Below are 72,089 nucleotides of genomic sequence, written 5' to 3'. Positions count from 1 at the left end.
TTAATGAACAATATCAGCAGCTTCTCTATGCTAATAATGATTAATTGCACTTCTATTTTGGAAAACAGCCGACCTCCAGCAATGGATGAGAATAACATTTGGTGCTGGCGTCTCTCCTGCAAAGCTTACAAATAATTTGGTACAGCAGCTAATTATCTGACAAAGCCAATCACTCATTAATCACTTAGGAGATTCCACGAGACCATCCTTTTAGAGAAGTCAATCATTATTAATTTTTTTTTTGCTGTTTTTCACTGGACAGACTCTCTGAAGCCACCACTCAAAATCTGGGCATGCTAAATCAGGAGCTCTCCTCAGTCTGCCTGATTAACTCTGTTGGAGCTGCACCACTTTTATTAAATTCAAACATTCCTAAAGTTCTGAAATTCTTAAAGGGAAGTGTGTGCAGAAATTCATTGCAAAGATAATATATGTTTTATGGAAGTGCTTTTCACAGGACTTTGATGCTTAGTACATAACCAAGTGGGTTTCAGCCCAAATACCAGAAATTCAGTTTGGATTCTGAGATACACAAAGAGAGTAAAAATGAGAATTATTAAACACTCATCATAGAACTGGTCCATAAAGCAGTGGAGAAAACTTCACAAAAACTGTTCCTATTCTCAGAAGAGCACTTCCATACTAATTTTCCTTCCAAAATAGGTCACTCTTTGTTATTAAATAACTATTGCTTGCTTGATTTCTTTTTTTAGAGGAAAACTACAAGGTTGACATGAAACTTGGGAGGTATTTTTGACTGGAATGTACTTTTAAATGAGACCTACTTCTACTCCTTCTGGTTCTTTTCTATTTCTTGCACCAGTTCCTCTTGTTGAACTTTCAAATTCGGGAGGAGATTATGTCCTCATTTATTTCCTCTTGCTCTGGGTTGGTTGCAGAGCCTTCTTTTCCCCACTCATCATTCTCATCACTTTTTCAAAAGGAAGTGGGATGAAAGGGGTGTATTTATGGAATCCTTTGTGATTTATTATATATTTTTTAAAATGTGTGGAATACTGGATCAGAACCATAGGTGCACACCTGCAGGCAAACTGAGGAGCAGGAGAACAAAAACAAGGCTGGCAAATGGACAACTGCAAGATTTTACAGCATCTCGAGGCCAAGGGTTACTTTTTACCCAATAAAGATGCAAGAAATGATGAAAACACCGAGTTGAATGCAATGAAACATAAAAATTCACCGATTTTATATGTGAATACATCAAAAGAGGCTTGGATGGAGATTGTCCAGGCTGGGGGTGCTCTCCAAGGGACCTGCAGGAGATGCTCAACCTCCAGGCCATATGTAGATCCCAAATTTCAGCTCCTCCAAAGACCATGGGTCCCGTGACCCACTGGGAACCCTGCTTGGTCCCTTTCCCTCCCACCTGGCAACATCCCTTAGTCCCTTTCCCAACAGATGCACTCCACAGATGATGTCCCTGCCCCACCACAGGTGTTTGGAGATGGGGAATTAATTGCCAGGGGCAGCCTGTCCCTCTCCTGCATCCCAGAGCCCAAGAACATCCCTGCAAAGATGGTACCCATGGAAACCATGGAGCTGCAGAGTTTTATAGCTCATATTTCTGACAAAGTGGTGGCAAAGTGTTTGCCATATCTCTTTTAAAAGTAGCAATTATGGTATCTCCTGCACTTTAGCTTGCAATAAAACACCTGATTGTAGAAGTTTTTGGGAAATGTCTACAAACAGCCGTTGCCACTCGGTGTTTTTGGCCTCATAAACCCTGTTCCTGTTCACTTTGCTTTGCATAACTGCAGGCCAATTAATTTTCCTTTAAATGAACTTACCTGAGCAGGAACACACGATCCCCAGGGGAGTAATCCATTGCTTTCCCTCCTCATCTGCTTCCCCAAATGAGCTGCAGGCATTTAAGGTACCCAGTACAGCTGTAAATCTCCCAAGCTGTTTAGGAGAGGTGGGCTGCAGGTAGGATGCAAACCAGAATTTCTCCTAAATGCACTGGGATTGAGCCATGAGGGAGAATCCTTGCAAATTTGAAAGGGAAACTCAACCACATTCCCTGCCCATGTCAGGATATTGGAACAAGATGATTTTTAAGGTTCCTTCCAACCCAAAACACTCCATGATTTTTTGATATGCTCTTCACTAGAATCCTCCAAGATCTGTATTAATTCCAAGTGTTGTCAGGTCACCTTTATTAATAGGGGACATATCAAGGTATGAACAAGGCTCTATTTTCTTGTACCTCAGCCATGCAGAGGTGATTGCAGAGCATCCATATGGTTCCTCTTCTGTGCTTGGTACAACTACACCTGGCCCAAAATATTTATTGGATGTAGTATCCCAGGAATTATATGGCCCCTGAGACACCAGAGCTGGTGTTTCTGCCAGGGTAAGTTATGTTAGAGCTAAATAATGTTACAACCCAAAGTTCATTGTGCTACAGGAAGTGCAGGAAAAGGTTTAAAGGGATCTTTGCTTTCCCAAAGGATCTATGTTTCTTCACCTTCCATCCTCGCAGTCTAAAAATGTTATCTCTATTACCTCAACAATCTTTTTTTAAGGCTTTGCTGGTTATTGCTGTGCTTGTAGGTTTTGTTGGCTTTTTTTCCTCTTTGCTGTCTTTTATGTGTGCATGAAAAATGAATAAAAGCTGGGCAATAAAAGATATTTCATTAATAAAAGCTTTTCAGATCTTTATTAACCACTAGTGCCATTAGTCAGGGAGAGGAGAAAATTCCTCACAGTCGGAATTCCCAAGCTGATTCTCAGAGACAGCAAAAAAGGGTAAAAAATACAGAAAATTCCAAGCTGCTGCCTTCACTGCCTCATGACTGTGTTACTTACATTTATCTGCTGAAAACAAACACTGGCTGTAAATGTAAAACAACAGGATCTGAAGCAGCAGTGCTGGTGCCTGGCCCACAGTGGAACCATTTCCATCACACGGATCCCAGTTATTGCCAACAAACCCCTCATATTTTGTATTTTTGTGACTAACCATGCACTAAAGAACTTCCCACAATACTTCATTACGGAACTTTTGATTAGTCATGAATGCTCCACAGCCACCAAGAGATTTGCTGAATATTAAAAACTCTTGCTGATCCACCTTGAAAAAGATTGACATATTTAATAGGAACAAACAATCACGTCCTTCCTACAGTCATCGTTTTGGAATCTTATATCCAATATCACACTAAGAAATATTTGTCTAAATTTCCTACTCTTGGATAACATTTTTTCATCCTCATTATTTCCATAAACATGATATTTGCTTCTTAAACACAGGAGGACACAAAGCCATCTCTTCACTTGTAATCACCAAACTCTGTTTTTGGGCAATTCCTGAAGCCCTGTTGAGGCTGTGCAGCAAAACATTCCCATAAACACTTTGCAACTGCCCTGCAAAATAATTTGTCTCTTCACAGCTCTACAAGAGCTCTTTAAGTGTGCAGGGGGAATTCCTAACAATATCGTGTTTTTTTAAAGGAAGAGAGATCCCAAAGGTTGGATGGTCCATGAGCTAAAAGATGTGCTTTGTATGAGCTGGTTAAGATAGCAAAGTTAATTCTAGTTAATCAAACACAGGCATGAATGGCCCTGGTATCTTGGGGATAATATTTCTGAAGAATATTGAGCCCCAAGTTGTCAAGGATTCGGACTTGGACTTCAACCTCTGGCACAGGATTTGGTTTTAGATGGCCTGAGAGTCTTATGATGATTCTTCTTGTGATAGTTGAAGTCTGAAGGGAAGAACCATAGGAAAAACACTGTGAGGAAAATATTCTGATGCTCCAAAAGTGAGGCTTATATTGAGCTTCACCAGGATGAAGTGGTTTTGATAAATTATTCTAAACACTTCTAACAACCCTGCTTTGTAAACAACTATTAAATTACAGTAAGGAAATAAACCAAATATTCTATTTCTCTTGGTAGTTTTTCTTAACAGAGGACTTTAGACAACTCTGGTGGTGCTCTCTGACCCTTTGCACCCAACAGGAAGGACAAAACCGATGCTGTGTTGTGCTTCAATGAAGCTGCTGGAGTTGAAGACACACATTGGAGACACATCATTCCTGCAAAAACAGGAGCTGGTTTCCCACTAACCGGGATAATTTCCTTGGGTTCAGTGGAGACACTCCTTATTCACATATTTGAGACAAAGGAAGGCCCACAGTGCTTGCAGTAAACTTTGCTTTTTGCCTGAAGATAAAGCAGCCAGTATTACATTTGCAGTAGGAGCAGCCATGGCCTCTATCCTATTGATTTTCCATGCTGCTGCAGATCGGGAATGTTGTCTGCTCCCACCCAGCTGGAGGTGTTCAGTGAATTTCCGAGATTTAAATATTTATTGCTCTTTCAGTAATTTCTCAAAGTTTCCCTGAGTTTTTCAACTTGTCTGATCTCCACCTATGGGGAGGAAAACTTTTAAAGCTGCCAAAAGCCAAAGTATTTTTAGAGAGGGCATCATGTATTGATTATTGCCAAATCTCCATGGACTAAGACACTATGTTATTGTCAGCATTTTTATTGCTGCCACTGCTTTTTCTTTTTTTCCCTTTAATGGTTACAAGTGACTCTAATATATTTTAGACCAAACTCTTCTACCAGCTAGAAGTCACTGAGAACTTTTCATAAGAACCATATCCAGCTTCAAGAGGCAGAAAAATGAATATATTTGCTGTGTTTCTGTTTCTATCACCCATTGCAGAGAAGAAGAAATGCTATTTCTGTTTGTTTTGACAAGCAAAGAGAATAATCTCATTCTTCTCTTGATCTCGCTATCCCTTCACAGATTACAGTTATCTCATATGTAATGTAAACATTTTATAGAAATTGAAATGTGTGAAGGGGAGACAGGAACAGATCTCAGGATGCCTGGAAACAGGAATTTGTATGGGGAATTGGGCCCAGAAAACACAGGGATAATTTGTGAACCACGAAGATTCTGCCCATCTGGAAAATGTTACCGAAAGTTCAATTCGATGCACATCTGAAAGGCAAAGCCCTTCTTGTTCTGCTCCCCACTCTCTGCAGCTTGTTCAACATTTACCCTCTCAAAACCAACCCTGCACAGAGCACGAGTCCAAAAGAGTCATCAGGTCTTGGGCCCAGACCATCCACGGTCCTACAGGGAGCACCAGGAGAGGCTGAGGGAGCTGGGGAAGGCTCTGGAGCCCCAGGAGAGGCTGAGGGAGCTGGGAAAGGGGCTCAGCCTGGAGCAAAGGAGGCTCCGGGGGGACCTTGTGGCTCTGCACAAGTCCCTGACAGGAGGGGGCAGCCGGGGGGGTCGGGCTCTGCTGGCAGGGAACAGGGACAGGAGGAGAGGGAACGGCCTCAGGCTGGGCCAGGGGAGGCTCAGGGTGGGCATCAGCAGGAATTTCCCCGTGGGAAGGGTGCTCAGGCCTTGGCAGGGGCTGCCCAGGGAGGTTTGGAGTGCCCATCCCTGGAGGTGTCCAAGGAAGGGCTGGAGGTGGCACTCAGTGCTCAGAGCTGGGGACAAGGTGGGGACCAGGCACAACTTGAACTCCATGACCTTGGAGGGCTTTTCCACCCTTAATGACTCTTTTATTCTGTGATCTTCATGGCCAGCAAACTTTCATTTCTGCATTTATCTTCATGAAACAGCTTTTTATCTCTCCTGCTTTAGTTTATTCAAAAAAAGAAAATCATATCAGAAACGTTCTCCTTTTCTCATGCCATAATTTGGAATAGAACCTGACATTAAGCAGATCCTGATAGCATATTTCTGTTCCCAAACAGACCCAGATAACCATGGCCACTGCTGATGAGAGGCTTATCTGTGGTGCTTCTGTCAGAGAAAGTACAGTATAACACAGGTCGAGTAAGCCAGGGTTTGTGTGAGAAAAAGGGAAAATTAATTGCAAAGCCCAGCTTACAACATTTCCAATAATGAACTCATTCAGCTCACTGCTCTCTGTGATGTTGAAATTCAGGAGGCTGGGGCTGAACCTGCTGTGTTCCAGCTGTGTGCACAGCATTCCTCCCTGGCAGGATAAATGGGATTTTTATTCCTCCCGCTGCTCCCTCTGGGTCAGAGCAGGGTGCTGTTGGTGGGGATGGTGGGACGGATCAAACAGGAGCCTCAGCACGCCCAGATTTCCTGCTGCAGTTCCAGACGTGCCATTCCTGTGTCTCAGTGTCCCTTGTGAAACGCCCTGGGATGGAGGGAGGGCACTGAGGGAATCCCCAGGAGAGGAGCAGGAATGCTGCAGCTGCTTTCCAGTGGCACGTGGAGGGAGCAGGAACCTCTCCAGAAATGAGCTGTGAGGAGATCCGAGCTCCACTTGAAAGGACTTTAAGAAAACTTGCAACTGCTCAAGTTACTGGATCAGTGGTGACGGAGAGGAGAGAGGCTCCTCAGCTCCATGCCAAGGCAAATCCTTGGAAAATGGGATGGGAATTACCCAGGTACACACATTACCAGCACTGGAAAATATTTCTTCTCCTCTTCTCTGGTGTTTCCTATTGCTTAAGTAAGGGAAGCATGGGATGAGGGCTGCAGCTGTACAAACTCCAAGGATTTTAAAGCCCATTTGCTGATCTGCTCGGGGGAGCACTTTTCCAACACCTCTGCAAAACCTGACACTGTCATCGTTTTCAGCCCTGAAAATAACCCAGATTATTTCAACCAACTTCTGAGCAAAATCTAAACTCTTCCATAAGTTTCACACCCCCAGAGAGCACTTACAGATCCAATTCCATGGATCACAGTGTGAGTGTCCTCACTAAACTCTGCCTAATGCACAGCACAGGCCAGCAGGACAATTCTGAACTTACTCAGCAGAGTTCTCCTTTCTGCATCTTTTACGTGCAAACTTGGTATAAATAACATTATTTTCCTTTTATTTTTTTTTGCCTTTGCTTGTTATTCCCAGTGGCTTTTTTTAGTGCTATTTTGCCGTTTCTAACAAGTTTCTCTGTGCTGTAATTATGCCAGTCTGCTTTCCAAATATACATTATTTTTTTGGTACTGAAATAGAAAGGTTGGGACTGCACGAAGAGGGGGGGAATAATTTTCACAGAATTATTTTGGCGACTTCAGGGACTGCACGCGATGTTTTTACGGCTTCCCATAGATTTTCCTTCTCCCTCCACTTGCACATGTTTGGAAATCACTCAGGCAACACGACATCCTGGATATCCCAGCCTAGGAAAAGGAACTGCTGTGCCTATAGGAGTGGATATTTTACATGAGACAAGTGGTTATTGTCAACGAGACTGGGAATAACTTGCTTGAATATTTCCAAGCTGGCTCCAGCACTGTATATGCAACATGAGCAGTGATGGAGTAGTTACAATATTTCTCCAGCAGCACAGCTCCCTGCAGACGTCAGCAGGTTTTATCAGGCTCACAGGGAATGTTCCCACTGTTTATTGCACTGGGGAAGTTCTGTCTCAAACAGCTCAGGCCAGATTAGGCTTTTCAAAAGCCCTGATTCTTTAATTTTACATTTTAATGCATTTTGACTGGTGGGGCTGAAGGGTTTTTTGGCAAATTTTTATCAGAAGCAAACAAAGACGTGAAATATTTCCCAGAGGCTGCTTGAAAGTCCATAATTTCATATAATTTTGGGGCTGAAATGTGCAAACAGCATGATTAGGCAACATGAGAAATGCCATATAAGATAAAACCCCCAAGAACTAAGTTTCTAATATTCTGAGCAGACTTTGGGGCTGGTGATATTTAAAGCTATGAACTCCAGCTCTCTTGAGATAACCAAGAGAAATCCACTGCAGCTGTCTGCACCGAGGTGGAGATTCAGAGATATCTCCTTTAAAATCTCTGTTCATCAGTATGGGAGGCCAGCTCTCCTGCCTCAGCTCAGAACTCTCCCTCCAGCAAGGTTAAGAGAGTGGCATTGTAATTTCATAACAAGACGTAGTGAGGCATAGGATGAGCACAGCATTCCTGATATGTGCAGGACTGTTTGCAACTGAAGGCACGAGGAGGGGCCTCAGATTAAACGATGGCAAATTGCACAGCCCGGTTAAAACACTGGCTCAGAACTGCAAGCAGCAAAGGCCTTCAGCTCAAGTCCAGTCTTTCTGTGGGTAGCTCTCAGCACCACCATAAGTCAGTTGAGTTTAAGAGGGCTTTGCTGCTCAGATGTTTGTTGAAACTAAAACCAGGAAAACAGTTTAGCAAAGGCCACCCAGTTCTCCTGGCAGAGGCATCAGCTCTCACATTCGCTCCCCTCTCTGCACACCCTGGAGCAGAGTTGATGTTCTGCTCCCTGCCAGCACAGCAACTTTGCCTCTCTCTGAGCCCTCAGCTCATTTGCTGGCCAAGGGACAGGCCTGTCACTCTGCCAGCCTGGGGAGGAGGTGTTTCTGCCAGAGCAGCTCCCTGTGGTACGTGACCTAGGCATGGCATTTCTGCCATTCCCTCCCATTTCCCGCTCGCCCCCACCCCAGGATAACTCTCTCATCACTCCTCGGAGCACACTGGGGACAGAAATCTGATATCTGACTCCATTTCCTCCCAGGCACCTGCTTGAAGCAGGATTAGAGGGATAACAAGCTAAACCTTCCCCTGCCAGGTCTGCAAGAGGAACTTGCAGGCCAAATATTCTGTCCCACACACGATCCAGGACTGCAGTAACCCTGCCGATGGCAGTTTACTCATGCTCACAAGATAAAAAATGAACAAATGAATAAATAAAAAATCCATATTTTGAAGTCACAGCCCAGCAGGTGATCCCATGGCACACTGGGCTTGGCAGTGTCACACGTCCCTGTTTGTGAGATGGGGAGAACTTCGGATTGTCCCACCACGGGGTTTGTTACCATCCAGCACTCCTGACATGGATCCTCAGGAGGAGGGTGGAACTGCTGAGGCTTCTCTGGTTTGTGAGACCCTTCTGCAGCATCTTATAGTGTATTATTGATATCACAGAACGGTTTGGGTTGGAAGGATTGGGTTGGGTTTAAAGCTCATCTCGTTCCACCCCTATCCAGGTTGTTCCAAGTCCCTTCCAGCCTGGCCATGGACACTTCCAGGGATGGGGCACACAGAACTTGATATGTCTTTAAAAGCAGAGGATTCACCCTTTCTAAAAATAAGAAACCGCTCAAAAGTAAATGAAACCAATTAGTAATAAAAGGCAGATCTCAAGGATGCTAAATCCAGATTATCCACACCAGATGAGGACTGGAGGCAGCTGATGGCAAAAGATTTTGGTCTCTAACTTCTCAGCTGGAATAGCCTGGCTGAGTTGGTGGCTGTATTATAACACCATTTACAGACACTGTATGGAAGCACAGGCATAACAAATCCAGGGAAAGAGCTCCCGAGATCGAGAGGGAAATTTGCACTTCATTGAATTCGGTGTCAGCTTCAATTAAATTCAGAGGGACAGGAGAGTCTTCGCAGGGTTACCGAGCATCTGTAAACACTTCCAAGCATGCCCCAAGTTACAGGTTTATTTTTCAGTTCAAAAAAATTGGCCAGGCAGAGAAACGTTTATTTCCTATTACAGAAATCAGAGAGCAAAGAACGAGCCAAGAGGTTCCGTAAGTGAGCAAAGACATCCAAAATATTGACCTAAATATTATGATATTTGGGGTGCTACGCAGTTCAAGAACTTTATTGGATGTGGGGAACCCAATCTAATATGGCTTCTGCCTCTTTTTTACTGTTCTTGGCAGCACATTTGCATTCCAGGGTAGCCTCAGAGGCACTTGACATCCTCAGATTTCAGGTTTGATGTGCTTCACATTCTGGGCTAATGGACATGTTCACAGAATCTCAAGATGGTTCAGGTTGGAAGGAAACTCCAGAGATCACTTGGTCCAACCTTTCTGCTCAAGCAGGACCACCCAGAGCCTGTTGCCAAGGTCAGCTTGGATGGGACTTTAGGAAACTGAGTTGAGTGAGTGACACACCTGCCCGTGGCAGTGGGGTTGGCGAGATGATCTTTAAGGTCCCTTCCAACCCAAAATATTCCATAATTCTATGACTACGTCCAAACAGCTTTTGAATAACTTCAAGAACGACGACTCCACAACCTCCCTGGGCAGCTGGTTCCAGGGTTTGGTCACCCTCACAGTAAATGTGTGTTCCCACTCTCACAGTAAATGTGTTTCCTGATGTTCCTGTGTTTCAGGTTTCGCTCTCCTCCTGTCCTGGAGCACCGCTGGAACGAGCCTGGCTCTGTCACCTTTGCACCCTCCCCTCAGTGATTTACAAACATTAATAACATCACACCTCAGCCTTCCCTTCTCCAGGCTGAGCAGCCCCAGCTCTGTTTGGAGACTGCTTCCTCCTCATCAAAAGGCAAACTGTCAGCTCCTCTGCAGGCAGGGGCAGCAGGATCACTGGGGTTTGTATTAACTAACCACAACTTTGAAATGAGGGAAAAAACCCTCACTATGATGAGGTTAAAGAGCTCTTGTTCAAATAAAGCTTCTAGCTTATATAGCACAGGGAGAAAAGAAGAGAGGAAAGGTAGGTAAATACTTCAGTGATAAACCAGGCTTAAAGGCTGTGCCTCTCCCAGCAGAAATAGGAGAGGCGACTGCTGCAAATGCGAAGTTGGCACCTCGCTCCTTTCTAAATCTTCCTGGGGAAGGTTATGGTCAACGAAGCATTGCAATCCCTGAGCGTGGGTGACTTACTTATACATTCAGCTTCAGTTATAAATAAATGTTTAATTGTTCTGGAGTCTGTGTATGCCTCAGTCCAAGAACAACCCGTGGATCCACTGTTGAAAGGTTTGGGGCTGGCTCAGCTGGTAAATTAGGGTTCACTTTAAAGCCCACAAACCCCAGCTGAAAGGCTTTCGGACTTCAATCACCTTTAAATGAGGTTTTTAGTGCAAAATATTGAAGCAACTGGCACCAAAAAACGTCTTAGTGAATGAAATCAGAAGATGACTGAAAATAAAACCATAAAGTTTTCTTAAATCTTGGGGTTTAATTGCTATTGAGAGCTTAAAGGGAAAATGCAAGAGCTGGGGAGAGGGAAAGCTCTTCTAGGCTGAAGCTTTAATAGTTTTAAACTACTTGGAGTGGTAGGAAAGGCAGAATGAAGAAAGAATTAAGAAATTAATTGCAGCTGAATCCTGTGTATGGGAACACCCTGGCTGGCAACCTCTACGGACAATCGCCTTGTCTTTTTTTCATCATAAAGCAAAACAAAGAATTGATTTTTCAAAATTATGTAACACTGAATGAGAGTCCAGGCAACGTGGAGAGGAAAAGCAAGAAACAGAAAGGAAAGGGTAAAAAAACACCTGAGTAGCTGAAGCCTACCTGATGTAATTTGCTGTAGAGATTCAAAAGGAAAATAGAGAGATTACTTAGTTGTTAGTGAGAGATATTAATTAATGGCAAAGGAATATTACGTGGTTTTCTTATGTGAATTTGGATTGAAACTGGAGATTAAAAGGCATTACAATCAGCTGAACTCTGGATTCTAATGCTGAAAAAATTGTATGTGTTCATATTGTGTGGCTTGCTAGATAATCTAAATATTGATCAGGATAACTGTTATACACACACACACACACACAAAAGAAAGGCTGCTTGATTTGAGGGAATGGTTCTGCTCTCTGAAGATTTTCTATATAAATGAGTCTTTTCTTTTCCTATTGCACATTTCAGGTTAGTCACAAATGCAGGTCTGGAGCTCAGGAGGTGTTCAGTGTGGTTGTGGGAGATGGTGCAGCTCAGGTTGGAATATTTGATGGGACCACTGAAGGAAGTAGCAAAAAGTTTTCCTCCATAAAGGAGGTGCAAGAGAAGGAAAACTGCGGTGTCAGCAGCTCTGCACCTCTGTGGTTGTGTCTGGCAGGTCTGAGCTCTGCCATCAATCAGGTCTGAGCTTCTCCTGTGGCTTTGAATCACTCCAGGTCCCAGAAGCAGCTGAGATACCTGGCTGGGGGGCTATAAAGTGTAGCCAAGCAGACCAGTCCTGATTCCCAAACAGCACCTGAGAAGTTCCATAACTCAGAGAGAAACACCCTTGGAGCAGTGCACGTATTTACTGCCAACCACAATTCATTTCTTTGTGTTTTATTTTACAAATTCTCCATTACTTGCTTCAGTTACACTGAAATGGCCTCCTGTATTTCAAAGTATTTCAGGCTGATCCTGTACTTCGCTTTTCTGTGTCGAGAAATCTTCAGACAATTGAACAATCAGATTACTGAGAAGCTGTTAAGTGCCTCGTGATGCAAGGAAGTGTGAGCTATTTAAGAACTAATGTGAAAAATGGCAAATTATATGCTACCAGCTAGGTCTGAAAGGGAAAAAAGGAGGAATAAGTCAATATGATTAGACAGGACTATATTCAATAAGCACAATTTTGGTTTGAAATTGAGCAAGAAGAATTTTATTCCTTAGCAGATTTTCCTTTGGATTATAGAAGATACCTCTGCTCTGCAAGACACATTTTGCTTTTGCAATCCTCATATTTATAAGAATAATCTGATTGAAAAGAATTGGATGCACAGAAATGAGAATTTCTTCGTTTTTACAATGTAGATATTAAAATGGATTCTCTATATTAAAAACTGCAAAGATTATTTATGCAAGAAGTGCCCAATCAATCATTTTCCAAGCAGAAAAGCTGTCAAAAAGAAAAATGTTGCATTAATGATCCTTCTTTGGCAGCCTTGCACAGGTTTCTTTGGAATGAGAAGTTGTTGAGTTCATTTGAGTGGACACAGCACTAAGCCATTACTTTAAGCATCTGGTAACTTTGGCCAAGGACTAAGGGAGCATTTGCACAGAAAAACTGAAAAAAATTAACTGCAATGCCTGTGTTTTGCTGGGTTTTATTGATGGGGAATTACCAGGCCCTCAGTTCTGAACTAAATCTGAGGTTAAAAAGGTAAATATTAACAGAAGAATTCCCACAGCACCAGCTGAGGCACAGGAGGTTTAAATGAGAGTGTCCTTCTTTTGCACGAACTCTGCAGAAACCTGACAGTGTCAGAGACTTCCTGGTGGAACAAGAGACTGTTTGGAATTCATATGGGATATCCTGGCCACAGTAAATTCATCAAATCCAGCTTTCAAACACCGAGGTTCTGTTCCAGCTGCCAAACTTTCGCTCCCCAGACCCAAAAGTGCCCCTCTTCCACAGCACCATCATTTCTGGATTGTACAACTAAAGAGCTTATCTTCCTAAAATTCTTCCTCTCTAGAACATATTTAGTTCTGAAAGTCTGAGTCTGGCTCAGAAGGGAGTGGAAAACTGGCAATGCAGAGTATTCAGTAATTCATGGGTCACGTGCTCATAAAGTGAGAAAAGCTTTATATAAGAAAATATTTTTATAATACTTACAGAAATTATAGCAGAAACTGTGTTTTTCATAGAGTGTCCAGGATGGAAGTACAATCAATGTTTATTAATACTGGGAAAAAATCTAAGTGTTTATGGTGTTAAAGATGGAGTCAAAAGAATTTACCAGACTGCCCATTTCCATCGAAGTTTAAGTCAATGACAAACTATTAAGACATTTTTCATGAAGCCCAAAGGATCGCAAGGAAAATGTAAAAATACTTTTAATTACAGCATTTTGTACCATTATCTATATATTTACAGAAGTAGCTATACTCTAGAGAAAGATGGCAAGTGTTTGTATGAAGGAAGGTGAAGAAGGTCACAAAAATTGCACATTTTGTGGAAAATGGGGAATATGGGCACTGTAATTAACAGATCAAATTGCCAGGGAGTTGTAGAGAGGATCAGAGGGTAAAAAGATAATTAGCAGATCAAAGGGTAAGAAGGCAAGTGTTGAAATAAAGTGGTGGTAATAGAGACAGCTAAAGAGGAATTATTGACCAATAATTGTATTGCTTTGGGCAATGTCTGCTTTGATGGAGCCCTTATTGAAGAGGCTTTTAATGCACTAATCTGTTTTTATAAAAGTGGAGTTATGAGTGTCAAATGCCATGAATTCACTGGAGAGCTCTGACTGCCACCTGGCTTTTAGGGGTTTGTAACCAGTGCCAATGGGAAAGAAAAGGAATTCAGGCTGCAGGAGTTGGACCCGTGGTAAAAGAGATCTTCTCTTAAGTGGAAAAATAACACTGAGTGGGATTTTCGGGGATTTGGGCATTTTGTTCTTGAATCAACAGAAATTGCAGAGGTTATTCTGCAGTGGGGGAAATCCTGGGCTAAAGCCTCCACTGCTCTGAATTTTATTCCCTTTCCTGCAGGCTGAGTTTTGTCTGAGATCCCTCTTTGCACTCTGGACTAACAAGTCCCAGGCTTGGGAGCTCCTGGAGAGGTTTGTTGTCAAGACCCCTCTTTAGAAAGGAATTTTTGGATATGCTGGTCGATAATATTTGAAATAATACCTACTCTGAGTGTGGATAAGGATGGGAAATGCCACAGTGGATCAGATTTATGGGACAGTGACACAAATCTGCTGAGAGCCTTGGTGAGGGAGCAGCTGCTCCTCAGGTGGGCTGAAGACACTGCCAGTTTTACCAGGGATTTGCAGAGGATAATTTTAGTTTCTGCTTCTATTTTTTCAGAGTCCATTTACTCACAAATAACAGAAATGTGGAATATGTAAAGGAAATGGCATTTGTAGCTAGCACCTAATGGATTTTCTTCTGCAAAGAGGAGCAGATAAATACGATTTGTTCACATCTTTGTTCTCCCATTTAGCTCATCATTAAGAGAAATCTGTGGAAAAAAAGTAGGTTCTGAGGTGTGGAATTTTTATTCTTAAATAGTAAATACCTCCCTGATTCTTAAGTGATAGGGAAGATTGAAAATGTCACTCAGAGGAGCTCTTGTGCTTCTGCTGAAGGCAATGACAAAATTTTAATTAACTGAAAGTCACCCAATGATCCAAAAGTGGGAGTGCTGTGTCATTCCCAGAGATAGACAGACATAGAAGTTTTATGGAATGGAGGCAATGGTGAGTGTTTGTATATAAAACTGTGATTTTGGTTTGTAGTAATCGTTTTTGCAACCAGAATTCTACCTGCAGTGAGAGCTCCGGCGTCAAACTTTTTCTGAGAGCAGAGAGGGGAAAATTCTAACTGTGCTCATCTCTGTAGCACTGAAAATGAGACATGAAATGGGATGAAAGTCGAGATAAAAAATATGCTGAAAGATAAAAAAGAAGCATTTTTTCCCCGCAGTTATTATTCTTAATTTAAAAAAATAAAATAATTTAAATATATTTGCTTTAGGTCATGAAAAATGAGGCATGGTTAAGGTTATTTAATGACTGATGTAACTTCTGCTAGCAGTACCTATAAAATTTATATCTCTGCAATTAGTGAGTGAGAAAAGTTTAATATTTCAGAAGTGTCACTTTGGATGTGTAATTTGAGCTGGTTCTCACAGTCCTGAATAAGAACCTTTGAATTACTTTCTAAACAATTCTTGATAAATGATCAGTCACATCTTTTGTTGCATTTTCTGAGTTAAAACCTTAATTTTCTCACATGTGAGATGATAAAATCAGATCAGTGTTAAAATGCAGTTGAAATGTAACTATTTTGTAAGAAACGGTGCTGCACAGGCTGTGCTGGAGAGAGGTTGATGAGGTGATTAAACATCCTGCAAGGAGGAATTTCATTTGGGAGATTGAGAGGTGCGTTGAGAACTCCTCTCTGCCTACACACTTTTGCCACTTCTCACTCTAACTGAGGACTTATAAATACTTTATAAATTAAAGAAATTAACCCCAGCACTCCCAGACTGTGGACCACTTACACCTTTAATACATGGTTCTATTAATAGGGGATAAAACATTAACTCCTGCAACCAGGACAGATGTTAAAATGGAACCGAGTTGGAAAGATCAGGAGCTGGTGCTCTTTTCTAGGCAAACATATGGATTTGGAAGGAATAGATGGATAATTTGCAATACAACAATGACTTAGGACAATAATAATTTTCTGGCTAGCTCCAGATGCCTGAAAGGAATGCCAGGGTTTTTTAAAAAGTGATACATGTGGTGACAAAATTCAGTAAATCCCAAAAGCGAGCCCACAGCCTTTGGAAGTGTCCTCAAGCTGTCAAAGAGGGAATATTTTCATTGTTCAGTTTTGTGTAGCAGACCCTGTACAGGAATTAAACTTCATTTTTGCTCCTGCTTCTCCCCGAACCCCCCAAACCCATCACGTGGCTAAACCCTCCCTAGCCCAGCACTGTTTAGAGCGTGCCTGGAAGCCTCAGTTAATCTCACCTGCAATCCAATTAAAAGCCTCTCAAAACTTTGCACCTGCACTAATTGTAGATTCACATCAGTGCTTTGCAGTCATTAAGTCCATGAGTTAAAGTTTTGATGAGTGCAGCTAATCTGGTTTATCAACAAAGTGCTGCAAGGTTCCCGTGCTGAACCAGGATCATCAGTGCTCACGCTTCAGCGTTTCAGCAGGGGTCAGGCAGGAATTATCTTGTCTCACCAAGCATTTCAAAAGGGCTAATTATGTTTGTTCATAAAACTTGGGCCTAAACCAACCGAAATCTGGGGGAAAAGCTTTGGAACTTTTAATGGTGAATAACTCATTTGGCTGAAGTGTTGATTTATATCAGAAAGTTCTGTGAGCGTTTATTCTTCAGCTAAAAGCAAGGTACTGGGGCTGTGTTCTCAAAGTGCAGCAGATAAAATTCTGTCTCCATGCTGCTGACAAAGGCTGGGAGGCAGCTGCTGCTGGACCTATATCTCTCTGGATATCTGTGTGCATGGGTGCATATTCCCTAAGAGACACACGATGTGGTCTCCCACCTCACAAAGTTGTGAAATATCAACCCTGTGCACACAGTTGCCAAATTCCTGTTGTAGATCCCAAAGCTGCAGTATCCAGCCTAAAATTGTATATTTTACTAGAAATTTTGTCTTTAAGTTTCTTTATGCTCATCCAGCAGCAGTGGAAAACTCACCTAGAGCTGCAGATGAGGATAAATAAAAACAGAGCATGGAGAAAGAGAGAAATACTTTTAATTCAGCCAGGAACTTTTATTTTCCTAATGGATTCTTGCTCCCAATCCACCTGGAGTAAATCAGCACACCTGTGGCATGTAGAACAGATGGAGCAGACATGGCAAACACCTCCAGCTGCACAGATCTGTTACACAGGTGTTGGGTTTAGGCTCTGCCTGGCCAAGGGCACTGGGGCTTTGGCAAATGCCCAGAATTCCAGGGGCTGGAAGAGAAAAGACAGGGAGAAAGGAGTCAGCTGGCAGCAGCACCTTCCAGAGCAGCCCCCAAGCCTGAGCCAAACCTGCCCATCTCATTCCTCACCCTGTGCTCTGAATCACTGTCAAATTCCTAAACTTATTTGGCAGTTCAGGGGGAGGAATTTTTGGCTGGAGTTATTGGAACTGAGACCTTGGGATGTTTAGTGCCTCTGTGGATGGTGTCAAACCCTTCCACTGTTGATCATTCTGGGGCAGATGTGCTTGTGTGGGGTCTTTTTAAAATTCCTTGCACCCTTGTTTGTTTGGGGTTTTTTACACTTTATTTTTTACCTTTTTTTTCCTTTCTTCTTTTTTTTTTTTCCCTCTCTTTATTTATTTTCCTCTCCTTGTTTTTTGGGGGGTGCTTATTTCCTCACTTGTGAAATTTTCCCCCCTTTAGCTGAGGAGGACAGTGACAGTGTCAGGGGGCAGTGACAGCCCAGGCTGCTCCCCACTCTCTGGACACACTGCAGGTGTAACCCAAGCATGGTGACATTTGTTATGTCCCTCTAAATAGCTCTGCTGATGATGCAGAACTGGTGCTGAGCCAGGAGAAATGATAAAACATAATCAACCCCAGAAGACGACGTTATGATGTTGATAGAGACAAATTTCAATCCCTCCTCCCTCCGTGTTACGTTCAGATAAATCTAAGTGGAATCTGTGTGTGATAGAAGCCAAACCACTTGGTGATGATCTGGGACAGGAACATCAGAAGGGCCTATTCTATTTTATAAACTAATTTCCTCTTCAAAACTCTAATTCAAATAATAATTTTTCTGTTTTAAAAGCCACTTAGATTCCCTCTGTTGAAAAAACACCTTTCCAGCTCCGAGCTGGTGGGGATGAGCTGCCTCTTCATGAAGATTTAACTGGGTATGTATATCCATGTTTATAGAGCAGAAATATCTGCTGTATAAATAGCCTGAGCTTCCAGTGACCAAAGAAGGCCAAAACCCAGGCTTCCACTTCTGAAATTTGCCTTTTTTAGTGTGATAACATTGGAGTAATGGCCAAGGTTTGGGACAGCAAGGCCTGAGCACCCACTCCAAAAATCCAAGCTAAGAGCAGTAAAAAGCTACAAGGGGGGTACAAGTTATGAGGGTAAAATCTGCAGTTGGGAGCAAGCCTGGAAATTCTGGGAGGGTCTAAGTCATAACAGAGACAATTTTGGCTGCCACTGAAAGCCAGAAATCTTCAGCATTGGTTGGGCCATCTTTGCAGACCAGCCCTGGATCAGGTACCATGAACATCCCAACTCCTTCTGAGTTTGATACTGCAGCAGGAGAACAGACTGGACTTCACACAAATAGTGCTTAACTTTACTGAAAGCTTACCTAACAGAAATTTCTTCAGGCAAAACATTTAAAATGCAAAAAAAATGGCGAGTTTAATTGCTGGGAAATATCTGACTTCAGCCCTCCTCTGCCAATATCTAAAATAAGTGTGAAATAGCTGTCATTAAACCTGGGAGATTATAAAACCAGTGACAACTGGTTTAATGCCAACATTTTTGTTGGCACTGCAGATCATTTTGTTCTAATCTTTCATGAACTCTGTGACTAAATTCAGAATTCTTGCTTTGGGTGTCAAGAATGGTAAGAAAGAATCAACACATTTTCTCAGGTTTCACAGAGAAACCTGTGTTTCTTGGCTCTCAGGAGTGAAAATAAAACATCAATTAACAACATTCCATCTTCAGGAAGGTCTGGGTGAGATATCCCTCTAATATATAATCATCATTTTCAGCAATCACAGTCTTTTTTTCACTCTCCATTACTGTAACCATTTACACCCAAGTACTTCAGGCTTTCCTTTTCTTTTTGCAGACATGAGCCATGAATGACTACATGATTTATTGATTTCATTTGAATGATAAATGGAGATATTATTTCCCAGCAGGTGACTAAATGCAAAGCTAGCAAGTCACACCAAGAAAATCAGTAAAACCACACTTCAAAAGATGGTTTAACCTTTGTTTTATTCAAACAAAAACCACCTTTGCAGCCAAATATTTTATAAACTCCTTCACCACCTCTCCTTTCCAAAGGTTCTTTTACATTCTAATTGGCTCAGATATTTTTCCCCCATTGATTGGGCTGATCAGACAGATGGAAAGGGAAATATTGCTGGGAAGAGGATGGCTAAAGAAACAAATGCTGCTTTGATGGTGCTGTCAAGGCTCACTGTGGCAGAGCAGCACTCAACACACCCATGAAGAACAGCACAGAAATAAAATGGGGAGAGAACTGCTCAGGGATGGGCAGAAAGTTCATCCTTCTGTGTTTATTTTCAGTATCCCATCGTCAGCATGGAGAATATTTGATAAATACTATGCTAATGTATGTAGTGAATTAATTAGCTGTGGTATAAACAAGTAGTGCTACATAAAGAGGGATTTTGTATCCCAGATACTTTCAAGTTTTGATCAGCATGTTCAAAAATGATCAGATTTTTTCTCTGTGTGCAGATTTGACTGCAGCCTTTAAAAATCCTGTGCTAAAAGGTGATTTTCCATAATGTAGTCAGGGAAATAACTATGTTCTCTTAGAAATAACTGAAGAGATGATAAGCCATCCTCTCTTGCAGAATTTGGCCTTCCTGTATAAATAAATCCTTTCAGAGCAGGGATCCTGTGTGGTCAAACTGATTGCCAGGAAGAGAACACTCTCAGTTCATTATCTGGAGTTCTTCAGCTCAATCCAAGGAGGCATTTTGCAATCACTAGCACAGAAAATAGATGCACTGAAATGCTCTTGCATTTACAGAAAGCTACAGGATAATTTATTTATGAGATGGCTTGTTGCTCTTACATACTACTTACATTCATCAAATTCTTGGCGTTTATTCTTCCCAGTTGGGCCAGTGAAAAGCAACCAATTAAGGTGGTGTTCAGGCAGAAAAATTCCAGCTCCATCCAGAAGCAGGGAAGTAGGAAGAATTATCCATGGGTTTCTTTAGAAGCTTTTAATAGCTTCAGCTCAAGCAGGTGGAAAGGAGTGTGGGAGATGCCAGCTCACAGGGCAGGGGGCTCACCTGGCCACGGCAGAGTCCTTTGGGTCCTTCCCACCAAGGTCACAACGTCCCTCTGCAGGGATCCCCTTCCCAGCCTTGCTCCCAGGAGATTTCTGGCCAGGCCCCATTCTCCTGGCAGTTTCTGGGGGCTGAGAAGCTGCTGACACAGAGATTGAGGCTCTTCTGCAGGTGTAAAAACCTGCCCCTCGTGTTCCAGTAAATGTGGGGGGTCCCTCAACCAGGGGGCAACTCAGTGGGCAAAAAAAAATCATAATTGGAGCTTGTCTCCATAGGAGGGACATTTCCCAGGGTGCCTGAGCTGGAAAGGTGTGAATTCATTAATTGTGAATCTATAATTCTTTACTCCCTGAAAAATGAGGATTGTGGAAAAGGCATCAGGTTTTCCAGCTTGTTTCACTGTAGCACTTGATTTAGGCATTCAAGGCAAAGCTCAAATCCTCTCCTACCATGGCTTTGTCTTACAGATTTGGCCAGAAAGAAGCAGTGATTCACACTTTTATGGCAGTTCTTAAAACTTTTTGGTCTAACAAGCAAATATTGCCTGGTATGCCCAGCAAAGTTATTGTATCTTTGTGTTTATCTCGATGAAATTATGTCTGAAACAAGGTTTGAGTGCGGTGGCGTTGCAGTTAAAGATTAAATCTGATTGAGCTCTGCATGGCAGTGCTGTAAAACTGCCATTTCTGTTTTAAAAGGTTCCATTTTCCTCCAACAGTTTGCATTGTTCCTTTGAAGGGTGAATTTCAGCATCAGTATTTATAACAATATGTACATCATTAATCTCCAGCCTTTAATCTCTGTGGTCCTACCTAACCCAGTGAAGCTTCAAAGGCTGTGGGTGCCTTATGTTTTTTTATTGGGAGAGGAGGTGAAATAGAAATGAAAGATCTGGAATCAAAATTGTATCTGTAACAGTTCCTTTTAATCTGCATAACATATTTAATGCTCGACATGTTGGGAAGCTACCTGGATATTTGCCTGATGAACAGTTCTAGGGACAAACTGGAAAGAGTAAACATATTAATTAGAGACTGCACAGCTCCTTCTTGCTGATATAATCATTAAATTGATTTTTCCAGTCTGACATGTAATTGTTCCAGCGATGGAATCCTGCTTTCCACTCTCGTTCTGCTTCATCAATATTTCCTGTAAAACATGAAATGGGTTACATTAATCTAAATTTGAATCTCTTTGTATGCTAATTGAAAAATAATTTTGATTATCAGTGTCATCTGCTCCAAATATGTTATGGAGTGGTTTTTGCTTCTTTTCTTAAACCTGGGATGACTGAAAATTCAGTGATTAGCATTTTGTCTTTCCATCAGAAAGGAAGGAGTGCAAAGATAGCATTCTGGCAGGGTAATAAATTTACTTTGGATTTTTTAAAATATATATGTATATACTTAATATGTATACATTTAATAATTTTGGATAATTCTTCTGTCCATCAAATCCATCATTTTAAAGCCACTTTTTTTTTTATCCTCAAAATATTCCTTTGGTTCAATATACCCTGCAGTGAAACCTACATACCCTGAAGACTAAATAATGCAAAATGGGAGAGATGCTTGCAAAGATAAGGTGAAATCACAGCTTTGTTCAAGGCAACAACAGGATTGCCATTGCTTTAATAGATTTCAATGGATGCCCAGGATTTCACCCTCCCGTGGAATAAATCCCCAAGTTTAAAGCATAAAGGGCGCAGATTTGGAGCAGGATGCTGCCAAATGTGCACTATGTCAACACGAAGCTGTTTTCTCTTTTCTTTTTCATCCCCACCTTTAAAGCATTTTCCAAGTAATCCTGCGTCCCAAGGAAATACTTATTGCCAAACTTCTTATAAGCATGGGAGCAGAGGGTGAGGATGAGAAGAGTCTTAAAAATACAGCATTTCACAGGGCTCCCAGAGGATTTTATGGACAGGGATCCCCTCCTGCAGCCCCAAAAGGTGGTTAACCCTGTGGGGAAAGGCAGGGGCCTTGCCAGAACATCCCATACACCACCAGAAAGGGGGATAACGCCTGCAGGCTCTATCAGTCACCGAGGCTCACAATTTTGTATCAGCTGTAGACTTTAGGATAAAGTTCAGAAGCCACTGATGGTCTATGATCTTTATTCATTCTGGTCCTAACTCTCACGGTGTCCCACCCTGGCATAGCTCACTTCCAGAAAAAGTTGGTAATTGTGTTCCTGAGGTAACAGTTCTGTGGTTTCTTTATGCTCCTTTGGCTTTATGTTCTCCTGCTGCAGCAGAGCCTCGGCCCTTTCCCTCCATAAATACACCCCTTCCCCCTTTTTTATGATCTGCCAGCACTGCAAGTATAACTGGTGATGTGAAAATGAAATACTTCTGTGTTTTACACATCACTAGAGAAAATATTCGGGAGAGAGAGTTCACTGATTCTGAGATTTAGCTTGGAGAAGCATCCAGTAATTTGGTCGCTTATCTGCAGTTTAGCTCAACATTTCCAAACCTTTTTGGTCTGGAAATCCAGATGGCAATTTAATGAGACTTTGAAATGAGATTTACTTCTTGGTTCCAGTGAGACCAGAAATAAAACCAAGATACTTTTTCTCCGGGAAGTCCTGTACTTTTACATGCAGTCAAAAGGGAAAGTGTGAAGAACAAATATGAGAAAAAATGTCAATAAATTAACCACATCCTTCTCCCTCAGCTCAAAGTTGTAAATAAGCTTGGTTACGACAGACATCAAAGGAAAGTTCAGATATTTTGAAATTTCTTTTTTCTGCAGGCCACAACCACCGTTAACTCGGAGATGATTTGGAAATGCTGGTAACAATAAAACCTCATTTTCACTGCTAAGCTATGCAGAGAGAACTCATAACTAAAGGGACAAAACATGCACAACATTCTGCTTTCCTGACTCTAAGAACTCTCCTTTGCACATATTTAATTTAAAGATGTAGTCAGGGTCTCAGGAAAAGCCAAATTTTCCACATTAAGTCAAACAGAATGGTAATTCAGTGTATGAAGCTGCAGCAGCATTATTTGCAGAAAACTGCCTGAACCGTGTTTCTTTTTATTCTTGATTTTGGGTATCCAGTTTTATTTATTCAGGCAAAAGCTCCACTAATGAATTAAAAAGGAAACCTAAAAACATCCCTTCTTTAATTATTCAGGTGTAGAGGTGTTTGAAGTCTGCCCAAAGATGCTGGAATATCTCTATCATAGACACATCCTGAATTAAAAGTCACTGTTCTGGAGTAGTATGTATGAATTATGGGGCTTTTCAGTGCTTCTTAAAGATTATGGTGAAGAAATGCACCAGCTAGAGAAAGGAGACATCAAAAAGTTCAGAGGAGCCACCACTATGAATCTAAAAGACAAAAGGGGGACGGAAAACACTGAAATAAGAACTTGAATTCCCATTTGTTTGCTTTTTTTCCCCCAGTGATAAGATCCAAATTGAAGTCACAAGTCAATGCATCCCATTATCACCAACATCATCAATCTCTGGGAAGCAACCACCCATGACTTAGATGAGCTGACAGCTGGGAGGCAGAAAAGAAAAAGATGAGAGAGTCCAAGCTGACCGATAATTACAGCTGAGAGCAGGGGGTGCCTGCAGAGCCACGGAGGCAGCCAACAGTGCTCACAGGGAATTTGCTGTATGCCACTGGGGCAATCCCAAACTTTCTCTTAATTCCCATTAGCCCCGTGCAAAGCCCAGTGAGGTGGACAAGGAGAAAAGGGGAGATTCTGTAGGCAGTGAATCAGTGCTCTGAAAGGTTTAACAGACAAAAAAACCAAACCAAAACAAAACAAAAAAGGGGTTTTTTTTAATTCTTCAGCAATGCCAGTGCAATCAGCTGGAATTTCCTACCATTCCATCCATCCCTTTACTTTAATGGTGTTACACCAAAGTTAAATTTATCACCATCCCATCCTTTGAACTGCTGGATGTGCCAATAAAGTGCTAATCTTAATGTTAACACACAAAAATACATTTAGGATTGGGATAAAGGCCGTATAGCTGTTAATTAATAAGGGATGACAAGTTAGAATTAATTTTTCTGTCCTCAACAGCTGATGATTGGAAGTACCTGCAAGTTTCTGGGTTCATTAGTATGATAAAGGCCACAGGTTCATGCTGTAGATTGTCATGGTGAGAGTTTCTTCACGAAGGTGCAGAAAGAAGAAACAAACAATATCTATATTCAATATTCTTTAATCACACTCTGTGGATATCAAAACTTTGTTAGGCACAGCAGTATATGCATTTTCACATGTTTTCAAGGACTTCAGATTCCTTTCTTTTATTTTTTTGATTCTTCCAGAAGCCAGCAGAGCTCTCTGGGAGATGAATTGTTCTAAGGGCTGTTCTCTTTCCAATGACATATTGGAAATTTTGTAAAGAAATCAGATTGTTTAGGTACAGAAACGTATTGCTCATAGGTGCAATGAGTGAAGTCTCTGTTGGTAGGTGTAGTAGTACTGGTGAGGTTATTTGTGATTAATTCACATTTCTTCATGCATCCAGCTCTGTGGAAGTTTAATTTAATTCTGATGGTGAATTTTCTATTTAGTTAAATTTTTAATATTCTTACCATCCTGAGTATTTATCTCTGTAGAATCCAGACACTGGCTGGAGCATCACAGCAAACACAACAACCTTTGTTACTCATTGGGCAAGAGGTTGAACTTTTCTCTGCCTCCACATAAAAACTCTTTTTAGGGTGGTTTTAAAAAGTAATGCATTTGTATTATCTAGTTTGATTTCTTCATAGATGATACATGACGCAGTAATATCAAAAAATATAGGAAAATATGTATTAGGCACACTAAAATAGGAATGGAAGAGTAAATGGAAAGTTTGGCTGCCTGCAGCGTTCTACAATCAAGAGGAAACGGGCACATATAAATAGGAAAGGCTTTAGATGCATTAAAGGCTGTGTTGAGGAGGTAAAGTCTAACATTGATGCTTTCATAATTAACGTATGATTGCTCTAAAAGCTACTTAAAAGTCACTTACTGTTTACTGCCCCTCCTGTGTGATTCTTTTAGCAGCAGCCAGCAGAAACCCTTCTGGTTTCAAAGTGAAATCAAAAATGCTGAGTGCTCCCAGCTTGCTTTGGGGTGAGTAGGGTGCAGGGTGTGCTCAGGGCCTTGGAAATTGGGTTAAAATATGGGTAGGAATTGTGTCTGGTTGGAGTTGAGAGCCTGTGTCTACATCCAATTTATGTTTTCAGTGATTATTATCAAGCTGGACACAGAACTGCAGGTTCTGACTCATGTCTTCAGTTATGGATTTATGTGTTGAAATTGGAGGAGAAGACACTGAGAAATCTTCCAAAATCATACCAAAATCATTCCAAAATAGTCTAGAGATAACAAGGCTGTATTTTACATATGGCTGTTACTCTTGTGTTACTGTGAGAGCCTTATTTTCTCCTTATTATTTTCCCACCCCACAACCATAAGAATTTAAAAAAAAAAAATCTGATAGGATTGCTTGAGGAAAATGTGAATTATCTAACAATAAAGATATATATTTCTCATCTATTTAACTGCCTCAGGGAACTTGTCTTACCCAGCCTGTGATGGGAACAGGCTGGTTCAGATCCAGGACACATTTGGAGCTGGACTTTAAAGGCTTTAAAATCCCTTAGTGGGTGGCAAGGCTTGGGCTAGGAGTGGGTCAGGAACTGAGCAAGGGGTTACCAAGCACATCCATGGCAAATCCTGATCACTTGAGGCTGAAAATTCATAATTTCTGCAAAATAAGTTGTTTTGATTATCCTCTTTGTGTTCTACCTGATAGAATTCTACTTTGCCTATCTGAACCCCTCTTGAACTTGTAATAATGAGAACATAAAAATTCCTTATTTGTTCCCTGTCATCTTATATCACCTCATGTTAAGGCAACCTTCTTTTTCTAACAATATTTCAATGAAAGGAGTCATAGAAATGAGAGGCCCCTAGAACATGAAGAGATCTCTGTATTAATGGTGTGCACTGTCCTTTGGGCATAAAAGGAGTGAGGAAGTGATTTCAGTGAAGAGAATTATTGCAATATAAGCTATTATATCATGTTTGTACATAGGATTTTAAAGGGTTTTCTGTCAGAATTGTATAATATTGTATAGGGAACATAATGGCAATGCTTTTATATTTGCAATGTTTCAGGGACTGACAGATGATACATGACAAGGCAGTGCCACTTGTTGACAACATTCTTGCCTCAGTTCTATATTAGGATCCAGACACGACGATTCTTCTCTTTTTGCTAAGAATACGCTCGTGAATTTCTTTTAATTAAATTATGTAAATTTATGTTGTGAATTACTGAGTGTGGCACAGTGATGCATTTATGTCTGCTGGCAGATCCTGAGTGTTGCTTCATCATCCCTCACCCCACAGGACCAGGCAGAGCAGCTCTGCTCTCCTCCAAGACGTGTTGAACTCTGGTGCTCTGCTCCCTCCTGCTCCACATGGACTTAGTTAAGCTCAGCCCATTTGTAGGATCCACATTTTTCCCTAGGGTTTCCCAGCCAGGTTAAAGGAATATGTAAAAGAGTTCAGTTCTTCTGGCTCAGCACAAACTTGTCGGAATCTTTGAAACCTCCCTGAAATCCATCAGTAATTGGGAACGCTGTGATTTTAAAATCACAGAGTAGGCTTCATAAATTATTCATTTTACCTACTGATTTCGCGTCTCTTGATTTAATTGAAAAACATCTGTTGAATTGAGAGGGGATAAAAGTTGAGCCATAATACAGTCACAGACTCAAATGAGGAAGGAATAAATTATTTCAGAAGGAATCATCTGTGCACCATGACAGTTTACATACTTTTAATGCTTACGTGGTTTTTAAGACGAGCATTCAAACTCGAGTCTTAGAGAAAGATTTTGAATTACTAATTAACATCTTTAAAGTGTATCTCGTTTTTGAAATGAGAATTTCCCCCAGTCAATCTGCAGAATGTGATTCAGAGCTGCAAAACCACTTTATAAAATCAATTCCTTTTGAAATCCAAAGCACAGAGGCTTCATCTGTTCCTGGGCTTTGGGAAAACAGTGCCATCGGTCTTCCAAAAATTTGAGTCTTCTGTGTTCAACTGACCTTAAAGTTCCAAACAATTATACTTTTCTTGGCAGTGAATCTCATAAATCCATTGTATACATGGCACAAATCAGTTTGGTTTTCTATCAGCAAATCCTGCAGCCTCGGGGTTGTCAGCAGTGACACTCCAGAAATAAAACACAGGGCTCTCACGTGAGCTGGAAACCACAATCCCCTCTTGGCAGTGGCAGTGTACTTCATATCCTCGGGGGATTAGTTACATAAAATAGACTCCCATAAATAATAGATAATATAATCCAAATAAAACATCCCATAAGGTCCCACAGTTTGTACAGAACATCTAAAGCCTCCAGAATTCCCAGTGCAAGCGCTCCTTTAGCACTGCTCTCTCCAGCATCTGGGAACCCAGAGCCTGGTGGCACCAAGACTCTTGCAGGGGGTACCAAAGAACAGAGGTTTCAGCACTCAGTGTCTCACATTGTGGCTGCATCTGCATTTTGGGAGAGAGAAAATCCATATTGCAAAGTCCTGGCCCTGGGTGTGTGTCCAGGTTTTGTCCTGGTACAAAACAGGGTGGTGTCCCCACAGCCAGAAGCACAGGGCACGTTCTGGGGTCCACCCTCACCACCCCACAGACACTTTTCTCCAACACCAATTCAGTTTTGTCCAACTGAACATCTCAGTCACAAACAGGAACACAAAGATCTGAACTCAAGTATCACATTAATGTCCAGCAAATAATCCTTGCACAAAAAATTTATATTAAAGCATCTTATATTAAAGAGAATTGTTACCTGTCACTTCCACAACTTTGGGGAAGAAGTATTTCCAGAACCGGCACTGCTGAGCTCGTAATTTTGTCAGTACCTCGGAAGTGTTGGTGTTCAGTGTCAAATATTTTTGGTCAGTACTAGTGAAGACTGGCCATTTTATTCCATTAGTCAGAGTCCCATTTGGAGCTCTAAATGAGAAAAGAAACAATTCATTTAGAATGAGAAATCACCTCAGCACACAATAAAGCATGATTTGGGGTTATTTAACAGTTGTTCAGCCTAAATGTGTTAGTTTGGAATGACTGATGTATCCTTTTGTAACAGGGGAAAAACGGCAGATAAATTTCATTTACCCTCATTTGAAGAAAAAAGAAATCCCCTTTCAAGGTGTTCTGGTTTCATCAAAGGGAAAAACTTAATAAATAATCATATTCAATCAACTTTCTGAATCTGGAGGTTCTCACAGACGTTGTGAATTATTAGAGATGACTTAAGAACAAACCAGCCTGCCTGTCTGAGAGGTTGAGTGGGTTGTGTTTTAGTTTGAATGCTTCTGATCCCTTTAGATGGACAAATAGATTGGGATAAACAACAGGGATAATCATGCAAGTAAAGGTAGAAACAATGCCTAAACTTGGATAAGATCTGTATTGGGAGAGAGAACAATTATTCCTCATGACGAAGGAAGCGCCATCCTTGAGGCTTGTTGAGTCCTGTTAGTGGAGGGCCAGATGGGAACAGTCTGAAATCTTGTGGAAACTGGGAAGAGGTACAGAGTGATTGACCCTTTATAAAACCAGCTCTGCATGGGAAATGAGCACAGCTGTTGGTACTACAAGAGTTGGGATAAATATTTATAATACAACAGAATTCATACGGCTCTAAGGACAGGCATCCAGATTTTCACCTCCAAAAATGACAGTATCTGTATGAGGGGAAAAAATGGTTTAAATGTGTAGGAGAACAACAAAATGGGCAGCATCACATTAGGGAACAAACAAAACAGAATATGATTTACAGGAATAGAAGTAGATTTGTATTTCAGACAGTCAAAGATCACCATTAACTCAGAAGAGGTTAAGGATAGAAATGAAGTATTTTATTTCAGTGCAAGCACAGGAGCCATTTTCTTTCCTAGAAGCTGATATCAAGGAATCTGGGATTTAAGGCAGAGCAACAGTAATCGATGATTCTTGGTGGGAGAAATTAACTCTGAGCTGAGTAAATTTGGTTCTCTCTACTTTTCACCAGGACACTTCCCAGAAGGCAGAAGGCAAAGAGGAGTCCAGGGAGTGGAGCCCATTTGGGTTCTGCTTCCCAAAAGTGGGAACAAGACATGAGGTGTGGGTGGGAGCAGTCAGAGCACAAGATGCTGAAGCAATATCAATATCTCTCAGTTAATTCCGAATTAATCAAGTTTTCAGCCCATGTTTTTTCCATTGTGGGATCTTTGGCATTGGCTGCTGCAAGAACCAGCATTGCAATAAGAGCTTCAGGCTGTCATTTCCTGAACTGCACCCTTCCTCACGGATTTTTCTTGACTAATTCAGCTCTGATTAACCTATGGCACCTTTCTAAAGTGCACATTTATTTGTGGCTCCTGAGAATGATGACTTAAGCAGAGCTGACTTGCACTTGAGCTCAAGATCAGGACGCTAATGGTGCTGTCAGTATTCATTTAACAGCTTTTATGCTATGAAATAAATCATGACATCCCACATTATAATTTACAGGTGTGTGGGGGGATTACACAATGCCTCGATGGCTACAGATATATTTTACTAAAAAATGATTGAAAGAACTGTCAGGTGAACACAGCACTTTGAAGCCCATGAACCTGCTGATTACGACAATCTCTGCATTTCTAGGAAGTTTACTGCTCAAAGAAATGCCCAGTAATTTCCTTCTTAGCTTCATTATTGAAAATTTCCCAGGTTAAAAAGCAGCTCCCGGTTGGAGCAAAAGGGAGATCAGAGGAGTATAATTTGGAACAAGTTATGATTATAACCTTGTTGTTCCCTCACAATTACTGTTCGTTCTTTCTTGCTAATAACTTCATGATGAGAATTGCAGTGCCCAGAATAGGCTGTAAAATTCCCTGTTCTTTGCACCAAATTCAAAGTCAAATAATATTAGAATAGAACAGTGGAAGTATGGTGGGAATACCTTCAGCGAGCAGACAGGAATCCAATACCCTGCACAAACTTGTCTCTGCCCATTTAGGTTTGGATGGACAATCTTTGCTGACAGATTACAGAAACTTGTTTTTACCAAAAAAAAAACGAGTTCAGTTTGCATAGAAACCTCCATTCTATCATCTTTTATCAAGTCCTCAAACCTCTGCTCTTTCATCTCCTGGTACTGCTTAATCACCTCTGCTTCAGTAATTACAGTTTTGCCACTTCAGTGCTGTTGCTGGGGTCTGATGGTGTGTCCTGAAAGGCTTTGGGCTGTGCATCTTCAGTCCAGGCCTGAATTTTGTGGTTTTATCTTGTCAAATCACCTTTCTTGGACAAGCTTTATTCAGGGAAGACCTTAATTTTGTTTGAACAAAGTCATCAAATGATATGGCTTGGAAGGGACCTTGGAAGATCCAACTCCCTGCAATGAGCAGGGACATCTTCAAAGAGACCAGGAGTATGAGCTTCACTGAGTATCTTAGAAAGAACCTGGCTCCTTTTCTACCCCTTTTACTGTTTGCAGGAGCACCTCTTAAGGCAGTGAAGAAATACAATTCTTTGAATTGCTCCCAGAAAAGAAACGCAAGAGAGAAAAACAAAACAAAACAAAATAAACTCAAACCACCTGTGTTTAAACTTTGGTGTAAACAGAATTTGTCTCATTCCTTCAGCTACATTTTTTCTTTGCATATGCCCTGAAATTACAGGCTGGATTCTCTCTACTCTGGTAGTGGCACAGCAGCTCATTTATAGCAAATTATTTTGTTAAGATATGTTTTTAAGTGGAAGTTTCTTGATTGCACTTGTTGTTACTCAGATCAGGTTCTTTCCCTTATGGGTTTTTCCATCCACAATTGCCAATAACTTTTAGTTTTCAAGATTAATTTATAGCAAGTGTATGAGATTTGATATGGGTGTGAAGAGGGTTTTGGAAGAGGTTATTCACCAATCATTTCTCTGTATTTAATATTCATCTTCAGCAACTTTAGAAAAAGTTAATTTCATTCAAATGGAAAATGCAACATGAACAGAGTTCTGTTAATCATAATAAACATACATACATTACCGTTCTCATTAATATGATCAATATAGCCTGAGATACAACACCAGCTCACTGCATTTTTATTAATATTCACACAGCATTACCTTTACAAATGCTTTATCATACACAAAAAAATGTCATTCATCATCTGACTGGTTTTGGTAAACATTCAGGATATAAAGTACCAGGAAAATATTCCCTTTATTTTTGTGAGTGAGCTCTGAACAGCAGAGTGAAGACTCAAAGAGTGAATTCCATCATTTAGCACATTCTTTTGTACTGTTCAGTTGTATTTTGAAGAAGGCCAGAATGGAAAATATTCTCTGCTAACTCTCCTGCAAACATTTTTAGGCTGCTTTAGGATTTACCTTTGTAAAACCACTGTCCCACACTCCAGCTTAGGCTGTCCCAAGCTTTCTCCACATTCCTATTTAGCTGCTCTCTTTGTGACTTTTGTTGTGTGTTTCTCCAGAGGACAAGAAAAACAATCCCACATCCCAGTGCCCACTAAGATGAATGAAAATTAATGATAATTCTGCTTCACCCTGTGCAGGAAGAACTGAAATCCAACGGAGACCTGTCCCTCCCAGTGTGACTGCACTGGCTTCACCCTGGTTGGACCTGCTGATGCTCGTTTCCAATTTGGCCCCTTTTCTCTTAAAAGCTGGTTTAAAGGCAGGGGAGAGGGAATGTGAACCCTTTTTATTGGCTTTTGTGATTCCTGGTGGCTGTTGGGCAGCACTGGCAATCAGCTGGTTCCCATGGGATGACGTTTTATGGAATCTTACCATGGGCACAAGACAAACGGGAGGGGGAATGGCCTTGGAGGGAATGCAACAGCAAAAATAACCCCAACTCTTGCAGATTTCCTGCAGCTGCAGTGCAAAACCTCGGAGAATCACAGAACAGTCAGCTCAGCATCAAATAAGAAACACAGTGTAGAAGTTTCACCCCAAGGGTAGCCCTGGGAGTAAAAGGGGTGGTTCTGCACACGTCTGAGGTTGGGTGATTTTAAGGTCTAAACCACACAGATGATATTTATTTCCCCCCCCACACACACACATTCTGGAAGAAAACATTTTGTTGTTTTCCCTCTTTCCCACTTGGCCAGGAGGACACTCCTAATTAGCAGGAATGCTGATGAGGAGCACCAGGCCCCCCTGTGCTGCCCCAGCCCCCCACCCTGGAGGGACGGGAAGTGTTTGTGGCATTAGTCAGGCCAACGCAGCCAGATGTCTCACATGATTTCTAAAGGCCAGGACGTGTGATATTTATACCTATGCTCATTTTCCCATTGCAGCACACTGGCTGCCAGGCTAATCTCAGTTTGGGGTGGTGGTGTGGTCCCCGGGGGGTGATTGGGTAGGGACAGCAGAAGGTTGTGTAAGGTGCTTGGATAGCACCACTGGGAGCTTAACAGACACTTCCCAGTCCAGTGCCATTAAAAAGAAAAGCAGATTTTACTGTTAACTCCTGGCTGAGTCTTCTCAAACCCTCAAACAATTTGGCTCAATCCCAGTTTTTCATACCAGGCCATTCGTTTCAGATGACTCGCTGCTAAGTAGGCACCAGAGAGGTCCATGAGTTTGAAAACCCTAAGTCCTTAACCTGAGGAGCAGCTCCAGCTCTTGGAACAAAGAAAATGAACCTGCTCTGGAAAGTTGCCTTAGAAAAGTTAGGAAGGGAAAGGATGAAGAAATATCTGTAACTGGTAAAAAAAAAAGGTAACTATGAAATATCCCCTGAAGCTGTAACTAATGCACAAAATTTTCATTCAGAGACTGAAGCCCCTACCAATCAGAAATTCTCTGCATGAATGTGTAGATTGAATCTGATGCAATATCACCACCAATTGGGTCGCTGTTTCTGTGATTCAGTACAATGAACTTATCCTTAGATTTTTTTTTTTTAATTCGGGCAGTTACTCAGGATGTTTTCCCAAATCAGCTACTCTTCTACCACCTACAGAAGTGGCTGGATGGGTGAAATCCTTACATTATGCCAAAATATTTTACACTAAATTGTAGACTCTGAGGCTGTTTGCTATGAGAAATTGCAAAAGCAAAAATGGTAGGGGCACTTTTCTGTCCATTATTCAAAGTTTATGAGTTGGCCTATCTGGAATAACAAGCAAGGGGAAGTTACATTCTTTATCCTCCTAGACTAATGGGACAGACAGCAGCTATCCAATCTATAGCTGAAATAAAAGAAATTATTATTATTATTATTATTATTATTACTATTAGCAGCCAAGCTTTAAAAACTATCACACTGAAAGATAACAGCTCAGGCAGGGGGATTGTCAGCATGTGGAATACTGGGTGATTGGAAAGCATCCATGATTTTCAGTTTCATGAACTTCCTTGGAGTTTTGCTCTTCCCAAAGTATCACTACCTGTAGTACTATGAAGAACTGGGGAACCTGGGAAAAAAAAATCATATTTAAAATCATTTTATTTATTAGAATTTAATTATTGTGAGAAAATAGCAACCGGTTTCTGAAATTGTAAGTAATTAAACATTTATCATAGAATTGATTTAAATTCTCATGGAATTGAAATAAAAAATTTCTCATGTAATTCTCCTTAGTGAGGCACAAAAACCCTGATTTTGTGGCATTTGAGCCTTACTGAGATTCCCACATCAAGGAATTAAAGGGGTCCTCTGATGAGCACTACGAGTCTGAGGGATGTGCAGACTTGAATCCTTCAAACTCCCTTTTTAATCAGCTGGGTGGGGAAGTTCATTATGCCCTGCTGTGCTCAGTTCTCACTCCCAGATCACACACATGAGTCCATAATCCAGTGACTACAGAGTGTCCCTGAGCCAGAGCGAAGGGAAACTGCTTTGCAAGTTCTAGCCTGGGTAAATATTATTCCTTCTGCTGATCCCTGAAGAAAGCAGCAGGATCCAGCTGGCAAAGTCTTTAACCGACAGAAACTGGAGAAGAACCTTTGCAGCTAGGCTTTCTTACACCTTCACAGGCTAAATAAAGCTCAGGATGTTCCTTCCAGATTCCAGCCTGCTGACAGCAGCTGTCTGTTTAAATGCCTTAAACTATAAATTATCGTGGTATGTGCTATTATGACCAATATCAGTTTCAGGAAATGAAGCAACAAGTTGTTACTCCTTTTTTTTGGGGTGTTATTTGTGTTGTTTTGTGCTATTTGTTATGTTTTTTTGTCTTGTGTTGTGCTCCAAAGAGCCTCATGGAGCACCCATTGAGCTGAAACAATTCTTGCTCATGCAGGTCATGAATTCCTGCTATATATAAGGTAGGCCTCAAGACATGGGTCATAAATGATGGAGTATTTGAGACATTTAGATGCAGGAGGTTCTGCCTGAGCTGTTTGCTGTGCATTTAGGAGCTGGGTGCTTCCAACCCCTGGCTCCTGGATGGGAGCCTGCTCTGGTGTCAGGAGAAATAAAGAGCTTGAGCCAGAGCTAACGAGCCCTTCAACCCCTGCCTGCATTTCTGACCCCCTGGGCCATGCTGCACATGGGTCTCCTTCACTCAGAAATGTTCCAGCCAAGTTTGGGGCTGTTTCAGGAACCCCAAACTCCATGCTGCACATGGGTCTCCTTCACTCAGAAATGTTCCAGCCAAGTTTGGGGCTGTTTCAGGAACCCCAAACTCCATGCAGAGCATGGATGAGACGGGATTTTATGATACGAGGTCTGGAACTGTCCCGCTGTTCTGTGTAAGGGCCACAGAGATGATTTCACACCTTCTCCAGGACTCAGGTCCTGGTGGTGAAATTCACATGTCATATTTACACCACTTTTAGATAGACATGAGAGAGGCAGCGCTGCACCTTAGTCCTTCTTCGTGCAGGAGGAACAGCTTTGCCTTTTTTTTTTTCCAGTATTCCTGTAAAGCCTTTTGTAAGACCCTTTGGCCCTTTTGTGTGGTATCAATTTCCACTTTCAAGGGCCGCTTTTCAAAGCTGCTATTTCTTAACACTCCTGGCTGCAGCAAGAAATCAAATGGAACTCTAGTTTTATTCTTATCTTGTAGAGGTTGAAGAGGGATATTTGGAAGTGGAAGAAGGTCCTGAACCCCACTGAGACCTTGGAGGAAGTACCTTCCATAGCAGGTAAGTAAAAGAAAAAGTAGGTAGGGAAGGCACCTGGCACTTGCCCTTTTAGTCATTCTCTGAGGCTGTTTTATCTCCTCTGCAACCTCTCTTCCTCTTCATGACCTGGAAAAACACAAACCTACGCAATATCTGAACCAGAATTGCTCCCTGGAACAAACCAGGGCTTCATCAGAAACAACAAAGAGGGCGTGAAGAGAGAGAAAAATGTTTTTATAGCCATAAAGCCATTAATACCGGGTTTTAAATTCCCAGTGCCTTTGGTAAAATTTGTCAGCCCAGCTGGTTCTGAGAAAGACTAAATACTGTGCTCATGGATATTATTGCTTGTTCCCTTCCTTCCTTTCCTTCCCATTAATAAAGTTCATCCCAGGCCCTCAGAAATTGTTGGATAAATGTGTTCAATGCTTTTCTTATCGCTAGAGACTAAATTTGCAATTGAGAGTGTGTAGTTGATACTAAACCAGGATATGGTAGTTCAAATTTGTTTTCAATAGAAATTGTCCTAATCATGATTTATTTTCAGGACGGATGCTCCACAGAGCCCTGCACCAACCAAAATCCTCTGGATTCGTTGCGTCCTGATGGATTTCATCACAGTGGCATTTTTCTTTATATTTTCTACTACTGCTGTATTTCTGTGAGTGGGAGGAAGTGCATGAGTCACAAACTTTCACGACCATGTAATCTAGGCCAAATTGAGCAGTCCTAAAAATGAAACTATTGGGTAGCTGTCAGCAGGGCGAATTTGTGTTACTGCTTCATCAGAAACAGAACCACTGCAGCTTCATGCTGGGAAATGTAGACAAGAAGACAGAGTGCTCTCTACACCCCAAAAACTGTTTTAAAATATTAATAATATCAATATTAATATTAATTAATAATAATAATGATAATCTAGTATTTTCTTATGGCATAAATTCATTGTAGGCCTGACATTTATGGGTGGAAGTTAGATGTGACACTTCCTTTGGTAAACAAATTCAAATTATGTCCCATTCTTGTAACATCTTCTAAGTCTGTTTTGAACTACAGCAAGAGGGAGACCTCCAAATACCAACACATGGACCAGGAGCCATGGAAGGGGTGCTCTTAACTAGAAACAATATGAAAAGAGAGAAGGAACCTGTTTAAAGTTCTTCACTTTCAAAATTGAGGGGGGTTTTGTGGAAATTATGGTACGCAGATTACTTTGTAACTAGGAAAAAAACAGCTGTTAAACCTCTGACCATTTCCAGTTGTACAGAAAATTCACTTGGAGGTTTCACCATGAATAAGATGCATGAGAGGCAGATATTTAAGACTTCATTAAAACAAAAAACTTTGCTAGAATTAAAAAATCACAGTATTTGAACAGCTGTTCCAGCAGGAAAAGGATCTGTCAGGTGTAAATTACAGGTAACGCTCTTCAGGGTTTGTATGTTACGAAGAAGTTCTCTTATGTTCCTGCAAGGAAAGGTAGAGGACACAGATGGTGGCCAGAGGTGTCTGGGAAAGCAGAGAATGGCAGCTTTTAATTTTATGTTCTTATAGAATTGTGCAACATCCCCAACTGTGAGCACAAAATGCCCAATTTCTACCAACACAGCTTCAGATTTCTGGGGACAGACTCTCCCAAATCCCAGCACCGGATTTCTGACTACATTTCCCCACCACTGCCTTCCCCTGCAGCTGATTGAAAACAGAATTAAACACCATATTGAGCTCCCTTTAAAAACGTGGTGTTAGGTAACCTCTGCTGCTCCTCATTTCCTCTCCTCTCCCCTTTGCCACTTCCCTGGAACAGCCAATCTCTGGCGCTGGGGAGTAAATTAAAATGTGCACTGAAAGGTTTCCATTCCTCCCGTGAAACTTCTCAGCATCACCTCAGATTAGTGTTCCAGAACCACCAGGAAAAATGGGGTTTGCAGACCTTTCAAACTTCCATTTCTGCCTTCTGATGGTGGAACAAGGGCTAAGCTGCAGGAAAGCAGCACGGAAGAAGAGTGGCCCTCCAAAAGGGGATTAACTGTGGGTGAACGTTAATTGGAATTTCACAGTGCCTTTTGAAGCCATGTGTTTACGTGCCTGTAAAATACTCTCTGGTATTTTAGTGTCTGGCTTTATATGTGAATCTGCCTTAGACTTACCCCATAAGTTCATGTGGGCCCTTCCTTCGTCTCTCTGTTCACAGACTTGTTCTCCCCCCAAAATGGTTTGAAAGTCTTTCAGCCATTTTCTGCTTTCATATTTCAATCTCTTTTTTGTTCTGTCTTCTTTGTGCATTTCTTGGTCACCCGATGTCTTGCAGCAGTTGCATTTCCCTCTCTCGCTTTTCCATTTTCCTTACTTCCCTTCAAACACTAAATTATTTCCACCCAGGTTTGTTACTCTCACTCCCAAATTTGAGGTGGCAATGACACCATGGTTTTATTTCACTCTTGAAACACTTGTTTCTCTTCATCCCTCTCCTTTGCCCAGAATGTGTCTGTGCAGACTCCGCCAGGCCCTTGGGACAGCAGGGAACGCTGTCCAGTGCAGGCTGTTCAACCTTTCTCAGTTATGAGGCCTTATCCAAGATTTGGATCCATAGAATCACTGAATCAGTTAGGTTGGAAAGGACCTCCAGGATGTCTAAGTCCAACTGTGACCCAGCACTGCCAAGGCCACCACTGACTGCCCCATGTCCCCAAGTGCCACATCCACACGGATTTTCAATCCCTCAAGGGACAGGGATTCCACCATGGTCCTGGGCAGGTTTCACCAGGGCAGAACAGTCCTTTCCATGAGGAATTTTTCCTAATATCCAACTTAAACCTCCCTTGGTGCAACCTGAGGCCGTTCCCTCTCCTCCTGTCCCTGTTCCCTGCGAGCAGAGCCCGACCCCCCCGGCTGCCCCCTCCTGTCAGGGACTTGTGCAGAGCCACAAGGTCCCCCCTGAGCCTCCTTTGCTCCAGCCTGAGCCCCTTTCCCAGCTCCCTCAGCCGCTCCTGGGGCTCCAGCCCCTTCCCAGCTTCATTTCTTTCTCCAAACACCCTCCAGCCCCCCAGATCTCCCTCACTTCCAGGGCTCAGGAGCTCACCTTGCTCAGCCCCAGGCCTGTGAATCACCACTGATGGTTTTGATCCTGCAGCCTTTGACAATTGAATTTGGGCTTACCCTGCTCCATAAAGCATTGTCGCTGTTCTTTTCCAGGCAAACCTCTGCATTTTAGCTCTAGGTTTAATTTTATTCTCACTCAATGACTCCTACAATATTTGGACAATATTTCCTTAATAGATGTTCTCATCTCCTGTTTGAAAATAATGGTTTGACTCATCTGTTGGAGGGAGGAAAATCCACGTGGACAGAATTGCGTTTGCTGCACATATGGAAAGGAACGAGACAGGTTCTTGTAATTTGCAATATTTGTAATAAAATTAAACCAGTCTCAACAATTTGTATCCCAGACTTATTTTCAAAAGACATCTGAATCAAATACTCCTGTTTTCAGTTTTGAAATTCAATGACAGCTTGTCAGCTTGCAAGCCAGAGAGAGAGAGAGATGCCTGCCAAGGTGAGTCTCTGGTTACTGATATTTTCCATGATCCACTGTTTCCTAACAGTTTGCTAAAAAGGTGTTTCCATTACCGTTTCTGAATATAACAATGGATGTAAACTCTGGTAAAGATGATGAGTCACTTTTAAGAACTCAAAACTGAAGGTGGAACAATAGGAGGAAATTTTCTTAAAAATTAAACTTTTTTTTTTCCCCCTTTTTGTTCAAGGCTATAATATCTGCAATTTTTTTTCATGGCTCAGAAATTACTCACAAGAAAGACAGCAAATGTGAGAATAAATGTGTCCTTTTGAGTCAAAATGAAAGCTTTGATTTTCCCTAACATGGGGAAGAAAGACTTTCCATACACATTTTTGTAATTTTGGGAACCTCTCTCTTGCTTTGTTCATATTCCATTTTTTTTTTTTTTAATCCAGAAATCTTTTCTTCTGGTTTCTTGACCTGGTCAGGAAAAATCACTTGTTAAGATGAAAAATTCATTTTTCTGGATGAGTGTGAGATCTCAGGAGCGGCAGCCTCAGGGAAAGGCTCCTCTTGGTCCCCCCGAGCTGCGGCTTTGCAATGTTTGAAGACCCTGTGAGGATCAGAATGCCTGCAACCCAAAAACTTTCCTCTATCCCTGTGAACACGAGCGAATCTCTGGCAGAAATACTGCCCACAGTAAATTTCTTCCCTTGAAATGGCTCAGTGGGACATAAAACTTCCAACTTCCTGAAGTATAGGGAAATTAAAAGTGCTTGGAGTTTTTTATTTTTATTTTTTCCCAGTATATTCAGTCCTTCCCACAGCCAGAGTATATAGGTCCCCAGTTCAAGTGCTGCCTGGACTCTATATGAGGCTGTTGGTTTTGTTCTCACTGCTCTGAAACTGCTCTCTATAAACAGGGTGGGAGAAGTTGGTAACAAAAGCACTGAAATTTATTATGTGCCTACCAGTGGAACATCAGGGAAAGGCAGTAATAACCAGACAAAGTGCTTCAAAGCTTTAGTGGGACAATCAAAGCCTCACAAATTCCCCTAAAACATAGGAGGAAATATTTCAAAGGCTTCACTTTATAGAAAAAGCTGCAAAGATTTGTTTCAGCAGTTGTAAAACTGGCAGGGAGACAAGTTTTGCCCGTTTCCTTTTATCTGAAACATTTTTCACAAAGCCTTAAAAAATATTATCTTTGTGAGCTCCGTTATAGTCTTGCTTGAGTTTTCAGCTCATCTGATTTGTCTGGCTCTTGTCACTTTGCATCTCTCATGACTAAAGAGTTACCAAATCGAATGGATAAAGGAACAGAAAAGGCATCCATAGGTTTGGGATGTCCTCCAGTTTTTCAGGATAAATAAAATTTCCTCTTCCCAGAGCTGGCAGAGCATCCTGCTGCTTGGGATTGGTAGGACCTGGTAGTGTCCCCTGCCTGCTTTCAAAAGCTTTCTGAAGAATAACAAAAGCACGGCAGAAAAATGAACTTTAAAAATGTTTAAAAAGAGAAATTTAAATTCTTTCACTGTGGGTGTAGCTTAAAATCAAGTGTGCTGGAAAGAATTCAGGAGAAGGCCACTGAAAATTAACAGTGTTGTTAAAATAAAGGTAATTTCCACACAAACAGAATCATACTGGGCCTGATCCATCACTTTTCATATGACACCACACTATGGTTTCCTGCTGGATCCAATCTGCCCAATCCAACTTGTCTAACTGTGATGATATCTGGTGTTCTAGCAAATGATTTTGAGGCTATGAATTGATATTCAACTGCCAATACTCTTAAATGCAGGAACAAGCTGAGGAGACCCCAGGTCAAGGTGAAGGGAGGAATTTAACCTCAAAGTGTAAACGAAGAACTTCGATTTTGGAATCTGTTCTTTCTTGTAACCCAAATATTTCCTTAGGCTTGATTTATTCAGACAGCAGGAGTAATAAGTCTCTTTCTTCTCTTGCTGATAAAGAGGCATTTTTCAGGGTATGATGAAAATGTTGCTCTTTCAAGGCTCAAATTTATGAAAAATAGGTTTTATGAAATACCTTAATAGCACTAGGAATGGCTGGGATACTTGGTCAGACTTATTTGATACCCAAACTCAGCCATGAAAAAGACTTTTTAAGCAGGATCTTCACAGATCCACATGTGTAAATACATGGCAGATTCCTGAAAATGACACTATTCCTTGGGATCCAGAAGAGAGAGATTGGAGTCCAGCACCAGCTCCAAGGCTCACAGGAGAAATATCTGTTCCTGTCTCCTGCTGAATCCTCTACATCTCCATTCCCTGCTTAAATTCAAAGATAGAAATTCTTTGTGCCTGTAATTTTTCAGGAAAAATGGTCAGTAATCACTGATGGTTATTCTTAGCCAGGATGTGAAATAGGAACTACCCAGAGATCTGGAAAATTGCATCCAGTACTGCTGGGGATGGTGGTGGACTGGGAAACCCCTGGGCTGGCTAACAGTGTCCTTTTAGTTACAGAGAAATGCAGAAATGGAGGATTTCACCCTCTTGGGATGCTTTGAAGGAGTCACTTTCTGTCCCTAGCATTTTTTCTTTTGTCCTTACACGACATTTGGGATTTCTCACAAGTTTTCTTGCTTTGACCCTTCTGATTCTCTCTGCCACCCCACAGAGGGGGAAGAGGGCAGCAGTTTTGTGGGGTTTAGCTTCTGGCTGGGGTTAAACCATGACAGAAACAGAAAATGCTCCTAAATGCACATTTTAAACTTTCCCTATCAGCATTTTTATTCCTCACATGAGAATAAAACCCAGAGATCACTAAGGTCAAAGTCTGGGCTTGAAGACCCCTCATGAGAAGCAGCTCTGGCACCTTTCAGTCCCTCCCAGCCAGAAAACACCAGGAAAAACATGATTTCTTCCAGTTTTGTTGACTCTCCTTCATCTCCTTTCCTCTGCAGGCTGCTCTCCCCTCCCTTGTGCTTTTGTACTCCAGCACATTAGAATATTAGGTCAAACACCCTCACTAAAAAATGTGCTGTTCAATACTCCTCATTTTTGCTTGATTTTCTCTTCCTCTGTTGGAGACACCAGTGGTAATTTTCCCCTCAGAGGTTTGCCCTTTGATCATGCCAGAATTTCCTATAAACATTATGTCAAAACAGGGCTTCCCCAGTTCCTTATAAATGTTTGCTGTGCTCAAATGTGCCAGGAAAAAAAGGATGGCCTATTAATCTTGGAATTATCAGGAATTATTATGACTTCCCCACTCCTTGCACACTCTGAATAGAGGGATACAGAGCTTTAGGGGTCCGTGTTCTGGATAATGAGTAAAGGGTCACACCGAGGGTTAATCCTGACCAGATCTTTTACTAATACACAAATTGCAGGACTGTACTGTTTTTCCCAATAGTGATGGTTTGGATCCTCGTGGTGGAAGGAGAGGGAGGGATTATTTGCTGTTTGCTGTGGAAACCACTTGCAATTCAATCTGTGGGGTAATTTAATTATAGTGTGAATGATGATCAGAGTAGGTGACAGGACTGTCTTCCACAAACTTAAAGCTGAATGTACCTTATGTCGTCTAATTTTAGGAGCTGCAGTGACAGGAACAGTGTTTTGCAGAGCAGGTTATCGAGATTTATCTAAATATATACATAAAAGTTATATACATGAAAATTAAATCTATACACAATCCAGTGGAAACCAGTAGTTCAAAGAAATGTAAATATCACCCTGCAAAATCAGATGTAGACCTGAATTTCTCTTTTTCCACTAAGAAATAATTCTATTTAATGGCAGGATGTGCTGTGTCTGGTGGAAGATCCTGGCTGCAAGCTCCTGCAGGGCAGGATGGGAAGCTGCAGGATGGGATAAGGAACTTCCACTCAGTTTGCTCTCCACCAAGGCCCTAATGACACCAGTGTCAAAGGAATGGTGTCACTGCACATCTTCACAATGCAGGAAGTGTTCCCAAGCCTTTCCCAGCCTCAGACTTCATCTTGGGAATCTATCAGATGCATTTTTGGCATTGATAGATCAACCTCACAGCTCAGTTCCAGAGTGTGCACCATGGAAAGCTTTGCTCTGCATCACAGCCTTCCCTGCCAAACTCACATGGAGGTGTGTGCTCAGGCTCTGAGCAGAGAGGGAGGCAGGAAGAGCTCGTGGATTACATTTTAGATTAAATTTTACCATAATTAAACCTGGATTAAAGCATTAGTCAGTGATGAGTAAAGCTATTGGTACAGCTACTTTCTGAGTTTTAATATGCTCATCTCTTCCGGTAAGAGAAATATTACAAGCTCCAGAACATACAGGGGACAGGAGTTAAGGTAATTAATCCTCCTGCAAATCAATCAATTAATCAATCAATCAAACCTACTGGTAAGTAAATCTGTTAAAAAAGGGATGCACATAAAAATAAACTGTGAGTTCACTGTGGAGGGTGAGGTGAAGGAACAACACAGGGCTGGGGGTTGGCAGCCACCAAGTTTGGGGTGTCCTGGAGCTGGAGAGAACCCACACAGCAGAGGAACATGGATTTGGGGTGGATGGTGGAGCCCTTGGCACCTGGCAGCTCCCTGGATAACACCACAAAGCACGAACAGCACTTTCCTTGGATGGACAAACAGAGAATATCAGCTTGAACAGGAAGGGAGAGATGACACCTGGAATTACAACTCCGTGGGGATGACAGTGTCTAATTCTGGCAGGGAAAGTTCCAACAAGGTGTGGATGAATCACAGGTTTAAAGGTGGAGAGTTGTTATTTGAGAAACAACATGTTAGTGAATGTCTCAAGGGTATGACCTGGCTTGTTTAATGAACAATCAAAAAAAAAAAAAAAGAAAAAGGAACCAAAAGTCATAAAATAAATCTTACACATTGTCAAACAAAATATAATGCCTGGAAAATGTAGTACAATAGGCAAATTCAGTCTAGAAACAACGCTTTTATAATTGTAACCATTTTAAGTGGAATTAAGATTTAAACAACCTAACCATGTTTGTTCTGGAATTTTAATTAATGGAAACATTTTCAATCAGTGGAAACATTTCAGTCCTACCTGTGTTTTGTGTTATGTACGAGGTTAGGTGGACTAAATGAGCACAGTGGTCTCCTCTGGTTTCTAATCTATTAAAAAAATTAATTAGATCCTGTTCCAATGTTGATTTCAGCCTTTACAAATCTATATATCCTTGACAACTCAAAGAAAGGGTCCACCTTAGAAAGAGAATTAATACAGGATTTTAACATTTCAGGTAAAGAAATGTTTTTAGAGTGTGAATTAACCGTTTGGTTGTGTGTTCTCAGAGGCACAGACTTTTGTATATGTAATTTTCTCAGGAAAGACCACAAACCAAACTTCTGGATAAAGATACCTCCCCTTCCCACCAGGCTTGGGACTAACTCTACAGGACTGGGGTGGGGGCTGGTTTTGTTACTGCTCTGAAACGTTTTCATTTCAAACTGAGCATCACATGGAGAGCCCCCAGCCCTGCCGAGAGGAGCAAGGGCTGCCTCACTTCTCCTGGACTCCAGCTGGAGAGGGGATTTAACCCATTCCAAACACCCACACGAAATATTCTTATTTGCTCCTTGTGCAGGCTGGGCCATATTTCACTTCAAGATGAGTGACCTGGAACTGGAGACTGATTTGTCACGGGCTTGAACTCACAGCACGCAGGGGAGGAGAGGCTTTCTGAAATCCCAATCTCTTCATCATGTGAACATAACACACCTCCCTGTTAAACACCTGAATGTTCTGAGCAAATTACATCCTCAAGGGAATTGGGCTTTTTGCCACTACTTGTACTGCTGGAAGCATTTTCTAGCATTTGAAATATTTTGTTTCTAACACTTGAAGCCATTACCTGCCTTTGCAACAACCGCTGCCACGGCAAAGAAATGTTTTGCATTTGCTTTTATGGGTGGATAAACATTGTTTCCTTAAGCTTGTCCAATACAGGCAGCAACACATCCACAGTTTATTTTATTATAACAGTGCTTTTGTCAGAACTAAAATAGGAATTCTGGATAACTGAACAATTAATCTGCTCCCATCGCTCCAGTCAGGCTCCAAAGCGGCACTGAAACCATTAAGCTTTTTCCCCTGGTGAAACAACAAACATCGGACCAACCAACCAAACTTCCAGAGTAAACTTACCCAGTTTTGGCAAAAGTTGCCCAGTATCTCATCATGGAGCGGCTCAGGAGCTCCTCAGCTTTGGTGTAATTCACTCTCCTCTCCAGGGGCAGCCCGAACACAAACTCAATCTCGTAGCCATGCATGACCCCCATCCACTCTGGCCAGGGCAGCTTGGAGGAGCGATGCTCAAAGAAATAAAAGAACACATGGTGCCCCAGCTGGGCGAAGCTGGTGGTGAATTCCATCACGGGACAGATGATGTTGTAGTCCCCGATCACGTCATCGATGGCATCCCGGTAGTGCTCCGGCTTTTCCACGTTTTCCCAGTCCGTGTAGTGAAAGATGATCGATTCTATCGCAAGTTTGCTCACTCCTGGGAAGGTCAGATTTAAAGCTGCTTCAAACTGGGTTTTGTTGATCAAGCCATCGCTATCCTTGTCGAGGCCAGGGACTCCGTATGCCAGAAATGATGACCCTTCATCTTTATTAACACCCACCAAGATCTGGGTCTGTTTGAAAAGACCATTCTTGATCAACGCTTCTGGCATGTCCACCAGAAAATCCCCATCCACGCTTGGGCAGAAATATACTTGTAAAAGAGAGCCATATGGAACCACAAAAATTTCATTTTCCAGTATTTCCTTCGGGTCCTTGTCTTGGAGGCAGAGGATGAGCTCGGACTCGTTGCTAGTGGGACACTGGAGCTGTTTGGCCAAAGCCACTGTTCTGTTCCTGGCCTCAGAAGCTGTGACTGCAGCCCAGGGGGCGTTTGCAGACCCACTCTGCAGGATAGCCCTGGTGAATAAAGGGTGGCTTTTAGGAGACAGGAGGTGATAGGTGACAGAGGCCGAGCCAGCGCTCTCTCCAAACAGAGTCACGCTTTTGGGATTGCCTCCAAAGGCTGCTATGTTCTCCTGGACCCACTGAAGTGCCAACCTTTGATCAAATAAACCTGCATTTCCAGGAGCTTTCTGATTCCCTGGCAAGGACAGAAATCCCAAAGCACCAGTCCTGTAGTTCATGGAAACCACGACCACTCTTTCCACCCTGGCCAGAAACTTCCCATCGTAGACAGGCAGGGAAGTGGACCCAGACTCAAAGCCACCACCATAAATCCACACCATGACAGTGGCGTTCTTGGGCTTGGGAGAAGGAATCCATACATTGAGGTATAAGCAGTCCTCACTCAGGTTGGTTTTTGGGTTCCACATCTCTGACCCAGCAAACCCTGGGTAAGTTGTGTCTATGGGTTGGTAACAGGAGTTTGCGTGCTTGGTGGCATCCCAAACATCTGCCCACTTCTCCCGAGGTTCTGGCTTTTGGAATCGCAGCCTCCCGATGGGGGGCTGTCCATAAGGGATCCCAAGGAAAGCTGTCACAGTTCCCCCCAGCACCTGCAGGCTGGTACCTCTGACTTTGCCCTTCTTGGTTGCAATGATGTTCTCCTCAGGTGCCACCTTCCTGACGAACACAGACAGGAGAAGAAACCCCATCAGAAATCTGGTAGAGAGGCTTAAACCATTTGTCCAAATCATGATGCCTGAAAAACAGGACAAAAAATAAATTCAGAATTAGTGTTGCAATATCAGTATCACAACGGTTTGTTAAATAAGGGTGTGGCTCATCCCAGGGGCGGTGAAAATGAGAAGGTGCTGCTGCACACGGCACAGAAGTCTTTAACTGTAAGTTCTTGTTGGTTATTTGTGTTGCAAAGACTCTGTCCATTTGTTTAGTATTTGGCCAGTACTTCAGAAAAATTTTCTTGCTAAAAACTACAGAACTGAGGAAGACAAACCAGGAGAGATGAAGTCATACAAGCAGGCTCTGACCGTTGCAGATGATCTACCCACCAACCAAAACCTACAGGAATAATTTCTTCTAAGACCTTGTTTTTCTAGAGCACCTTAACCAAGCTTACAACCAGCAGAGTCATATGAAGCACGAATGTCATATTTGGAATGAATACTAAAATGCTAAAACATCAAGGATTTTTGAATATATGACAATGGTGCCTAATAATTTGGGTATGATTTGCTCTTTCTTTCCTGAGAACTTTTCCAAGTGCTAATCAGTATTACCTTAAAGCTAAGGCTATAAATGTTGATTATACATCAAATTTAAGCACACTAATAATCTTATTTACCCCACCTTTCCAAATAACACCTCAGCACCATCCCCTTGAATCTAAAAATTCAGGAAAATCCTATTTGCATAAATCCATTTCTGTGGTTTACATATGGGAAAATGCTCAACAAAGCTCCTTTCTATTTTTTTTTTTTGCTCGTTGCCCTGTCACATATCGCGTGCTCTGTCCTGTCCCTTTAAACAGGCCACTCTTTGTTAATGAGGAGCACTCATGTCCTTAAAAGGAACGAGGATAATTTCTCTGGAAAATACAGCTGTGGCCTAATTTGAGCTGCTCCTGCTTGTTTGCCTGTTCTTGGAAAGAAAATGCAGTGGAGGGGGGAACTGGAAGGTTTTGTGCAAAGGGGTTCTTAGCTTTGAGACAGCATCAAAGGAGCAGGGAGGAATCCTCAGGAACAACATTCTTAGCATTCATCTAGACAGAAAATAGATAAATTTTAGAAAACATAAACGCTTATGCTCTGGTTGTTTTGTTAAAGTAAAATAGATGAGGCGGTGAATGAGGGCAATAGACTTGAGAGTTGGTCTCACACTCCACCCTGTCTTCAGCTTGACTGACAGAAACCTGCAATTGCCCCCCTTTTTTGTTAAATATTAGAGATGTGAGTTGTCAGCTCACGGGGTCCAGCAGCTCCCAAGGAGTTTGGGTCAGCACAGGCAGGAGGCTCACTCACAGCATTCAGTGGCTTTTGTCTCCCCCTCCCTATGTGCCAGGCATAGAAAAATGGAATATCCTGAGTTGGAAGGGATCCACAGGGATCATCCAGTCCAAGCCCTGGCCCTGCACAGACACCCCAACAATCCCACCCTGGGCATCCCTGGGAGCGGTGCCCAAAGGCTCCTGGAGCTCTGGCAGCCTCGGGGCCGGGACCATTCCCTGGGGAGCCTGGGCAGTGCCCAGCACCCTCTGGGGGAAGAACCTTTTCTGGTACTCAACCCAAATCTCCCCGGAGACCAAAACAAGAGCCTGTACTTGCAGTTACCTCAGTTTGCTAAAACACTGAAGCCTAAATCCCACTGTCTTTGAGAGAATTGGCCATAACTCACCCAGTTTGCTGAATATTTCCAGCCTGCTAAACCAACACAGACTTGGGATTATTTTTTTAACTCAGAACGTTTCATTGTAAAACTTTCTCGAGAAGATTTAAGAGCAGCCATGGAAGCAGAGGTGAGAAGAGTAATTTGCTTTGCTCTGTAAATCTGCACTTAAAAATTCATTAGTGTTGAACATCCCAGGGCTTCTCTCAGCCCCTCTGCAAAACCAAACCCAAAATCCTGAACAGCCACCTGAGCTGGGAGGATGATAATGGAGGTGGGATGGAGGAGGGATCCAGCTGGGTTTTGGAGCAGCCAGTACCATGAGATGGGAGAAGTAATTTCTCTAAGTCTGTTGTTGTGACACTGTTACTTCACTGAATTTGTGAAGAAAGATCATGACCAAACCACAACAAGCTGGAAATAATAAGATATTTCAAATATTGTCATTATGAAGAGAAAATGGAGCTAAGAAAAGCAAGAGACTTTAAAGTTCTTCAAGATTAATCCATCTAAATGGTAATTAAAATTAATTCTCCCCCTGGTCTTTCCTGTTAATTAAAAAGGGATGGGAGGAAAACAATGTAACATTGCAAAACACAGAGGCAGAAGTTTTAGAAAATAAATTAGTGAGAAAAGAATAAAAAAAAATTCAGTTCTGTACCGTTTAAATTAGCTCTGGCATTTCAAAGAAAAAGTTGGATCAAGCTTGAAAAACACAGAAGTTTTGTGCTGCTGAATGAGAGGACTCATCTACTCTCAGGTCACTCTGCTAATATTAAAAAAAGTAGCAAGTGACAGGGGATTATTATTACACCTTGAATGCCTGGCAAATATTACATTTAATAAGGATTTTAATGCTGCTTTAAACCAAACTCAGCAATGTGAAGCACAGCGAGCAAAACAAACATTACCTGATTATTACAATGAGAGCAAAAGGGTCAGAAGATTGCTTTAGCTCATCAGCACCAACCCAGCAGAGTTCTACCGTGCAATGAATCTGCATATTTTAGAAAGCTGCTGCTGTAGTAGTTTCCCCCAGCAAAAGTTAAACAGACTCCACTGTTGCATTCTTATTCAGCGAGGGAACACTATTTATTTCAATGCCTATTTCCTCCCCCTTGCAAATCTTTACCCAGCCAAAAAATCTATACACTCGACTACATAATCGCTATTTAAATAGGAAAGATGGTTGAATTAATAAGTGATTTCTAGCTCAGCTTAATTTACTTAGCCCAGGATCCCTTGAATAATGCCAAGGTCTGCTACACACGCTGCTCACTCGTTCCATGTGCAGAGCAGAGGCAGCTTCCCCCGGAGAGCAACAAATGGGCAGAGCAGAGCGTTTTCAAAGATCCCAATCCCCGTGCAAATCAAGCTGAACCGTAAATTATCCTGGCAGGCAGAGACGTGCAAACGGAGAATCACTTACCCCACTCCTATTACAAGAAGCACAAAGTTTTTAAGAGTCGGGATCTTGGGATCCCTCGGGGGAGATGCAGCGGTGCAGCTGCTGCTCTAAGCCCGTAAATTGGCCAGTGCTGACATTATAATCAACTCTTTCTGACATGGAGCTCGCGAGAGTTGGCAGCAGCCACTCGGTCTGCAGGCAGCCTCTGCCTCCCATCCCACATCTGCTCCAGGGACAAACCCAGGCTGGGCAAAACCAGGCACAGGGCTGGGGGAACACGGGGATTTGTTCCTTGCGTGGGGCATCTGGTTTAGAAGAATAAATAGAAATGTAAATGTAATAAATCTAGCCTCTCATCTTCCTTAGAGCGCTCTCTCACCTGTATTATTTTTTTGGTTTTTTTGCTGTACTCAAACCTCAGATTTTCACTGTAAATAAGTATTTGTTTTGGGTTTTAGCAACTGTGGCAGATAAAGCAGGAATGTGCCCTGCCTGGACATGTCAGCAACTGGCAAGCACCAGCTGCATCACTTGGCTCCTGCCCACCCAGGCCCCGGCACAGATCTGCGTTGTCCCCTTCTGATGGTAGGGTTAAAAATGGGACCCATGTGCTGTCACATGCTGGCTGCTCTCTTTTCTTAGGCTGCAAGCAGGAAATCACCCATGGTGCTGAGCACACCTGATATCCTCCTTTTTCCTGAGCCTCCTGAGCATTGCTCCCACCAGAATTCCTCCACACTGCAGCTGCAAAGCCAGCCTGAACCCCTGCTCAGGGCTGCAGCACGGCTGGGGACATGTCCTGCAACACAACATTGAAATGCAAATATTCTGCAAGGTACAGATGAAAACAGAGGGGTGGAGAAAAGAAAAAAATTCCATACAGCACCCTTACAAACTTTCTTGTCAAACCCCCTTCCTGAGCCACCCCACAGGACCAGAAGGCCACCCCATGGTGCTGGGACTGCTGTCCTCCAGCAGCATCTGCTCTCTAGCTCTGCCCTGAAAAAACAGCAATTTTTCCACAATTTAAGTTTTTTTCCTGCTGTCCACATTTGCTTCCCCCTTTAGAGCTGAACACAATTACTTTGCCTGTTTAATAATCAAATTACAGCTCTGTTTCAATTACACAAAAGCAATATTTGTCAACGCGTAGAACAGGAATAAAGCCGAAATAAAAAGTTAAGGATGAAGTTTATAGACCTTAATATGGAGATTACAAGTGGAGTTTTTAAAGCCAGCATGGGAATTATGGTTTTAACAGAGGAAAGTTCAAGAAAGTAGGGTCATTTCATTCCTCCTGGTAATTTTACAGCATCCTTAAGGCTCAGACACTCCAGAGGTATTTTGTGTGGATACATTCACTGGAGAGAATATGTCCCACTCTAAACCTAAACCACCATGGCAGGGGGTTCAACTGGCTGATTTTTAAGCTCCCTTCAACCCAGGCCTTTCAAGGATTCCATGATTCTATGATAAATCCCTAAACTTTCAGCACAGAACTGTCCAATCCAGCAGGATTTTGGAATCCTTAGCCAAGATTGTTAACTCAGCAGCGTAATGGAAATACTTAATAATAAAACGGGGTTCATTCAGAATTATTTCTGGTGACAACTCTTGCTGATCAAAACCTTTCAAGTGCAGGAAGCACTAAATGGTGCTATTCAAACTGAGGCAGTTCTCAATGTTTCAGCATTTGCTGCCTTTCTCTGCTGCCTCCTCACCCCGTTTGGGGACGTGGCCAGGTGACACACACTTCCTTCATTTCTGTGACATCAGAGGGATGAATCATAAACCCCAAATCTTGTTAGAGGCCACTTTAAAGCAAATTTCAGATGCTTATGATGACGCTTGTGTTCTCAAACCTCTTTGCCTTGAGCAGTAGAGAAGCAGGAGACTCAAACGCTAAAAATGCTGCTTCTGGCTTCATCTATTTTCAAACATTGTCCGTTTTTTCCTTCATTTGCTGTCAGGGCTGTGCCTTCCCCTCCTGCTCCCCTTCACAGAGCCCAAGGCACCCAGAGCAGCCTCCTGCTCCGAGGCACTGCTTTACTAAGTGCAAAATGTGGAGCCTTTCTGACAAGGTGACCGTGGGATGAGTGAATCCCCTGTCTCAGGCTGTTTCCAAGGCACCAGGAAACTGTGAGTTCAGCCTTGGGGTTACCTGGATGTCTTCAGGGAAGAGTGGTTACAGCTTCAGACCTCTCCATTATTATCCTGCAGCCTAATGTTAGGCCATTTTGCTGTACTTTTAAAGAAAACTAAGCCCATTTCTATAATTTTTCCCCTTTAATTAAAAAAATTAACATATAAATTAAAGTCCCACAACTGTGTGCTCTGAGAGGAAACACTTCTTTTAGTTATCACTTAGCTTGCTAAAAATACCTGTGCGAAAATTGGAGATTAAATACATTTAATGCTCTCAGTGATTGTGTGGGGAGTGGTCATTTTCTCAGTGATCCTTTGGGACAGTGGCAGAAAAGGAGGTGCAAACCAGTGGGTGAAATATTTTATATATATATATATATATATATATATATATGCAGGTAGATACATATGAGTGCTGTACACCTACATACATTTATATATTTCTACTGTTATTTTAACTTTTTCTTTTTTTTTAATACCTTTATCCATCTGTCTAAGGAGGTTTTATGAGGTTATGTCAATTTTTTAAATTTAGGGCAATGTTTTTAAAAGTCACCTCAAAATATGAAAGTGCCTTTTTGTTACTTCACGTGTGCAGGTGAAATTATTGTCACATTGACATAGGAACTTTGATCAAAGAAGTGTCCAAGAGCCTTAAGAAATGAAAGCCAAGTTCAGCTCAAGGGATGGCTGATATTTAGTAGTCTAAGAAGCTTAGAGAACAATAGGTATCATATATAAATACATAAATATTTATGGAAATACATTAAAAAATGTGTTACAAACATATAATATTTTGTTAGGATTTAGTTCATTAACTGCCCTTCAGGATGGTACCTAAGTATTATTAACATCCTAAGTCACACACATTCCATGTTATCATAGAATCATGGAATCCCAGGATGGTTTGGGATGGAAGGGACCTCAAAGCCCATCCAGTGCCACCCCTGCCATGGGCAGGGACACCTCCCACTGTCCCAGGTTGCTCCAAGCCCCGTCCAACCTGGCCTTGAACACTTCCAGGGATCCAGGGGCAGCCACAGCTTCTCTGGGAATTCTATTCCAGGGCCTCGCCACCCTCACAGGGAGGAATTCCTTCCCAATATCCCATCTAAACCTCCTCTCTCTCAATTTGATGCCATCTCCCCTTGTCCTGTCACTCCATGCTCTTGTAAATTCTCTCTTTCCATTCATCTTCAGGACTTAGTAGAGCTGAGAAATCTTTGAGAGAGAAAATGTTTGGAAAAATACATATCTCAGATGTTTCTAGTGGAAAGCATGAGCCTCTCTCCCAAGGTGTTCCCTGAGCCTGCACATAAAGAGTCCCATCCACCAGATTTGGTCCTGCCCTTCCAAGCCATCCACAGCTCAAAAAGAGTACCTGGGCTCCTGCCAGGAGAACTGGGCTGAAAATCTTGGCAAGCGTCACCTCAAAGTAAAGGATGTCACTCACCAAATGTGGGCATGCCTGAGGAAATATTTACATGCTCACAGTATGTAAAAGTAGGAAACATCCTGAGTTTTTTAATGGCTGGGAGGGAAATCAAAAGGCAGATTGTAGCTAAACTATATTTGCTGTCATTTCGCTGAAGATGTGGGGAGGCTGTTTTAAACTTCAGCCTTGGTAAACTCCCCTGGGAGGGCTCAGCTCTGGCTCTGATCCCTGGCTGGATTTTCACACCGCGCATCTGCGTGACCTTGGCTGGAAGCTCTGAGCAAACCACCAGGTTGTGAGAAAAAGCTGTGAGGGAAACAAGTAAACTCGGGCTGTATGAGCTCCGAAAGGGCAGACTGCAGACAGGGGGAAGATTGCTGAGAAGGGGACAGTTAGCAGCTCAAGGACTGGCAGGCAAACACATCAAAGCTGCAAGCTGTGAAATTTTCAGGTAAAAAAACCCATCGAAGGTGGGAGCTCAGCAGCAGCAGCAAGGAATTACTGATGCTCAGCTCTGGGGCTTGCAGCCACGTTATTCTACTGTGAATATTAGGAAATAAATCATTGCCTCGTCCTTCGAGCATATCCTGCTTGCAGAGCATATTTGGATGCCCAAACACAGTGACCCCGAATGTTTACACCTCACAAGCATTTCCGTATTTCTTTTTCCAAATCTCACCCTTGTTATGAGACTCCCCACCTGTTTATCCATGGATTTAAATCAGGGACACCCCAAATAAACCTGGACAGAGCTGAAGGTGATTGTAGCTAACAGTCAAACCATCCAAAATTCTGCACTTTTTCTACTTATTCCAAGAGGTCTTGCCCCAGAGAGGCTTTCAGGACCAGCAGAAGTTCCCAAAAACAGATCTGAAGAGTAATTTGATAATATCAGGAAAGGTGTCTCAGATGCACACCATGAAAATGGGTGCCAATTTATTAAGTATACAGAAGATGCTAACACTCATGTAAGCCATTAAACACGATTATATTTTCCCCTTATTGGCTCAATTATGATCTGCTGTACCTTTCTCCTTATTACTCTAATTATAGATCGGCATAATTTCCTCTTTATTAGCACAGTTATGGTCTGTACTTGTATAAATGTCTCGGAGAAATCAGAGCCACTGAGAAAATAAAGCCAGTGAAAACAGAAAGGTATTACTATTATTATTATTATTATTATTATTAATGTCTTTTGAATCTTCACATATTCTAAATTCCTAGTGGTATTACATAATTCTGAATTTTGTCTCGTATAGGGATCAGGTTCAATGAAGAAAATAAAAAATGATTAATGCATACTCAATATGACTTGCACGCCATTATTACAGCCTGGTGTTTAGCTTGTAAGAAAAAAACTAATTAAATTATAAGTTAGGTTTCACAGATTTCTGCAGACAATTAATTCATTGACTGTGTAATGTTTTCCATTTCTGCTTCCTGTTTCTTTCCTGTGGGTAGTAAAACTCTAATTGTTTAAAATAAAGATATTTGAATTCCCATGATCACCTAACAACAGCAGCTTGAAATTCACTATTTTATGTCCTCCCGTACCCAAACTCTGCAAATAACTAAGAAGTTTGGTGGATCAATGAACTCATTTGAACCTTTTAAGCAGATTTTGTATCTGAAAAGTGGGAATTCTTCCCAGTCCCCCTAATTCTCACTATTTTAGGCTTTTTCTACTATGATCCTCTGCCTTTGAGTTTCTGCACCCCCAAAAGAGATGTTGTCTCTGATGGAAATGCCATAAGGATGTTCAAAGGTTCAGCCTGAGCCACTGCAGTTTTCAGACTCCAATATAATCCAGCATGGTGAAAATAGGAGTTAAAAAATTGAGCCTGACCTCAGGACCAGCTGGGACCTACAGGTGGGAAGTTACAGAGGGAACAAGTTCAGTGTGTCCCAGTCTGAGATCCCATTAAAGGGTCACAGCTCCTGAATATGTCACAACCATGGATTTGAGTGGGAATAATTGGGTGTTTGTCATGAGATAAAACCTCAGGTCCACTGGTGCCCTGTTGTAGGTCTGAGGTTTGTGGAGAGGAGGTTTGAGAGTCAAGTGCAGCCCCCGTGCAGCTGGGTTGCACCTTCCCAAATGCTGTGCTCCAGCAGGAGGAAAATAGTGGGGATGGAGGGATTTAAAAAACATGTGGATGTGGCATTTAGGGATGGTTTAGTGGTGGGCTTTGCGGTGCAATGAGTAGTTGGACTCAATGATCTTAAAGGGCTTTTCCAGCCTAAATGATTCTGTGATGTGTTGGTCAACATCAGGACACTTTTTCCTTATTATTCCTTATTATTACTGCATCATGGCAAAACTAAAAAATATTCCAGAGCCGTTTTTCCTTTATGTTCTCTAATTCCTAGCAGATTTGATCTCTTTGGCTTTTTTGTTTCACGAAAAAAAATATAACTTTGTGTATAACAGATGACCTGGACGAGGTTGTGCTTATTCTGTTACCCCTGGGGCACCACACGCCAACCTCTTCCGAAGGGTCATGCCCAGATCCCGTTGGGAAACAGGCTCGGGAAAGCTCCTTCCCAGCGGAGAAACAAACTTCTCAGGCTGGGTGACTTCTCAACAGAAGGTCCCTTTGTCCTGTGGGTGTGCCAGTGTTGTATGAGAACCAAAATCTCATTATGAACATCTGTGCAAATTCTTCGGGAAGACACCGCGATGGGTGAGGAGCGGATAATCCATCACGGGGCCATCTGCTTGGACAACAGCCCTGCCAGAACAGGTGGCCTCCTGCTGAAATACAGGACACTCCCTCAGGTCTTGCTATGTGTTTATATATTAAGTACATAACACTAAGCGAAAGAAGATGACGCGCAAAATGTGATGCTCAGTATGGATTTTGAGGGTACAAGTGAAAATGATGAGGCCGTATTGATTCCAAACCTTATCCATGCAGAACTATTAGGAAATATTTTATTATAGAGGAGTTAGAATTCTCTTTCATTAGTTTAATAACAGTACTTCCTGCTCATGATCATCCTGCCCTATGCAGATCCCTGATGGTTCATGCACCCCATAAACTTCTCTTTCTTTCCTCCCGCTTTTGTTTGCATGACGAAAACCATACAAGCCTAAAAACCAACTTTTCCAATCCCTTGCCCTCCATCATGTCGGAGCATTTTAACTCCAAAAGTGATCCTTAAGTGTATTTTCCCTTAGCAGGAGTTGCAAGAGGTTAAAACAGGAAAGGAAATCTTCAGTGCAGTGCCGGAGAGCCTGGCAGAGCTTGCGGACCTCGGCTAGGGACAGGAGTTTTAGTGGCTGCAGGAATGTTCTGATTCTCTGCTCATTTTCTCCCTTCTGCCTGGAGGCAGGTTCAGGACAAAATGCATGAAGAGAGTCCAGGGCCTGAAAGACTTTCTGTTTAAGTTGTCAGACGATGGAGCCCGGGCAATTGAAAGATGCGCCCAAGATTGTAAGAAAGACTGGATTGCATTCAGACACTCAGCATTTCAGGACACCACCATCCTTTTTGGTTTGTTTTCAACAGCCCACTTTTATAGCTGCAGTTTTATATGTTTTCTCTCAATATATCACTAAAAAATAAGGACTTGTTGATGGTAATTTTGAATAAAAGCAGCATTTCCATCCATTTTCCACAGTAAGCAGAAGTCAGCCCTTGGGATTCAGAGGTTACATTTTCTAGGAGTCACCACAGGCAGCAACCATAAGATGTTATGCAGAATATTCCTGGGCTCCTGAGCTGGCAGCCAGCCCCTGGGGAAGGAAAACTACTTGGGATCAGCCCACCCAGGAACTGCCAGTGCTTCTAGTTGGAGCCACCAGCACAGCTGTGAATCTTGTGTGCACAATAATCAATCCCAATGAAGGCTGTAGTGATGACTCGGCCTGGAAATGGATTCAGGAGGCACAGATGGAACCTCGTGGCACAAACTGCATTTTTGCTTTCATTTTTGCCAAAGCAACAACCTGCTCACGCTGGAGAAAGCCCACAGGTGGGTGGGTGGGTGCTGCTGAGTTGCACAGGGATTGCCTTCCCTTGCCTCTCCCGCGGGAGCACAGCTTCCATAAAACAGAATCACAGCATCAATAAGGTTGGCAAAGACTGTCAGTCTATTTCCCAGTGCCCCTGGAGGATCAAAGCTCAACGGTGAGGTCTTGCTCGGTGAAAGCCTTCAAGTGATTTTAATTCTCGTGTTCACGCAAAAGAAAAGAGAAAAAAGAGTAAATCCCATCACCAGCTGCTGAAAACATCGGAAGTTTTGAATGTCACATGAAGAAATGGAAGTGCCTGTGGGGTTGCCTTTCTGATTGAGCCCATTTGTACCCATATCACAGCTGCCCTCCCCACTGAAAGGGCACTTACCAGTGGTTAGGATTTAACCACTGAAAAGGGAAAAGCAATTTGCTCACCCTCCTATGCTGCTTTTCCTCTCCTCCTCCTCCTCCTTTTATTCCACACCCTCCCATCCCAAATTTTAGTTGCTATTCTTGTTGCCAAAAAATCTGCTGTGATATCCTTACATAGAATAATTCCTCCAGCAAATGTTAACAGCAGCCGTAAAACAGCAAAAAAAAAAAAAAAAGTAACACAAGAAACAATCAATAAAAACCTGTAGAAAAATTAAGTATTGGTGCATGAAATAGGAAAAGGGCCTGAATCTGAGGGTTTTATAGAGAAACCTGGAAGCTATTCCAGAGAAGATGGGCAAGGAGTAAAATTTATCAAATGTTGCTGGGATAATTATACCAGAACAGACAGGAACCAAGATGTTTGACCCAAGGGAATGTAAGTGAATGGATCCAGCTCTTTCCATGCTTCCCAAATCATTGTCCTTCTGGGCTTAGGCGATCCCAGTGTGTCACCACATAAGTGATTTTCAGCTACTGCTGATCCAGGTGTTGCCGTGATGAGTGCCTGGGGACGGGGAATTTGGTTTGTGCTGGTGCATGGGCAATGGGAATTCAGTCTTTGGAATCAGCACAGAGGTTCTCCAGAGTGGGAGAAAAAATACAGATAAAAACAATATAAATAAATAAAGAGGAAGCAGAAGGCCTGCAGTGCTTCCACCAGCAGAACCTTTTGCTTGGAAAGCTGTACTGGGTCACTCCATGGCCGGATTCATGCAAAGAAGATCAGCTATGAGCAGCCTCAGTGGAAAAAACCTTTCCATTTATGGTACGTGGCATCTGGTGGGAGCAGAAAGATGGAACCCACCCAGAGAAACCCACAAAGCATCGTTTGTCAGCACATCCAGGGTACCCCCACAGGAATGTCAGGCAATAGGAGCTGAGACTGCGGTGTGGAAATGTTTATGGGAAGCACTGAGGGACAGAGAGGTGTTTGCCTGGGACAGAGCCAGCCAGAAATGGGGTCTGGAGTTTTTGGCAGGAGCTGGAATCTCACCAGCAATGAAAACAAGAGGTAGGATGAGGGCAGGCCCTGAGGATGAGTCTTTCCGAAGGCACGGGAAGGGCTCTGGCACCATCAGGGTGCCATAAACCCACCCTAACTCAGTTATTAGCATTGTGTCCCTTTGACACGATGCCTGGAGAGTTTCTGCACGGGGCAGCTGCTGGATTGCATCATGTCAGAGCACAGGATGCAGCTATTAATGGCTTTTAATGTGATCCCCTGGATCCTGACAATACCTGCCCTCAGGCAGGCCTTAATCACAGGATCGCAGATATTGATATGCTTAAACCATTAAGCAAAGACTGAAAATGCTCTTAATTCACAGGAAAATTATGAAACTTCAAACCAGAGCATCCACAGATCCAGTGCATGCTGAAAGAAATCTGAATTTTCATTCTCCACTTATTCTTGGGTCAATGACTGAGAGTTACAACCAGCTTTTCAAAAATATAACCAAAAATATTGCCGCTCATTTCCCTGGCAGACTGCTTGCATCACTTTAATTTAGGAAGCAAACTGTGTTACAACAACCACAGACATGTAAATGAGGCAAAAAAATGGTGCTTGTTTTGTTGCTTTCCAAATTTAAGCTGACCTAGATAATTTAATACAAAATTTACAGCAACGAGAACACAATTTGGTGGACAAATATGGGAACACAGTGAATTTTTACTACAGAATTTGTCCTCCTCTGGGTAGAAGATGATTCACCATCTGTGTGTACTGCAAGTGCTGGTGCAGCTTTCACTTTGGGGACAAACACAGTGCAGACCCTCTCCATGATCCCTCAATTTAGCATGGAAAAAAGGCAAATTTTCTTTTATCCTAGGATGAAAACTGGGATTTTTGTCTGAGTGGCTGTTTGACACCCATTTGTCAAGATTTTGCTCTCTACAAGTCCCTGAAAGGGGCTCACACCGCGGTGGGTCTCTTCTCCCAGGTGAGAAGTGACAGGAGCAGAGGAAAGGTCTCAAGTGACCCCAGGGCAGGTTTGATGAGATAACAGGGAAGATTTCTCCACTGAAAGGGTGAAAGGCAATGGAAGCATCCCTGGAAATGTGTGGATGAGGCCCCTGGGACACGGTTTAGTGGTGGCCTTGGCAGTGCTGGGGGAATGGTTGGACTCGAGGATCTTGGAGGGCTTTTCCAACCTAATAATTCCATGATAGGAAGATGTCCCCAGTAGTGCATTAAATTTTTGCTGACAAATCCTTCCTGCTAGCATGAAAATATGGAATAACTTTGGGAAGCCAGGGGAAGCAGAGTAGAGAATTAACCCTGTCAGTGCTGCCACAGACCACCCAGCACCCATGGCAGGAGGGGCAGGTGGCAATGTCAGCTCAACCCAGCTGATCTGAGCTTCTCCATCCAGGCAGCAACACTGCCTGCTGCTCCTGAGCAAAGCACAGATCAGTGTCTGAACTGATGGGTGATCAAAGCACATCAGGCAGGGAGACCTGACATCCCTGTGCTCACCAAAGGTTTTTAGAGAGCTGAAAAATACTCCTGTTCCTCCGGCCTGAAGCAGGATGTGTGGGAAGCTGGCACAGCGTTCATTCAGGGCTTTGGTTTCTGTCCGTGGTTATGGCTAGCTGTGGCACAGCTCAACACCCTTCCCATGCCTGCTCCAGAGGGATTCAGGAACTGCATCGCCTCCCTGTGCTTCAGTGGGATCCAGGGAAAGGTTGTGAATGGCAGCATTTGGCCTTTGATCATTTTCTCCTCCAATTCAGCCCTCAAGGAAAGGAAGACAATTCTTTTTTTTTTTTTTTTTTCTTTTTCTCCCTATCTACACTTTTACAAAGCTCTTTGTACAATTTTTCAGAAATATCCTCACTGATCCTCAGAGTATTTTGTCCTATTTATGTAACAATGTGTTTCCTCTCTAATAAACCAAAGCAGAATAATGAGTATTTTCACAAATTTCGGCAGAATTCATACACATTGGATCACAATAACACAACTGAAACTTAAGAGAACGCTTAATCAGTTTAAATGCATGGGTCACACCTCCACACGGACTCCAGTGCTTTCTTGGGAATGACTGTGAGTCATTCCTCAGCCATGGACTGGGCTAAAGGACAAAGAGGAAGCTATGAGACACCTCAGCATTTCCATGTGGAGACAATCCTATAGGAACAGTCACTGCATAAAAATAATGAGCCTTTTGCCCCAAAGCACTGGAGTCCTTCAGTGCCTTGAGAGGAACCTTTGAAAATCCCTTTGTTCATGGCTCCAAAGCCACACAGGTGAAATCAAAGGTTCTTTGTATCAAGTCAAGCAGGACTGAGCAGTCTCTGGTTTAGGTGAATCACCCACACAGGTTGCAGACTCCCAGTCCCTGGAAGTGTCCAAGGCCAGGCTGGATGGGGTTTGGAGCAACCTGGGATGGTGGAAGGTGTCCCTGCCCGTGGCAGGCACGAAATTAAAGGTGCCTTCAAACCCAAACCATTTTATACTTTGAATATTCCATGAAAAAGCCTTGCTCAGTGTCAGGAGCAGCGCCAGCACTGCACTGGAAACACTCTCTAGTCACAGTCAGTGGCTGTTGTCCCATCCTATGTGACCAGAAAATGAACTGAATATGGAGTTTGGAAGCTATTTTGTTCAGCACCCACATCTGCCTTGCTGGCAATCGCACAGCCCCTGCTTCACAAGCGAGCAAAAGAGCAAATGTAATTAATTAGATTTGAAAATCCGGTCTGAGCACATTTGCCGCCTGTTTCATTTCACTGCCACCTCAGAAGTTAAACTCTGACCAACGTCACTTACCCTGAAGACACACAAGAAAGAGAATAAATATTATTATTGGTGTCTGAATATTCAGTCTATGTAAATGCGTTATATACTTTTCTTGGCTTTGGCATAATAGAAAAAGCAAGGCAAAATTCCATTTTTTTTTCTGCTCACACTTTCCTTTTGTCCTTTTTCTCTTTTTTCTCAGGATTTTGCATCGTACATATTGCAAGATTTTTTTTTTCTCAGTTATATCCCTCTAATTATTATCTCGAAAGCAAAATTCAGACATATCCAGCACCTTGAGGTTTCAGAATCAGGGATGTTGGGAAGGACCTGTTACTTTATCTTTTTTGCTTATGCCCTTGCAGTCTGCTCTTTTCCACTTATTCTGAAAACCTCGGGTAAAATGGAATCTTACAAATGAATTCATGAACACAGGCTTCAGTTCTGTGCAGGCAACGAGCCGGGTTCTGGGGAAGGGAAATTCGTGAGCAGATCCTGATGCATTGGAATAACCATAAACCACCAGGTTGTGCTGTTGCCCTTAAGCAATGCACATCACCACAGAGCTGTGCTCAGCTCCTGGCTGCAGTTTGTCTGGGAAGACCCTGAAATCCTTGAAAACCAGTTGCCTCTGACTCATTTCTAGCTTGTGATTCTACAGATCAATATTTTTCCCTGGATTCTGGCTCACTTTGAAAGCCACCAGCTGTGTTTGCTGGCCGTGAAATTCAGGTAGGAAAAAGAATAAAAATAAACGGTAAAATTAAATGTATTTAAAAAATAAAACTAAAATAATAAAGATAAAATAATTAAAAATAAATCAGCCATCAGCACAGCCTGAGGATGCAAACACTGCACAGCTCACCCAAAAATTAGTGGGTTTTTTAATAGTTTGTACCCACCCTATTTATTTTTCTTGCAAACTTCTAGACAAATTCAATCTTTTCAGGTTTCCCATTGCACATTTTCTAAGGAAATCACAGCTAAACTGAGCTGATTTGTTTCTACAGGACCGAGCACCTCAGACAATGGAGTGACCCAAAATTACTTTCCCACGACGTCTGACTAAAGAGATGTGTTAATTGCAGAGGCTTAATAACAGTTTTCATTAAATAAAGAATGTTCAAGAATGGCCATGCAAAGCCTGAGCAAAGGTAAATCAACAAATAATAGAATCATGGAATGTCAGGATGGTTTGGGATGGAAGGGAACTTAAAGCTCATCCAGTGCCACCCCTGCCATGGCAGGGACTCCTTCCACTGTCCCAGGCTGCTCCCAGCCCCAGTGTCCAGCCTGGCCTTGGGCACTGCCAGGGATCCAGGGGCAGCCCCAGCTGCTCTGGGCACCCTGTGCCAGGGCCTGCCCACCCTCCCAGGGAACAATTCCTTCCCAATACCCCATCTAAACCTCCCCTCTCTTGGTTTAAAGCCATTCCCCCTTGGCCTGTCACTCCACATCCTTACAAAAACTCCCTTTCCACCCTTATTTTAGGCCCTTCTTCAGATACTGAAAGGCCACACAAAGCCTCCCCAGAGCCTTCTCTTCTCCAGGCTGAACAATCCCAACTCTCCCAGCAGAGCTGCTCCACCCCTCTGATCATCCTGGTGCCTCCTCTGGGCTCGCTCCAAATGTTGGGGATGTTTGCAGAAGTAAAGCAGAAGAGCAGGCCAAGCACAGAATTATACAAGTAAAACTTTCCAGCCAACAAAAACCTGCATCCCAGTAAGAGATGATGTTTTTTGTCTCCTATTGCCACCCAGAGGTTTTTCTTCCTTGAATTCACCCGAGCACTTTTTGCAGCCTTGTAAACATTCGGTGTTCCGAACATCTGGCGCCAGATCCATTGCATTAGTGAAAAATTCCATGAGCCGTGAAGAACTGTTCCTTTCGGTTTGCTTTTGAACCCACCACCTGCCAGCCTCCCATGTGATAAAGGAAAAAGCAAATCTGGCAAAGATTCAAGGCTGGATCCTGATCCTTCTCCTCAGAAAAGCAGGTAATTGGATAAAACCCGTTTTATGGGTTTGTGGCATGAGAGATGAGGCCATCCCACCACACAAACTCAAACCAGGGCCCCAAATCTTTAGATTTAGATCAAATCACCCAGAGTCACACCTGGGGAGAATTGAGTTGAATTTACATCACTAAGCATGTGACTGTTTATTCTCCTCTCAATATTCCCGAGGATTTTAGGGTTCTTCCCCAAGTACCCTGGAACTTTTTCCCTGGTGCTGAGTGGCTTCCTCACATTGTGTGCTCTCCTCACTGATGCCACACACGCTGTCTCCTACCTTCCCTCAAAGCACTCCAAGGAAAAAAGCTTTTAGCTCAGCTTGAAAAGAAGAAGGGGGAAGAATCCTTTTCTTTCATGCACCTCAGTGGGAATGCACCAGATCAGGAGTTGTTAGAACATGAGGAACACGACTCAGGTTATTCAGCTCCCTGCTGGGAGCTGGGGCTGTCCTGGCTTGTGGAGCGCACTTCGGTGGCAGATTATCTGCTGCACAGTGGTTTTCTCTCCCAAAATAGTCTCCTGAAGGATACAACCAGATTTTTAGCTACTGGAAATCACAGCAGCACTTCAGAGCCTGCTCCTGTCCATCTATTTCACTGAGATGTGAATCTGTCCTTTCAGAAAGAGGGTAATTATGTGTTGGACGTTCTCAGATTTCCTCCTGTCTAAATTATCGACAAGCAGCTCCTGCTGTGTCGAGTTTAGAGTCTGAGATGAGCTAATGAATGTGAATATTAAACTCCAGAACACTGACAAAGTGGGGAAAGAGGGGGAAATCCTCACCCTCCCTTTGGAATGGTTCAAAATCTTGCCCCACAGATCTGTTGAGTGCTGCCAGGAAGATCCACAGAATAAAAGCAAACCTAAAGAGATCATCCAGTGGTGGGTTTTAGAAGGTTTTTTGACCCAATCCATCCTCAAAGCCTGTTAGGGAAATTTGAAAACTGCAGGGTAAAAAGGTAAATTTCTGCCATGGATTAAAACGTACTCGTGAGATAGGGAAAACAAAGGAGAAGAAAAAAGATCTAATTCTTGCCATACAGAGAGGTTAATGTGGAGTGCCCCAAGATTTGCTGCTGAGACAGATTTTTTGTCCCTTTAAATCCCTGGCATAATGCAAGAAGTCCTGGCTTACTCAGCAAATATCCTGCACTTCCCTACTGCAATAAATCCTTGTGCTTGCTTTAGCTCAGGCTCCCGAGCTGCTGTGCCTCAGCTTGTAACAGCACCCAGCAGACAATCAGGGCACACGAGGAGGGAGCTCAGTCTCGATGTGGTTCCACTTCATTAGAGATATCCCAAGGGGGGAATCTGTATCCCTTGTGATTTCTCATAAATCAGAACAAAGACTTTTTTTTTCTTTTAAACATCCTGTGAGTCTGAAGCTCTGCAAGGTAGATAAAACATATTTTTCCCTTGTATAGGTATTAAAAAAAAAAAAAAATGGAAACTATGTTGCTGCTGTGGAAAATGTTGCTGTTATGTCTGAATGAATGGCATCAGCATCAAAAAGATCCTTTAAATCCAAAATAAACTTTGTCTTGAAGGTTTGAGTGATACCACCCATGTGTGCAGATGTTCAGCATGGAAATAAGCCAGCAAATGGAGCCAACTGGAAAACAGTGGAGGAACTTTCATCCAGATGAAGATTTATGAGTCTACCAATAGAGATATTAATGGATTCAGAGGTGGATGTTTGATTGTTCAAAAAAAATTAAACAATGCAGTAAAAGTGTCTGCTTATTCTTCAAAACCACCCCAAAATGGTTAATGTGTTTCATGGCAAAAAGTAATAAACCCCAAATAAAAATTTGGTATTATTGAACATTCTCTTGATTTCAAATGCAGTCACAAGACAGAAAATATGGAAAACATTCCGAAGGAGAAGACAGGAACGTCTTCAGCGCAGCGAGAGCTCTGAAAAGTGTAAAAGCGGTTTTATACGAGGTTCTGCTCCTTTTTGACCAGGAAAAGGCTTTCAGCTGTGCAGTGTCCCGAAAGCTGCCAGGCTGCCACGGGCACAGTGGTCAGAGAAACGTGACCCAAATATCCTGGGCACATAGAGCAAGATAAAAATCTTGAATACAATGAATGCTCAGCCAAAAAGTTCCCTCGTAGGTGTTATTTCACAGGCACCACGGCAGCAGCAACTGGCAGAAAACAAAGCGTTTAATTTCCATTGTCAGTTGATGCAGTTGTGATCCCAGAAAATCAGCTGCCTTGAGGCAGCCTGCATTGATATGTGAGACTCTGGAATATTTTCCTTTGGATTATAAATAATACTGCCTGGTGGAGGACACCTAAAACACCCCATGTTCCTAAAAACGCATTTGGGAGCTTTCCCAGCTTGCACAGTACTTTTGCCCTTTTGGGAATAATGGAGAACTGAAGTCAATATTTGTATTTTACTTCAGGTTTTGCATAGCACATGCAAAGAATTCACCTTCTGTTCAAGACTAGCAGTTGGGAAGTTTTGATGATCCCTTATGGAAGAGCATTTGACAGTCACTCATGATTAGAAACTTTATTCCCCTTTCCAGATAAATCTATACAAAATTCTTTTTATTCTAAATTTTACAATTTCTTCCCTTTCTTTATGTTAAACTTCTATGAAGCAAACACATTTCTAAGCCATTCCAACCTATTTTCATCTTTTTGGGGGATAAAAACCATTTACTTTCCTCCCATCATCCAAGTAAACTTTTCCCGCCCTGTCTCCATTTGAAAGCATCACTCTTGATGTGGATGGATCAAAAATATTACCTCATTATTTTCATTTTATCTCTTTAAGATCAGGCTGGTGGAGCAGAGGTCATCAAAAATGATAGGGCCACCAAGACATAGAAAAAGAAATAATTTGTGTAAAATACAGACACACTCAGTGGAAACATCTCCAGATATAATTTCTCTTCAAAAAGCTACTTTATGTAATTCCGTATTGACTGAAAGGATTTGCAGGGGAAAATACATCCAAATTAAAATCAGCCACTTTAAAAACATGGAAAGAAAATTGCTGTGTAACAGACATACTTCTGCCAGAAGAAACCGAGTGTAGGAAAGGGAAGAGAAGCCTTTCTGAGGCTTTTACAGCTGGGAAAGCCTGGGAACTTTATTTTTCAGAATTCTTAGAAATGCGACGATTTGCTGCTATTTCTCAGTAAAACAAGAGTGCTGCTTATGGAAAAGTGTTTTTGCAAAGAGCGAGAAGATGAGGAGCTCTGGAGCAGCCTGGCTTCTCCAGGATCCGAAGACCTAAGCACAAATCCACAAAGTGGGATTAATCCCAGGAGGAAGAATGCAAAGATTTGAGGAACCAGCACTGCAGGATCACAAGTGTTAATCAGCTGAGTTACCTGGAGCATCGACCCCACAGCTGCAGCAGGTAATGATTAACTTAATTGTCCCAGCCCTGCCGGCTGCAGGTGCCCTTGGGGTCACTGGCAGAGAAAAGGGAAATGAGAAAAGCTGAGCGCAGTTTTTGTGCCCTGAGGAAGCTGGAGAAGAAGGAAGAGACGTTCCTCGGGGCTATCAGGCAGGTTACATTACTAACTGGAATTTTTAACTGTGAAAGAAAGCTCTGGGTTATCAGCAGGGCCTTGCTGAGCTGTGACCAAGGATTATCTGCAAAGAGCCTCCGAGGAGCTTCCCCAGCCCTGCAATCTCAGAGCCTCCCCAGCAGAAGCAGCGAGCAGGTTGGAACAGCACCATGGAGTGATGGCAAATCTCAGTACCCGGGCTTTGGTGATCTCATGGCACAACTGTGGCACAAAGGAAAACACTTTTGAAGAATCAACTCTCTGGCCACCACTCTGTGCCCTGGAGGAGCAGCAGGTGAGCTCAGAAGGGCAAGCTCCGTTTCTGGTGTTTGTAACACACCTTGCAGAGACACCTGAGAGGGGGACCAGCAGAGAGAAGGAGCTGCAGACTGCAGCACAGGTGTGAGTGCATTGATTATGGCTGGATTTGTGGTGATTGGGAAACTCCCAGTGGGACCAAGCAACTGACATTCAAAATATTTCAATTCCACCTCGATGTCCTGCTAACACTTTAAAGAGAGAAGAATATGTGCAGTTCCATCATCTTGTTACTTTACGCCACCTAATGCTAATTGTCCCTCCAATATTCCTCTGCAGTTTTAAGGCTGACATTGGAGTTTTTGACCACAATAGATTTAGATGATGTCTTTTCCTCCCCTGCAGCCCTGCTTGTTCCTACTCCAGTCCCCTTTGCACAGCGGTGACCCCACATAAGCCAGGTGCAAACCATCCTCTTGCCTTTCCCTGTGCCTGTACATTTTGTAGAGTCTTCCATTGTCCCCTAATATTTATATGTCCTTTCTGTGTCTAAGGTGAGATTTCTCAGCAGTAAAACAGAACTGTAGAGTATTGCAATACATTTAAGTGCTTATCCATTCTCCAGAGCATTCCCTGAGCAACCTGACCCAGGTGGTGTCACCCCTGCCCACAGCAGAGATGATCTTCAAGGTCCTTTCCAACCCAAACCTTTCTAGGACTCCTTTCTTTATTTTGCATATGGAAAGGACCAACACCACGACATTTCTCCCCATCAGCAATCAGTTAATTGTCCTTTGGGGTTCCCACAGAGGAGGAACTCCCAGCTTCCTGCTTGACACCTTTAATCCCTGCCCTGTGTGCAGCCCAAACCCAGGGCCAGACTTGTGCAGCACCTGCTCCAGGCTCTGGGTGCAATTCCATGGTTTTCCCAGATTCCTGTGGCTGGCTACAGCTCTGAACACCCTCCAGCTGCTCTGGTCAGGTGCCAGCCACAATGCCTGTGGGACCAACGAGGGGACAGTCCAGAGTTCAGGACTAAAGGACACCACGGAGGCACCGGAGCCCCTCCAGCTGCGCTGCTCTCATCCTGTGCCCACTGAAATGTCAGAGCCGTGGCATCAAATTAACCCAGAAATCTGGGGGGGGGGGGGGGGGACAGTGGAGCTTTGTTTATTTACTGTAACCTGCCTGTCTGATCACATCAGCACTTCCACCTCTCCCACTTTCAGCACTCTCAGATTTGAAAAGGAAGCAGAAAAAGACCAACCTTGACAGCTGATTTTCCCGTCTGGCTGCTTCTTTCTTTGGATAAAAGAGTTTTCCTGGGCCAAGAGCTGACTACCAAAGTGGCCAAATTATTTATGCCCAGAATTGCTGGTTACCCTGTCAGATAAGTGGGAGGCTAAGGAGCCAGCAGCACCACATGACTGCAAGGATATGCTATTTTTTATCTGTAAATAATGTACTGAAGTAATGACACTTTGGCAAACAAGTGAATGAACCACACACACATTTCTGCTCAGCTGTGTTTACACATCTGTGCTTTTCCCACTTTGCTGAGACCTTTCCCTGTTATTGCAGATTTTTTGTAGTTACTGATAGAGTTCTTTATTAGTTTTGAAATCCTTTCCAAGGTCCCAACAAAGTACATACATGTTGATTTAATTGTTTTATAAAACTGTTTGGAGTCTTAGTTCACGGGGTTGATGTGTCAGTCGAATGGAATTTAGATTCTACGTTGCTTTTATTAGAGACAAAGAAGCCTTAACATCTAGGATAACTCAGTTATTCAGTTTTCATGTCTGGTGTTGCTTGGCTGTCCAAGTGTGGGACATCAGCTCAGTTAGAAAGGCCTGGCTCTGCTCAGGGAGCTGCTGGAGCATTAAACTACTTTATTTTCTACTTTCCATTTTCTCACTAAAAAGGAAAAAAAGAAAGTAGTTGTTTGGGGCTTTTTAGTAATACTGTTTTCTGTGAGCAAAATAATTGAATAAAAAACCTCCAGAAAGAAAATGTCTGAAAAAGAATTCCAGCTGAAGAAACTCCACTGCTCAGTTCTCAGCAGACCTGCAGTGTTGTCACTCTCATGTTGTCACTCGACTGTATTTTCAGTCCTGTGTGTTTTTACAAAATCTGGAGTCTGAGCCATTTATTTAGTCCTGGATTTTGGCCATCTAGAACAACCCAAGGAAGCTCAGCAGGACGTAACCCTTGGCTGGTTCCAGCTGCTTACGTGACCATTCCCAGCCTAAGGAGTGTGCTGTTATTATGCCCTTAATTCCATGAAATGAAACTTTAAATGTCTTAAAAGGTTCAAAGGTGACCGTGGCCAAAGCTGAAGAGAGGGGTTACACTCAGGAAATGTCCAAGTCCGGGTTGGACAGGGCTTGGAGCAGCCTGGGACAGTGGAAGGTGTCCCTGCCCATGGCGGGGGTGGAATGGGAGAGAATTCAAGGTCCTTTCCCACCCAAACCATTCTGGGATTTTGTGATTTGTTCAGTGGTAAACCACAAACTGGTGTTGGCAGCAGCAGCAGCAAAGGGCAGAGCCACTCCAACACCATAATTAGCTCGTTAGGGGATTGCTAATGATTAACTGGTAACAGCAGGAGCTGTGCTGATAATGGTGTGGAAGACTATGAGGGGGTGCTGGGACCTCGGTGGGTTTCCCAGTTGCTACCAGCTGCTTTTCCAGTTTGAAATCTGTGCTGCCCGACCCTCATTGCCACCTGTTGTTCTGGGAGCTCCCACCCCACCCAGTTACAGCGGAAAAGTCTTTCCCCTGTTGCATCTGAGCCAGGTTTCTCTGCTCAGTCTCTGCTGTGTCCCACATTCCATGCTCTGCTCACAGCACCCTGCTCAGGTGTAAAACACCCAGGCAGGGTTTTTTTAGTGAAAGGTGTCTGTTTAAAATGTAAAGTTACAGCTGCACATTCAGTTTTTAGTGAGGTGATGCTGCAAAGAGATAAAGGGACCCCAAAGAAATCTCCCCTGTGGGAATCCTGGGGGAAGGTGATGAGAGCAGTGTCTGAGCAGGCCCTGGGAGGAAAGCTGAACCAGGGAAATGGGGTTTAAGTTGAAAAACTCATCAGGAAACCAGACTGGAGTCTTGCAGATGGAGTTTCTGTTTGTTTCTACAGTACATAAGAAAATGTGGCTTGGATTATGTAATTTTTCAGTGAATATTATTGCACCTAATAAATACTTGACGAATGGCAACAGTGCATTATTTTATATAAGTAACTACTGGCATTTTAATTTTGATTATTAGTGTGTGAAAAATGTTCCCTGAGACCACAATATTTCACCTCTGGATATCAGACCTTTTCTGTGCACATTAAGACAGCTCTGGCTTTCAGTATTGTAATTTGGAAATACAATCTACACACACTTCACAAGAATTTACTGTCTCTCTTGATCCTTGACCTGTTTATATAGTAATAATTAACCAGCTTAATTCTGAGAACTCTGCTCATGTTATGTTTTTACACAAGAAATCTTGGCATGATAAAATGATGCCTAGTACAAGTCAAGGTTGTTTTTGCTCAACCAGAACAGCAACATTAATTCTGAATTCTGTGTAAACAAGAAGCAGAATAAATGTTTTCCAAGCAGAGGAACAAACCTGGCAAGGAATAAAACACATTCATGCTTTTAAGTTCATAATACATGTGTACAGAAATACAGAATCTCGATTTTCAAGAATGTCAGGGCATTTTACAGTCTATGGTTTATGTATTGTTTTCCCTTTAATTTTGAGTTAATTCTTTATTTAACCAGCCTTAATCCTTAATCAGTTTCTTTCCAGGTATTTATAATTTGTGCATATATCCAAGACTGAATTTAACTTGAGTCTGAATTGGGACTGATCCTGAGTGTCTTTTCAGGCAAGTGCAAATCAGAGCAGGGATTGAATTTACTGAGGATAAGCCCCCACTATGAACTCTGACTCCCAGAACTGTGGGGCTCCATCGATGCCAGTGCTGCTCTCAGAGTTTGTGTAAGGATCAGAAGAGTTACTGCTTTTAATAACTTGTTATTACATGATATCTCACATCAGTGCTTCCCTGGCTTCAAGAGAGTCATCCCAAACTGCACTCATATAAACCAAATTCATTCAGCTTCATAACTTTCTCTCCATAAAATATCTTTTCCAGGCATCCCACCTTCCTTTTTCAGAATATTTTCTATTTTCAGTATCAGCCTGGAAATGAGGCTGCAGAATTAAACAGACTGTTCCAGTGAAGGTCTCAGCAATGCTCTGTGGACAGATGCCACCTCTTCCCTGCTTTTGCTCCTTCCTGTCCTGCTTTTGCCTTCAGGTGTTTTGTCCTTGCCTTCCCTGCAGCATTGTACTGACACTGAATATTCAGCTTCCCATCTCTCATTTCTGCAGTGCAGGACATGTTGATTTTCCAGGCATAAATTTATGGCATTGCAGATGTACAAAACGTGTTTTGCTGTGGTAAAATACATTGATTTACACTTAGACATGGAAAACCTTCCCTAGTCTCTCCTTAATCCACAATTCATTGTGCATTAGTATCAACTCAAGACAGAAATGGCCAAAAAGTATTTTTCAATGTGTTCTACCATAGACTGTAGCAGTGTCTAAAGCCTAACAACTGATTTAATGTTGCCTAAGCTCAGTACTGATCATTAAAACTGGTACTAAAGTGAGTGAAGTCCTGTAATTTAACACACACTGCAAAATCCCGGGGTATGGACCCTCCACCAGTGTAAACAGCCATGCTGGAATCAAAATGAACCAATTTGGGATCATTTACACCAAGTAAGAGCTGGCATTTCCCATGTTTACAAATATTTAGCTCTATTTAAAATTGCCTTTTGCACACTGAAAGGGAAGAAAAAACCTTCCTTATTGCTCATCTGAAATTTGTCTTTGCTTCCTACGTTTGGTGGAGAGCTGGGAACCAAAAGGCAGGGGGTGGAAAAAGGCAGGAATTGCTGGATAGAAATAGCTCTCTCCCCTATCATGGA

The 72,089-nt window shown here is 42.5% G+C and overlaps 1 protein-coding gene across 4 annotated transcripts; it reads right to left on the bottom strand.

Annotated features, from left to right (window-relative positions):
• Positions 1-21,103: 21,103 nt before the first annotated feature.
• On the bottom strand, positions 21,104-68,495 carry BCHE (butyrylcholinesterase). 4 transcript variants are annotated; one of them, XM_032119961.1, is made up of 4 exons: positions 49,377-49,470; positions 44,985-46,506; positions 28,045-28,211; positions 21,104-21,349 (listed from the first exon to the last, which is right to left on the bottom strand). In XM_032119961.1, the coding sequence occupies exons 1-4, from the start codon at positions 49,435-49,437 to the stop codon at positions 21,228-21,230; spliced, it is 1,872 nt and encodes a 623-aa protein (XP_031975852.1). In that variant the 5' UTR covers positions 49,438-49,470; the 3' UTR covers positions 21,104-21,227. The 4 variants fall into 4 exon arrangements, with proteins under 4 accessions (XP_031975852.1, XP_031975855.1, XP_031975853.1 ...); XM_032119964.1 differs by lacking the exon at positions 49,377-49,470 and adding an exon at positions 68,357-68,495 and having other exon boundaries at positions 21,228-21,349; XM_032119962.1 differs by lacking the exon at positions 49,377-49,470 and adding an exon at positions 49,579-49,746 and having other exon boundaries at positions 21,228-21,349.
• Between the last annotated feature and the right edge of the window lie 3,594 nt (positions 68,496-72,089).

Source organism: Corvus moneduloides, chromosome 10 (genome assembly GCF_009650955.1).
Source record: "Corvus moneduloides isolate bCorMon1 chromosome 10, bCorMon1.pri, whole genome shotgun sequence".
Classification (NCBI taxonomy): Eukaryota; Metazoa; Chordata; class Aves; order Passeriformes; family Corvidae; genus Corvus; species Corvus moneduloides.
Note: the sequence above shows the minus strand (reverse complement) of the source record. Positions and strands in the feature narration are given on the sequence as shown.

What these genes read in the sequence shown, in the direction of transcription:
- BCHE (XM_032119961.1), bottom strand. Translation starts at nt 49,437, where the DNA reads ATGGAACGAGTGAGCAGCGTGTGTAGCAGACCTTGGCATTATTCAAGG. An exon ending in TTCAAGGGATCCTGGGCTAA is followed by an intron (nt 46,507 to 49,376) that starts GTAAATTAAGCT and finishes CCTGTTTTTCAG; the next exon opens with GCATCATGATTTGGACAAAT. An exon ending in CAAAGTTGTGGAAGTGACAG is followed by an intron (nt 21,350 to 28,044) that starts GTAACAATTCTC and finishes CATGTTTTACAG; the next exon opens with GAAATATTGATGAAGCAGAA.